Source organism: Meriones unguiculatus, chromosome 5, assembly GCF_030254825.1.
Source record: "Meriones unguiculatus strain TT.TT164.6M chromosome 5, Bangor_MerUng_6.1, whole genome shotgun sequence".
NCBI classification, from domain to species: Eukaryota; Metazoa; Chordata; class Mammalia; order Rodentia; family Muridae; genus Meriones; species Meriones unguiculatus.
The window spans coordinates 49,306,684-49,378,772 of NC_083353.1; the positions used below are offsets into that span (position 1 = coordinate 49,306,684).

General features: G+C 42.3%; 1 protein-coding gene and 1 pseudogene across 1 annotated transcript; one reads left to right on the forward strand and one right to left on the reverse strand.

Moving 5' to 3' along the window:
- Nucleotides 1–6,855: 6,855 nt before the first annotated feature.
- On the reverse strand, nt 6,856–9,524 carry LOC132654148 (vomeronasal type-1 receptor 90-like; annotated as a pseudogene).
- Nucleotides 9,525–29,665: 20,141 nt separating this feature from the next.
- On the forward strand, nt 29,666–40,444 carry LOC132654052 (vomeronasal type-1 receptor 48-like). Its single transcript, XM_060383335.1, is given in 3 exon segments — nt 29,666–29,694; nt 39,531–40,413; nt 40,415–40,444. Coding segments are annotated over 3 exon segments (942 nt in total).
- The last annotated feature ends 31,645 nt before the right edge of the window (nt 40,445–72,089 follow it).

Here is a 72,089-nt window from a genome sequence, read left to right on the forward strand (position 1 = left end):
TGAGTAGTATTCCATTGTGTAAAAATACCACAATTTCTGTATCTATTCCTCCATTGATGGACATCTGGGTTGTTTCCAGATTCTGGCTATTACAAATAAAGCTGCTACAAACATGGTTGAGCAAATGTCCTTATTGTGTACTTGAGCCTCTTTTGGATGTATGCCTAGGAGTGGTAAGGCTGGATTTTGAGGAAGTGCTATTCCTATTTGTCTGAGAAAACACCAGATGGATTTCTAAAGTGGTTGTACAAGGTTACATTCCCACCAGCAGTGGAGGAGGGTTTCCCTTTCTCCACAGCTTTTCCAGCATGTTTTGTCACTTGAGTTTTTGATCTTGGCCATTCTCATGGGTGTAAGGTGAAATCTCAGGGTTGTTTCGATTTGCATTTCCCTAATGGCTAATGAGGTTGAGCATTTCTTTAAGTGTTTCTCTGCCAATCGATGTTCCTCTTTCAAAAATTCTCTGTTTAGCTCCGTTCCCCATTTTTTAATTGGATTACTTGTTTTATTGCTTTTCTGCTTCTTTAGTTCTTTATATATACTGGATATTAGCTCTCTGTCAGATAAAGGGTTGGTGAAGATTCTTTCCCAATCTGTAGGCAGTCGTTTTGTTTTGATGACAGTGTCTTTTGTTTTACAGAAGCTTTTCAGTTTCATGAGGTCCCATTTATTGATTGTTGCTCTTAGAGCCTGTGCTGTTGGTGTTCTGTTCAGGAAGTTGTCTCCTGTCCCAATGAGTTCTAGGCTGTTCCCCACTTTTTTCCCAACTGATTTAGAGTATCTGGTTTTATGTTGAGGTCCTTGATCCACTTCAACTTTAGTTTTGTGCGGGGTGATAAATATGGATCTATTTTCATTTTTCTGCATGTAGATATCCAGTTGGTCTAGCACCATTTGATGGAGATGCTGTCTTTTCTCCACTGGATGGATTTGGCTTCTTTGTCAAATATCGAGTATTCATAGGTGTGTGGGTTTATTTCTGGGTCTTCTATGTGGTTCCATCTATCCTTTCTGTTTCTATGCCAATACCATGCAGTTTTTATTACTGTTGCCCTGTAGTACAGCTTGAGATTGGGGATGGAGATACCTCCAGATGATCTGTTGTTGTACAAGATCATTTTGGAGATTCTGGGTTTTTTGTTTCTCCATATGAAGCTGACAATCTTTTTTTCAAGGTCTGAAAAGAATTGAGTTGGTATTTTGATGGGAATTACATTGAATCTGTAGATTGCTTTTGGCAGGATGGTCATTTTCACAATGTTAATCCTACCAATCCATGAGCACGGGCGATCTTTCCATCTTCTGATATCTTCTTCGATTTTTTTCTTCAGAGACTCGAAGTTTTTCTCAAACAGGTCTTTCACTTGCTTGGTTAGAGTTACACCTAGATACTTTATGTTATCAGTGGCTATTGTGAAGGGTGTTGTTTCCCTAATTTCTTTCTCAGCCTTTTTCTCTTTGGTATACAGGAGGGCTTCTGTTTTTTTGAGTTGATTGTGTATCCTTCCACTTTGCTGAAGGTGTTTATCATCTGAAGGATTCTCTGGTTGAAATTTTGGGGTCGCTCATGTATACTATCATATCATCTGCAAATAGTGACACTTTGACCTCTTCCTTTCGGGTTTGTATCCCCTTGATCTCCTTCAGTTGTCTTATTACTCTGGCTAGGACTTCAAGTACTATGTTGAAGAGATATGGAGACAATGGGCAGCCTTGTCTTGTCCCTGATTTCAGTGGGATTGATTTAAGTTTCTCTCCATTGAGTTTGATGTTGGCTATTGGCTTGCTGTATATCGCCTTTACTATGTTTAGATATGTGCCTTGTATCCCTGATCTCTCCAAGACTTTAAACATGAATGGGTGTTGGACTTTGTCAAATGCTTTTTCGGCATCTAAGGAGATGATCATGTGGCTTTTCTCCTTCAGTTTGTTTATGTGGTGGATTACATTGATGGATTTCCGTATGTTGTTTTCTCCGTCTATGAGAGTATTACTGGTTATAGTAGCCTGGGCTCACATCTGTGTTCTCTTAGGTCTGGCATGATATCTGTCCAGGCCCTTCTGGCTTTCATAGTCTCAGCTGAGAAGTCAGGTGTGATTCTGATGGGTTTGCCATTATATGTTACTTGGCATTTTCCCCTTGCAGCTTTTAATATTTATTCTTTCTTCGGTATACAAACTGTTTTGATTGTTATGTGGCAGAAGGACATTTTTTTCTGGTCTAATTTATTATTTGTTCTGTAGGCCTCTTGTATTCTTATTGGCCTCTCCTTTAAGTTGGTCAAATTGCTTCAATGATTTTGTTGGTAATATTTTCTGGGCCTTTGAGAAAGGAATCTTCTTTTTCCTAGATTCCTATTATTCTTAGGTTTTGTCTTTTTATGTTGTCTTGAATTTCTTGGACGGTGTGTGTCAGAAATTTTTCAGATTTAACATTATCTTTGACAGATACATTGATTTCTTCCATTGTATCTTCTACACCTGAGATTCTTTCTTCCATCTCTTGTAGTCTGTTGGTTATGCTTACCTCTGTAGTTTCTATTCTCTTCCCTAATTTCTTTCTGTCCATAATTTCCTCCATTTTTGTTTTCTTTAATTTTTTCTGTTCTATCTTCAGATCTTGAGCCATTTTGTTGATTTCCTTCACGTATCTGACTGTGTATTTTCCTGTTTTTCCTTCAACTCATTCAGCTGTTTGTTTGAACAATCCTCTGTTCCTTTTATTTCTTTCAGTGATTTAAGTATTTCCTCTCTAAAGTCCACAAACTGTTTGGCTGCAACTTCCTGTATTGCTTTATGCATGGCCATAATCTGTATGAGTTTATCTTCCTCCAGGTCTTTACACATTTTTTTCTTTGTGTTATCTTCTTCATGAGCATAGATGTTAAGTCATCTTCTTGAATTTCAATTAAACTTGGGTGTACAGGCCTCTTGCCCCTGGATAACTTGGTTCTGGAGATGTCATATTGCTCTGTCTTTTGTTCATTGAGCTTTTACGCTGGCCTCTACCCATTGGGATATCTTCGCTGTTGGGAGTTAGTTTCTGGTGGTTCCTGGAATCCTGTGGTGGAAAGAATCCCCTTAGCAAGAAGATGGATTTCCCTGAAGGAATCTCCTCAACATTTTGGGTATGGTCACTGTATGGCTAGTGTTTTTCAGGAGGTGCCACCGTTCACCTCAGGCGTAGAGACCTGAGTGTTAACTGTGGTCCTTGTTAGTCAAGGGGGTTCTCCTCTCTCCCGAAGTCCTAGAGACAGCTGCCCTGCTTCTGGGTTTCTTGCTGTAAATTTAGTGAGCTGCTGCTGTAACCTGTGTGTCCTGTGGTTTGGTCAGTTATGTGAGGGATAACTGGTTCTCCCTTGGAGCAGTATCTGGGGGTTGATCTCAGGGATTCCAGGCTTCTATAGGTCTGAGGTTGAGTCTCTTTGTCCCAGTACGCAAGTGGTAATCTGTGGCAGGTGAGTACTGCTCTCCTGGTAGCAACAGGCTACCTGGTGCACAGCAGGTCAGTGGGTTGGGCTGGTCTGTGGGACCTTTTCCAGGGATATACTCGGTGGTCTAAATCTGACCCCGTTTGCTTCATTCCCTGTGAGGATTTCTCCCGACAGGGACTCCCAGTCTCTGTTGCCCTGAGTCGCACAGCTCTGTCTATGACACAGAGCTGGGCGTGCAGCCAGACTCTGTGCTCGTGGCTGCAGCCCAGGTCAGAGCAAGTTTAGAGCTGGGGGCGCACACCTGCCATTCTCAGAAAACATTTCCAGGGAAAGACTGTGTGACCTGTGACCAGCCCTATTTCCTTCCTTCCCTGTGGGTTTTTCTACCGACTGGGGCTCCCAGTCTCTGGTGTTATGGTGCCCACCATTCAGCCTGGGAAGGTGATCAGGACATGCAGGAGTGTGACTCTGGTCTAGAGACCTAGTGCCTGCATGACCTGGGATCTCTTTTGGTTCTGGCTGGGTGACCTGAGATTGGACCCGACTGATTCACATGCTGTGGGGGTTTCCTCTTACCTGGGAAACACAATCACTGTTGTTTTAGGGCTCAGAGTACAGTCTCTTGGTCGCTGTACAGAAAATGCTGTCCTGCTCCTCAGAAGCAGTGTTCTCCTGGCACTGCCATCTTGGGATATCTTAGTTCTTCCTAGTACACACTCTGAATCCATCTGGCTGGAATACAGACCCACCCTTCCTACACCCCTTTAATCCTAAACAATGAAGCCTATCTGGTCCTCCTGCTGATTCCTGCTCAGACCACACGGTGGCACCAGAGAGCAGCATACACTTGGGAGAGCACAGGGAGAAACTTGAGCACCTGAAAGGGAAGTGCTGAATGCAGTTTCCAGAAGAGACATGAATCTTCCGGACATTTTACAACCTCTAGTCTCTGCTCCTGTCTCCATCAGAGAGGCCTGTAGTCACTCTTCCTCAACTCCTGTGATTTCCCTGACACTGCCCCGTGGGGTAGTGTATCTCTTCACCCATTCATTTACCCAACTCAGGGCTCCCAGCAGCTCTAGGTATTTCAGGAATATCCACCTCTCCCCCCCAATATGTGTTTTCTGACAATCACAACCACCACCAAATACAAGTGGGAAACGACAACCTATCCAGGGGACCTGACAACAAGAAGAGCCTTGAACACGATTTTGTAGATAAGGATTGCCCCATGAGGCAGCAGTGGATCTCACAACCTCACTTTGCAGAGGCACAGGCGGCCCTAACTGTGGCAGCACAAGACAGCACCTCAGCCTTCACAGCCACCTAAAGAAGTTAGAGCCATGTCCTTCTGGTTTGAGCAGGAGAATAGAAGCGAATAACTTTGCCAAGACCACAGAGATAATCGATGTTGGGGCCTAGATTGAGACCCAGAGGGCAGATCCAGTGAGCCCAGGGAAGTTTCCGGGCATGGCTATTGTTACCCTGGGACTGTTAATGCTGCCCTGGGACTGAGGTGGCCTTTTCTTCTGCTTCCTGCAGGTGGCGACAAAGCACAAAGCCCACTATTCTGACCTGGTGATAGCTTGGATTGCTTGAAGATCTAACACTCACTTGGTCATAGTGGGGGAGCAGGAAGGGAGGTGGGAAATGCCTCCTTCCTGGACCCATACAGAAGTTGCAAATGGGAGACTAGCCTGGACTAGCACCAATCTGCCAACCTTAAGTCTGCAGTCAGTCTGATCTCAGGAGGTACTGGATCTTAGGGTGGATCAAATTCAGTTTCTCCCTCAGAACTCACATCCTGGAAGTTAGTAGCTGCAGAGGACACCCAGTAAGTTCACACATGCACGGCCACAACGCACACAGACATGTTATAGCTGGTGTCAGCACAAGTTGTTTGACTGAGTTCCCTTCTGCTCAGAACATCCAGGGAGAGTCCAGTAAGTTCTATGAAGGAACGGTCTCCCCCGTTTCCCAGCCTCCTTCAAGAATTTACAAGAACCCAGAGCAGTAAAACTTGTTACAAGCAGTGATTTTTAACAGCTCAAAGCCCATTGCCACAGGGAAAGGGGGCCAGACCCTTTCACTCTCCCCAGTTCACTTGCTCACCCCAAACTGATACATTTTCTCCCTATTCCAGCATCCCCCTGCAGGGATCCTGGGAGCCTGAGCTGAGGTGTGTGTGTGTGGAGGAAGGAGAGAGGAAAGGGGAGCTGTGGCTGCAGTGGCCTTGCACACTCATGTGGGCTCCTGCTGTACTGGTTGGTCCAGTGCACAGATCACCTGTGGGACGCCCAGAGGAACTCTATCCACCCCATCCCAAGGGGACCAAGGAGGGATTTTGTGAGGGGCACATGCCATCTTTGTGGTCAACTCTTGGTCAAGGTTGTCTTTGCCTGGTTCATCCTTCATTGTTGCACCTTCTCCCTCTTCCTGCTTTATTCTTTAGAAGTCAGTCACCATGCCTGCCCACCACCATAAATGGAAGGCCCAAGCTTTCAAGCTTCAAGCCCCTGAGAGGCATCACCTATGCACAACCATTAAATTCTTCCTCAGGAAGATTTCCTCTTCTCCCTCACTTACTGTGTGCGGTCATTCTGTCTGTCCCTGTGGAGTGACATGTTCATTCTGTACTGCCAGTTCTGCCTGCTGTTGATGCTCACTCTCCAGTGCTGGCTGTTCAGGGGTCCCTCATCCTCACTCTCCAGTCCTTGGTTGCCCCTGTGTTATCTGGGGGCACTTCCTTCCTGGTAAAAGACAGCCAGGTTCCTTTGTATCTATCTTTTCAGTTCCCTGAATCAGAGAGTTCTGCAAAGAGTTAGGCTCCTTATACTGGCATTTAAATTTTCTTTGAGTGTGATGAGTGTGGCATACTTACTCATTTGTGTGGGTTAATACATATGTGTGTATGTACATGTACAAGTGTGTATATGTGGAGGCCAGAAATGATTGTTAACTGTCTTCCTCTGTCATCACCCACCTTATTTATACATTTCATCATCTGTGTGTGTGTGTGTGTGTGTGTGTGTGTGTGTGTGTGTGTGTGTGTGTGTGTGTAAGGACTTGTATGTGGAGGTAAAAGGTTAAGCTCAGGTGTCAGATCTTACATTTCACTCTCTGTGGGACAGGATCTTAGCAGGGAACCATTTAGTTGGCCTGGCCTGGCTGACTTGAGCGGCATTGGGTTTCTTAAGTTAGAGTTCATGGCTCCTGGGACACTAAGCGCCTTCCATTCCTGAGAGACTGACACAGTCCAGCAGGCAGCTAAAGTGTTGGGCAGTTTTGTGTTTCTCTGATGCAGGATATTTGATCCTATTGTGAGAGTGCAAAATCTTTCTTGTTTGGTGTGGCTCAGCCCTCACACACCCTTTAATCCAAGAGCTTTCTGTACACAGGATTAAGTAAAGTTAACCCCAGGTCAAGAGGCGGTTGAAGAAACCAGCTGTCAGGAAGTTAACAAGAAAGAGGGGCATTGAGTTGAAGGGAATTTAAGACAGTGTGGAGAAGAAGGTGCTTCCTTCTTGGACATGAGCTGAGTAGGAAGATCAGCTGAGCAGGAAGGTCTTTCTCTGCCTCTCTGAGCTAGCAAGCTTTCACCCCAGCATCTGGATCCTAAGTCTTTATCGGTAATAATTGAATGCTTGGGATTTTGTTTTTAGTAACAACAACATTTCTCTGCATGTTTTTTAGTAGTCAAGGAAACATGGAAACTCTACAGGACAATTACTCTTAGACATAAACCTTGTGTACCCTCTAGTGCTTGCAAATGTCAGTGTATCCTGGCAACTACCACTGTGTTGATCCTGGCAATGGCCATTATATCTGTTTCTGACAAATGTATGAAAAGTCTGATTGCTCTTCATAAAATTGTCACAGCCTCAACCTTGCTGCGATCCCTCCTACCAGCCTGGTTTAATTCCTTGAAGCCATATTAAGCAATCTTGATCTCATAAGTAATTAGGTCGCATTTGTTGTTCTCTGCTGTATATTTCTGGTTAGTTGCCCTGCAAGATTCTAGGAATTCTCCTATCTCTACTTCCATCTCAACATAGGAGCACTGAGTACAGACAGGTACTACCCTGTCTGGCTTTATGTGGCTTCTCTGCACTCAAGCTAAGGTCTTCATGCTTGCAAGGTAAATGAACCTAATCAATCTGAACCTTATCAGTCTGGCTGTGGTATGTGGTCATTGAGCTCTACGGTCTTACTTGTCTCTGCCCCCTCAGTGATGTGGGATACAAAAACTCACACCCTGCATGGCTTTTACAGCTGTTGAAGATTCAAATTCAGTCTTTATGCTTGTGCAGAAAGCACTGTTACCTCACCTCTACCCAGCCAAGACCCCCTCTACCCCTCCAGCCTGTCATTTGGTTTCAGAAGATTACTGTGTTTTCTTCTTGTTCTGAATGGTCATTCTACACCAATTAAGAATTCTCCACTGTGCCATTCCTCAACCCCTGGCAAACACCATTGCATTTTCCTTTCTTGAAAAATTACAGTACAGTACTCTCAGTTCCATCCTTAGATGTACAGAAGCTTGTCATTCTGTGACTGACAGGTCACGGGAAGTATGTATTCCTCTGTGGTGGACCTACACCTACAGGTGGCTTTCCTTCCTGTTTAAGCTGAGTAATAGTCCATGATATATAAAGGCCACATGTGGTTGGTACATTCATCTGCTTACGGACAGAGAGTTATTTCCATCGTGGCTGTGGTTAAGTGCTGTTACCATAAACAAGCAAGCATCTGAGACTTTGAATCAATTATTTTTCCATAACTATGAAAGAACTGTTGATGAATGATATGCGATTTTGTGATAATGCATCCATATTTAATTAGGTAAAATACAAAGTGTTAAGGTGATTGGCTTATTAAAAAGTGCTATACAGTTTAGGTTATTGATAGGTGCACAGAGCACCCTAATCTGTGATGTGTAAGAGGTGTTCCTTGCTGACGCCAAGCAGAAATTCACATGAAGACATTTGGCTCAAATATCTACAGGTGCTGTAACACACATTTCAATGGAAGCAGTTTGACAAAGCAGGAGTCATTTGTTCACTTATCTGGAGGAGCATGAACACTAGCCTGGGATTCACCATCTGTCAGCGAGCATCTGTCAGTTGGCTCCTTAAGTGAACTCGTCCTTCCCTCACTAGGTAAGCATTTGCTGTCCTCCCCACCAAGGATTGTAAGAAGACAACAATTCGTTTCTCAGTGCCAATGAACAGCAAGGGGCTGACGGTGGCATAGCCATTGGATACCATCATGTGGATACTGTGGTGGTTTGGGGCACTGTCCTGCATCAGTCTTGAGGCAAATATGATGCAGTCCAAACAGTACATCAGGACAAAGAAGTTCATGAGCAGCAGGATGGTCCTGGTGGCTCTTTGCACTGGGGACAGTTTTGCAGAAAGGCTGGTTCTGTGAAGGTGCTGAGCCTGTTTCTTGTGTCTGCACAAGAGAGCCACCATGTACCCGCTGGAAAGGGCCATGAAACCTAGAGAGGACACATCTCGAAATATCCTCAGTATGGAAAATAAGGGTCTGCTGCTATACCCCATAGGTAAAATAATGCAAGATTCTGTGACAAATATGAGACCATGTGAGGTGACATTGTACTCAGCAACATAGGAGAAGGAGAAGTGAGGACCACAGGACATGTAGAAGGCCCATAGCACAGGAAGGGGGGACAGGCTCTGCTGTGGGGATTTAGGTTTGAACTTTGCCAGACAGGTGCTTCTGGGGCTGAGGATGATGGCCTGAAGGATGCTCAGCAGGCAGGTGGCACAAAGAGAGAGGCCTCTCAAAAGCCTGTGCAAGTGAAGCAAGGAGTTACACTTGATGTCATTCCACATATTCTGAGATGCAAGAATGTCAGCAGCTGCGAACCCAATGACTGTTAGCATCCCAAGGTGCATGAGGGCCAAGACACTGATGAGTGGGTCAATGATCCGGAGCCTGCGTTCAAGAAGGAACTCAAAAAGGTGGAAGAGGAAGAGGATAATGTTGAAGGAGATCCCAATGCCTACCTCAGAGAAAAATGTATAATGTGTCAACAACTCCATAAAGGGTCTTGATTCTTCTCATTGTATGAGACAAGGAACTAGAGTAAACATCTGAGAAGAAAGGCAAGAGAAATTATTCACCACAAACAGTAACAGCAACATTGGTACCAAACACTATTGCCTTTAGGAATATTGGTGGACCCAGCCCAATACACCCTCAGTACTCAAGTTTTCCTGAGGTCCAAACCACCTCATTGTCAGTCATGGCTGGATTATGTACCTATTGGTGGGCTCCCTTGCTGCTTCAAGTTTCCTGTACATTAAAATAATCATGTATTACAGAAATGATTCCCTACCACTGCCTCATTTTCAGTTTTTTGGGGGCATTGCCTGGTTTTTGTTTTTTCATCTTGTCAGGTATAGGAAAAACTTCAAAAGTTTTGATTATTTCTCCATTCTGTTTCCGTTGCTGCACTAAAACACCATAACCAAAACTGGCTTAGAGGAGGACAGGGTTTATTTGGCTTAACTCTCAGGTCAGAGTGCACAGTTCATGAGAGATGAAGTCAGGAGCACAAAGCAGATAGTCAGGTCACAGCCACAGTCAAGAGCAGAGAGAGGAGGCTGAAGCCAGGGCTTGGAAGTTAAAAGCTCTGGCTGGTCTGGCAGGACTGTTGAGTTCAGTTCCAGCACTTAAGTCAACTGGCTCACAACCACTGGTCACTCTAGCGCCAGGGCATGGATGACCTCATCTGGCCTCTATGGCACCTGCACTCACTCCCACACAATGCAAACAAATAAATAAAAATAAAAGTAAATAAATCTTGAGTTAAATTATATAAGAAATGTTGATAAAGATGTTAGATAGAGTATTTCCTGTAAAATACATATTTGGCCTGGAGAGACAGCTCAGTGGTAAGCACACATTTAGAATACATGTTTACATGCCGAATTTTGCCCTCTGTGAGCACTGCACATGTAAACAGCACACTGATATACACACAGACATAACACACACACTTCAAATAAGTAAATACAACACAATTTATGATTCCTGTTTATGTTTTTATTTCAATTTTTTAAACACGAAGACAATGTTGCTGTAATTTTTTTTCCCCTCATGTATGGAAAAGGAATTTCATCAGAAAGTTAAGGTTTATAAGGTGCTTGCTTTCTGTAGCTTATTCTATGTCTGTGTGCTTAAGGATCCATAAGTTCCCTAGAGAAGAGGGGTGTGTTTAGCACCCACGAACAAGTTATGCTATTTAAAGTTTCAGAACTGAGGTAGACAATTGTAAAAATCTGGACAAGTGGACTTCTCTTCCATTTTACTTGGCATAGATTTTTACTTAGATGAGGGGTACAGTATCGTACTTCAGCACATCTGTGTGTCCTGCTCTGACCAAGTCAGGATAATTTCCACCTTTTCAAATACTGTCATTTCTCTGTGTTTGACACCTTCAGTTCTTTGGATTCCCTTGGAACATGCAAGCACTTGGTGTGGACAACAGCTATGCTGCAGTGCTCTAAGGCATGAGCACCATGACCTCACACAGCCTCTGCTCTGTACCTACCTTTCAGTCCTGTTCCACCGACTCTTTCTGGCCTTGACTGATCATTCTTCTTGCTATTTTGTGTAATCAGCTTTGTCAGCTTCCATACTGACAGAGAACAGACAGTTTGCTCCCATCAAAAGCTCAGCAAAGTTATCAATACAAGATATTTATCTGTTCCAGTCTTTAATGGGACACAGTTGATCACTAGGACCCAGCACAACCTTTGTGACATGCATGGATTTTAGTACATTTGTTTAATAAAAGGTAAAATAAATATTGATAATATATTGATTGCAATATTATACACTGGAAATATCATAAGATTAACTTCAGATCTGGCTCCCTGCTCCTTTACCTCATTTTAAACACATGAGATTTACAGACATAGCAATATAAAGCTCATACCATCCCAAACTTTATTTACTTGTGAATCAAAGGTGCTGGGTGCTGTCATTTTCAGTGTGCTTTGGCTAACTGCCCTTACAGATATTAAGGGACAGGGTTGCCTGGGTGCTGTGGGCTTAGAATAATGATTATGGTTTGTGAGTTTATTTTATAATTACTTTAAAACCACTGCAAAGTTTTTTCTACATGTTAAATTCACAGATACAACAAAGGGAGAACTAGCCCTTTTCTTCGGAGTACAGTCCAGACACACTCTGTTGGCATCCTAGGCACCAATTCACCTTCCTCAATGCAGCCCCAGGAAATGCTGCAGAAAAATATTCCATTAGTCATCTATTACAGACAACTAAACCAGCAATCACGTTCCTCAGGCAAACATGGCTCATGTAAACATCATGACTCATTAAAAGAAAGACATATAATGACTTCTGAGCCAATGCACCACTGTTTTCTTAAAAAAAAAAAAAAAAAAGACTTTAAAATGTTTCATTTTTACTTCATGTGTAAGTGTAGTTTTTCTCCTGAATTGCCGAAGTGTCCCTTGCCTAGCCACTGTGCCCTGCACCAACAGTGCATTTTGCACATGGAGACATCACACTCTTTCTGCCTCTGCTGCTCTGAAGAAAGGGAAGGAGATCACGGTCACAGAAAATGAATTTCTGAAATGTCACATCTGACTAACCTGCATCTGGGAATTTTGTGCACTGGGATGGAGGCATGGGGCTATGCAGGCAGATTAGAAAGCATGCCCAATATAGAGAAAGAAGCAACAAGGAGAAATCTGCAGTTTCATTGGTGAGAGCCAGCAGTAAAGGCTGGACCTCAGATCAAAGTGGTGCTAAAAGTCCCATGACACATGGGTCAAAGAGCAGTCTCTTCAGTTTCACAGAGTGGCATCCCAAGAGAAGTCAAGTCCACCATCCTGTGAGACATAGAACCTCACATGGCCCCAAAGAAGGGACACATTTCATAGACAGTGGACTTGATGCAGTTGTCAGGACAGAAGCAGAGAGCAGAAAGCCCTAACAGACTCTGCTCTAAGTTTGGTCACTTATGACCTTTCTGGTGGGCAGAATCCAGGGTAAAGTTTGAGGGCAGGATGTCTGTCTTCTCCTCTGCAGCACAGGTTCAAACATATCTGTTTCTGAATGACAAGATGGTACGTAGTGTGGTTACCCCACACTTACACCTCATGTCCAGACTCATGCCCACAAATACTTTGGTTTGCCGTGATCGTGTTGCCTGACAGCAGCCTGTCACACCATCGCCACCTAAGGTGAAGCAAACCTGGGCAAAAGGCCTGAGGGGTGTGGTTGCACTGTATGTGTTTGGGGTTGGACTGCAGTTAAATGGAGAACCTGTCCTTCCTATGGTGCTGTTCTGCTTGGAAAATTAGGGATACTGGGGAGACATGGCTGGCAACATAGGGAAGGCAAGACAGCCACCAGCCAGGTGTAGATGCTGCCTGCAGAGATACCGTGGAAGGACTGCAGTCCGGGATGCTATGAGCCAACATCTGGGAGGGTTCAATTAAGTTCCAGCAGCTAGCTCTGAAGACAGCTAAGAAATGTCCACTGCATTTGTACATGGATAGGATTGTGAGATTCAGCTTAGGGTCACACAAAGTAGTTACAATAGTCATAATAACCACTGTTAAAAATCTCTCTGTAGAAGTCAGTAGAAAGAAAATACTCTTTAAAAATAGAGAAATAAGAGGACTTAGGGGACTGCCCTATATACTCCAGCTGTTGACACTGGTTTTTGCACAGGTCCACAGCCCAACCTGCCTCCCCCACCACCCAGTGACTCCTCCTGTGCAGCTGTGACCTCCCTCCCAGTGTTCTCATTCTCTCAAGGACAAGGGAAGTTGGTCAGTACCTTTCCATCTCTTCACATAGGTTCTTCAAAAGATGAGGTTTGGGAAAACCAAGTTGAGGCAACAGGACAGGGTGGCGCTCAGTTGTCCAAAATTTTCCTGGAACTAAGAGATAGTTGGGCATTTCTATTATGAAAAAGGAATGTGTATACAATGGCTGGAACACAGAAAATATTAACGGACACACGTATCATCTCCATTAGGACCACATTCACTGTGCAGTTGACAGTCATTGTCCTGGCTACCTCATCATCACAGCCACTCAGTTGACCATTCCAACAAGCAGAGCAAGGTGAAGGGATGACATAAAATTAAACATTGAATGCAAATGCTCCTAAGAAAATTCTAGTAGGTAAAAGTCAACAAGGAGCTGACTGTTAGATAAGGTTTGAACATACAGCCCATTTCCTTTCCTAAGGCTTTTAGTGCCTCTAAGTAGTCAGACTACAGAAGCCAGTGTATCAACAATGATCCTTTTATAGTACATAAACAACAGAAGTGAAATTAATTGTATTTGTTTACATTCGAAATTAAAACCTCACCTCCTCAGAAGATGCACACAAATGAGCAATTCTGAAAACCTTTAGAAATTATACCAAACAACTTACAGACGATAATGTGAAATTGGTAATTTACTTTAGAAAAGTAAATAGAAGTTAAAATTAACTGATATCCTATAACAGTGAAGTAAATTTAGGACCTTAAGCAATTGAACATCCTGGGAAGAAAATGTTTCAGAGCTCAGGTCTCCTCCACAGATGTGAAAACCTCCCTGCCTCCCAGTGCTCCTCCTCCCACAGCCTTCCTGTGTCCAGGCCACCTCCTGACTATGCCCTTGGGTGCAGAGCACTTACCAAGACGGACTCTGTGCAGGGGAGATCCTGCGCAGCTTCGGTGAGGGGTTTTTAATGCACCTCTGCAGCCTGTAGTTGTAGCTGCTGTCACTGACAAGTCCCTGCTGGAGAGCATGGAGATCTGGCCTCCCAGGGGACCATCTTCCCTGGGGAGAGCAGAGCACAAACTTTTCTCTGAGCTTCCTTGCCACATCTGTGTGATGGATCAGGTCACAATGTCGTCAAACCACGCTTGCTAATTTTCCCTCAGACCAAATGAGTCCAAACTAGCCTTCTACTCTCAATTCCTGTGTGGATATTGAGACTCATGGTTCCTTCCTTGAACTTTAGTCTTTCTGATTACACCTCTACAGCAAGTGATGGGTTACTTCTTCCTGTGTCCTTCTGCACACACACACCTGTTTCCAGCTTCATGTTTCTAGATTTCTAGCTTTCTGTTTCCTGTTCTTAGCAAATGTTAAAAATAAATTTAAAGAAAGACCAAAAGCAAATGTTAAAAATGAATTCAAAATGAATAAAGTGTAATTAATAAAAAATAAAAAAATAGAAAAAATGAATTAAAAGAGAGAGACCACAAGTAAAGAAAGGCTTGGAGTTTGGAGCTGTGCAGTAATAGGCAGCTTGAACACAAACGTGCCTGAGGCTGAGGCCATCCCTGAGCTGGATTCTTCTCTCTGAGGCGCTTGAATGGCCAGCTTCCTCCTCACTGGTGGAGGCAGGAAGTCTTAGCATCTGCTGTGACAAAATGGCATGCATGTTTGCTTTCGTCCCCTAGGTTCTTTATACACAGTCTATAAAGCTCCTGACAAATGCAGCTCAGGATCCACAGTCAGAAGAGAGGTCTAGCAGCATCCAGTTTGGCCTACTTCTGTTTCTGGTTCTCAGACTTAGAAGATATTACAGACTCTATAATAATTGTTCTCAGTATGTCAAAGAAGGACCAAAAAATGGACAATTAGCTATTTCCAGAGAGTCCTGAACACTTAAGGAAGTAAACAGATATAAAAAAACCAAACCAAACAAAAAAAACCAGAAAAACAAAAAAACGAAGCCTGGGCTGGGGCTGTAGAACAGTGGAAAAATAACTGTGGGCCAAGTGCTAGGCTCTGGGCTATGCCCCAGTACCACATAATAATTAAGTAAGTAAGTAAGTAAGTAAGCACGTAAGCCATATAGGCTTTAAAAAATCCCAAAGACTATAACATCTACTGTTTAAGATTCCACTCAAGTTACCCAGTGGGAGTGGAACTCTCAGAGGAAAGGAACGGCACCCATTATCAGATACCCAACTCATGCCAAGGGGGTAAGTCCAAATGCTGCCACAGTGGCTCCATGAGCATGTTAATGTGCATGCAACAGAGCTCAGCTGGGTGGGAAAAGCCCACACCTCTTCCCCGATGGTGCTGGCTTCTGTCCTACTCTCTGGAACAGGCCATTTGCCATCCAGTTGCAAGTGGTTCCTTAAAGACTTCTGGGGCTGGTGTGGCAGAAGTGGCTTTGTCTCCTTGCTTTATGAAGCCATTGTTCTCTGGAGGAGAGGGAGAGAGATACCAGCACACATTCCAGGCCAACCGCGAACCTGCTGTGTGACCCTGGGGAGCTGAGTCCACCTTCCTGAATGTTCATTTCTCTGAGATCTTAAAAATAGATGCTTATTTTTGAGTGTTTTGCAGGTGTGTATGTAAGTGCACTGCGTGCTTGATCCTTCTGAACTGGAGATACAGACTTTTTGAGAGCCTCAGGTGGATGCTGGGAACCAAACTGGGGTCTCCCCCAAAGAGCAACCAATGCTCTTAACTGCTGAGATTTACCTCCAACCCTTGTTATAAAAAATCCTTTATTGTTAAATATTCAATGTGCATTGTCTTTTGTGTTCATATAAATCCTAGAATGTATTTCCTACTTCTGTCAGTCCCCTTGTGTTTATTTGCACTGAAAAGCATATAATTAAAATTTTGAGGTCCGTGTGGGACAGGACAGTAAATATGTGATTATTCAGGAATGGGTATGATCCCTTAATACAGTCCAATATGTTGTTATCAGAGCTATGATCATGACATAGTAGGAACATTCCAAGGTTTAAACTGATATGTGAAAACATCCTTTTCCCATTACATCTGTTTACTCTGTTTGTGGATGGCAAGTATGTAAAAGAAGATTGAACTGCATTTCCACTCAGATATCACATGAGGTTTATCTTTCTCAATTGGTTTTCCACAAAGATCTGTGAGATGTCTTTCATCTGACCTTCATTAGCACATTACTTTTTATTATTTATTTATTTATTTATTTAGGAATTTGAGGCAGGGTTTCTCTGTGTGGCCCTGTCTCTTCTGGGCTTTCTTTGAAGATCAGGCTGACCTCAAACTCACAGAGATCCACCTGCCTCTGCCTCCCTGAGTGCTGGGAACAAAGGTGTGTGTCACCATGCATAGTTTATTTTTAATTTTTTGAACAATGATTTAAGTTTTAACTGTGTGTGTGTGTGTGTGTGTGCGCACTTGAGTGCAGATGCTCTTGGATCCCAAATATGTCAATTACTGTTAGAGCTAGACTTATAGGCAGTTGTGGGCCAGCCAAGTGTGAGTGTTGGTAATTGAACTTGAGTCTTCTAGAAAACAGTTCACTTATGTGCTGAGCCAACTCTCTGGCACAACCATTACTTTAAATATGTGGCAACTATGACATTTTCAATAAATGAATGCCTCAATTGTTTATATTTGAAAAAATACACAAGGAAACATTGTTTTGAGAATAAATTATCACAGGATGCAGAACACACACACAAATACACAGAGCTAAAATGATATGCAGAGAACCATAATGTCATTTGCATAATGGTGCTCCTATGGCCAAATTTAAAATAGTCAAAGGTAGGAGCAGCCACTGTCTAGTCTAGGGGTATCGGGATGTGGGATCAGGTCATGGCCTCCCTGTGCCAAGGAGTGCTAGTCAGAACATGAAGAACACCTCGAATGTCTGCCATGCCAGTCAGACACACTGCACAAACTTGATGAGTTACTTATGAAAGATGAAGCTTAGGGGTGTGAAAGGAATAGAGACCATAAACAAAGTGCTTTATCTGTGCTCAAAATATCATAGCCAAATGTAAATAGTAAACTAGTCACAGATAGTTACTCATCTGTACTATTGATATACTCCAGGGAACTGAGGGCTTGCAGCATGCCTGCTTATTGGAGACTAATCAGATACCTCCTCAGAGTACCCTTCATGTGAGGGAACACAGACTCAGTCACACAAGTCACACAGCTGAGCAGACTCACAAGAAGACTTCACACAACCAAACACAATCAGCAGCATAATTCACAATGATGAACACTCTCAGAGGCACAATGCACACTGCTAAACACAATCAGAGGCAAAATGCACACTGCTGAACACTCAGAAACTCTTCACACAACGGAACATACAGTGAAAAATTTACACAGCTGAACACACCCAGAGGCATACATTACAGAGCAGAACACAGACTTAGAGGCATACTTCACACAGGAAAACTGTTATCTGTCACTCAAAGCAAGGGAATGTCACAAACATGAACCCCACCCTCACCTGGAATCCAGTAATTTCAGTGTTGACACTTATATAAAATCTAAAAAAAAAAAAAATAACTGGAACCTGGTTGTTGGAAAGAGAAATATCAAAGAAGATCTATTCCATGTTCTGTCTACACTTTGAGTAAGGCCTATAGCCTCAAACAGGCTGTATTGTAATGCAAGGATCATGGGATCCTCAGAGACCTCCAGGAGACAACTTGATGCAAGAGCATGAGAGCTTCATGAGGAGAGCAATCCAAATCAGGACCCAAGTCTCACTGACACAGCAGTACAGAAGTGGGACTCTGAGCCCTGAGTGAGCAGGATTTTTAAAGGAAAAGACTGAAAGAAGGGGGTTTCCATGACAGCAAGCAGAGGTTCATGGTTCCATGATAGAAAGCAGGAGGGTTCATGCCTTGACGTTACAGAATTTGGTAAAAGCCACAGAGGAGAGGTGACTGTTTACATAATCACAAATGCCAGGGAATTTGTCTTTATTTTTTACTAAACATTTATTCTGTGATATTTCCTGGTTTCCATTGCTTAGAGAGATAACTTTGTTTTCTGCCAGGTGCATATTCTGTGATATTTCTTGGTACCTGAGATCAGCTCCCAGTCAAGATGGATTCTTATTTCAAAATGGAGTCACCCAGGCTAACTTAAACTCTTCAAAAGGGAAGGGAATTTAAGAAGCGAAATGAGAGAACATTTCACACATCAATGACTTGGAGGAGGAGAAAGAAACCACACAACTGTAAGTTGTATAAACCCATGAGCAGAGGTTTGCCTGATGGCTCAAGTCTATAACCCTGAAGTCGAAACAGGATAGTGAGTTCAAGGTCCACCTGAGCTACAGGAGTGAGTCCAGACTAGCACACAACAGTCACAAAGCAAAAAATAAGTATAAGAATAACATATATTTTTTTTAAAATCCAAAATAAGATGAGCGGTGGAGGTGTATGCATTTAATCCTAGCACTCAGATGGCAGAGGCAGGGGAATCTCTGAGTTCAAGGCCAGCCTAGTCTACAGATCAGGTTCCAGGCCAGCCAGGGCTATGCAGAGAAACTCTGACTCAGAAAAAAAATCCCAAAATAAACAGAAGGAAAATATACACAGGAAAGGATTAATCTTACTTCTTGATTCTGGGTTAAGAGCATAAATGTTCCAATGAAATGTGTAACTGCACATCAGAACAGCACCCTCACTGACTGTCTGAAGGAGTGGCAAACACTTTGAGCTTGGGGGAAAGATATGGACATTTCTCACCCATAGCACTGGACAGAGTACCCTCAGCCACAGGCACCTTGTGGGAACACACCCACAGCCCCTCATCTTCATGCCGAGAGATTTGAAAAAGGATGAAACAGGTAGAGACCAATTAAAGCTGACATTAAGAATAAGCAAAGTTGGGTCGCTTCTGTGATGTGACCCTTTCATTCTTCTGTCAGATGAGCCAATTAAACAAAAACTGCAGTTATTACAATGTATCATGTAAAAAAAAACCCTATAAAATATGTTGTTCTTCATTTAAAAAGGTTTTTTTTTTTTTTTTTTTTTTTTTTTTTTTTTTTTTTTTTGGAGATTCTTCAATACAAAATGTTTGCTTATGCTCTTTTACAGGACAAAAAGGACTACAGTTCCATGTTAGCCCAGGGTTATATTCAGATCATTGTTAACCATTATATAAAACATATGCCTGGCTGCTAGTACCTAAATAAATTATATAATGCTGTTACTTTCTGGCCTATAGATTTGGTATGGCCAGAATAGTCCATTTTTGCTGAGGGCTACAGGCTAAGTTTAGTTCTCTGTTTAGTGCTAAATAAAACTTTTGTCCTTTAATATTATGCTGTTAAGTTTTAATACAATATGATAGGATTAATAAGATTTGCTAGCCCCTTTATAAATTATGTTTAATTAAAAGTTTTGCTTCCATTTTAGTTTAAAAAGAGCAGATTTAAAGTTATGCTAAAGATTATAGTTGAGTTCAAGATTAAGTTTTATCTAGTCTCTTTGTTTAGGTTGCTTTTTCTTAAGGTTGAATTAAAAAGGGGTAACTATCACAAAAACACCAGAGAGTGGGAGTCCCAGTCGGGAGAAAAACCTACAAGGAAGGAAGGAAGCTGGATTGGCCTTGGATCGCCCAGTATTTCCCTGGAAAATGTCTTGCAAAATAGCGGGTGCCAGCCAGCATCACTGCACTGGGCTCTAACAGAGAGCACAGAGATTGCTGCACACCAAGCTCTCTGCAACAGACAGAACTGTGTGCTTCAGGGCACCAGAGACTTGGTGTCCCTGTTGGGAGAAATGCCCCACAGGGAAGGAGGCAAATGGGGCAGATTTAGGCCACCCAGTATATCCTGGAAAAGGTTACACAGAACACCCCAACCCAGGGAACTGATGTGCACCAGCTAGCCTGCTGCTCCCAGGAGAGCAGTACTCACCTGCCACAGATTACTGCTTCAGTACTGGAGCACAGAGCCCCAACCTCAGAATTACAGAAGCCTTGGATTCCTGAGATCAACCTGCAGATGCTCCAAGTGGCAACCAGTTATCCCTAACAAAGCTGACCAAACGAAGGGATACCCAAGTTACAGCAGCAGCTCACTAAATTACAGCAAGAAACCCAGAAGCAGGGCATCTGTTTCCAGGACTTCTCTGGGTGAGAGGAGAGACTTCTTGACTAAAAAGGACCCCAGTTACCACTCAGGTCTGTATGCCTGAGGTGAGCTGTGGCAATTCCTGAAAAACACCAGCCATACAGTGACCATACCCAAAAAGCTGAGGAGGCTTGCTTCAGGAAAAACCATCTTCCTGCCAAGAGGATTCTCTCCGCTACTGGATTCCAGGAACCACCAGAAACTAACACCCAACACCTAAGATAGCCCAATCTGTAAAGGCCAGTGTAAAAGCTCAACCAACAAAGGAGAGGGCAATATGACATCTCGAGAACCCAGTTATCCAGAGGCAAGTAGCCCTGGACACCCCGCATAAAGGAAATTCAAGAGGATGACCTAACCTCTATGCTCATGAAGAGGATCACAGAGGAAACAAATGCTTAAAGACCTAGATAAAGTTAAACTCAAACAGCTTATAGCCAACTGTAAAGAAATAGAGGAAGATAAAGAAAAACAGATTATGGCCATCCATAAAGAAATACAGGAAGTTGCAGCCAAACAGTTTGTGGCTTTTAGAGAAGAAATGCTTAAATCACTAAAAGAAATAAAAGAAACAGTGGATTGTTCAAACAAACAGCTGAAGGATTTGAAGGTAAAACAGGAAAATACAGTCAGACAGGTGAAGGAAATCAACAAAACGACTCAAGATCTGAAGATAGAATTGGAAAAATTAAAGAAAACACAAATGGAGGATATTGTGGAGAGAAATAATTTAGGGAAGAAAACAGGAACTACAAAGGTAAGAATAACCAATAGACTCCAAGAGATGGAAGAAAGAATCTCAGGTGTGGACAATACAATGGAAGAAATCGATGTATCTGTCAAAGAAAAGGTTAAATCTAAAAAATGCCTGACACAGACCATCCAAGAAATTCAAGACAACATAAAAAGACAAAACCTAAGAATAATAGGAATAGAGGAAAAAGAAGATTCCATCCTCCAAAGAGAATATTTTCAACAAAATCATTGAAGAAAATTTACCCAACTTAAAGGAGAGGCCAATAAGAATACAATTGGCCTACAGAACCCCCAATATATTAGAGCAGAAAAGAAAATCCTCCTGCCACATAACAATCAAAATAGTAAGTGTAAGAACAAAGAAAAAAATACTAAAAGCTGCAAGAGAAAAAGGCCAAGTAACATAATGGCAAGCCCATCAGAATCACACCTGACTTCTCAACAGAGACTATAGAAGCCAGAAATGCCTGGTTGAATATCATATAGACCTTAAGAGAACACAGATATCAGCCTAGGCTACTATACCCAGCAAAACTGTCAGTCCTCATAGACGGAGAAAACAAGATATTCAATGGCAAAAACAAATTTCAATAATAACTACACACAAAATCAGTGTTACAGAAGACACTAGAAGGAAAAATACAACCCAAGGAAAGTAGCTACTTTCAAGAAAACACAGGAAATAATTAACCTCAATATAGTAAAAGAAAAAGCAACCAAGTGCAAAAACTTATAACCACAGCCGACATCAAAATCAAAGGATCTAAGAGCCACTGGTCATTAATCTCTCTTAACATCAGTAGACTCAATTCTCCAATAAAAAGACACAGACTAACAGAATGGATGTGTAAACAAGACCCAGCAATTTGTTGCTAACAAGAAAGACACCTAAGTCACAAAGATAGACATTACCTGAGGGAAAAGGGCTGGAAGACTGCTTTCCAAGCAAAAGGACCCAAGAAGCAAGCAGGAGTAGCCATTCTAATGACTGATAAAATAGGCTTTCAAACAAAATCAATCAAAAGCGATGGGAAGGACACTTCATACTCATCAATGGAAAATTCCACCAGGAAGACAGCACTATCCTGAACTTCTATGCCCCTAATACAAGGGCACCCACATTTGTAAAAGATACATTGATAAAACTTAAACCACACAAAGATCCCCACACATTAATAGTGGGAGACTTCAACACCCCACTCTCAACAAAGGACTGATCAACAAAACAGAAATTAAACAAAGAAACAATGTCTCTAACAGAGGTTATGAATCAAATGGACCCAACAGACATTTATAGAACTTTACACCCAAACACAAAAGAATTTACCTTCTTCTCAGCACCTCATGGAACATTCTCTAAAATAGACCATATGGTTAGTCACAAAGCAAGCCTCAACAGATACAAGAAGATTGAAATAATTCCTTGTATCCTATCTGATCACTATGGAATAAAGCTGGACCTCAATAACAACAGTAATAGTAAAAGGCCTCCACAATCATTGAAACTGAATAATTTGCTACTAAATGACAGCTGGGTCAGGGAAGAAATGAAGAAAGAAATTGAAGTCCAGCATACTTTCATTGACAGCCAGGTTGAGCGATTTGCCATAGGGTATCAATTTGCTCCTGCAAGAGGGCAATCCTCTGATTGAACACCATCAAGCTTCCTTTTAGTTGAGCATTAATTCCTTTATGTACAACTAAGGCATGAGCTACATTGGCTAAATGATTATTCAGGGTCTGAGCAGTCTGCCCAGTATGACTCATGGCTAATGCCCTGGTGGTAGCTCCAACAGCCGCCAATGAGATGGTAGTAACAATGGTGGCTGTAGTTCCAAGATCCCTTTTCTGTCTGAAGAGAGTCATAGCGTGAGGGGCATCAATGGGCATAGGCACCCAGTGAGGCATGCGAGTAACCAGGGCATACCTAACTTTACTAGCATTCCAGCATTGGGCAAAAAAGCAAGTATCATTACCACAATTACTTGGCTCTATCTGGCTAATAATGAATAAAAATGGGGGATATAGACAAACAGGTGTGGGCTTATAGGAAATATTATGAGAAGCCTTAACCCCTCGTTGGAACATCCTGCGTCAGTTCTAGAACTAGCAGTGGTGGTGTCCGAGGTCTGAGTAGGTTCAGGAGACCATTGCCCCCAGGGGCGAGACGCGCTCCATGCCAATTGACTAACTCCATGTTTTCCTCCAATTTTGAAAATCATTTAAGGTTCTTAAATTATTTTTTTCCCTTTTTTCTTAAATTTTTCATCAATTACACTTTATTCATTCTGCATCCCCCCATAAGCCCCTCACTCCTCCCATCCCAATCCCACCCTCCCTCCTCCCTCTGCTTGCATGCCACTCCCCAAGTCCACTAATAGGGGAGGTTCTCCTCTCCTTTCTGATCTTAGCCTATCAGTTCACATCAAAAGTGGCTGTATTGTCCTCTACTGTGGCCTGGTAAGGCTGCTCCCCCCCCCCCCAGAGGGAGGTGATCAAAGAGCAGGCCAATCAGATTATGTCAGAGGCAGTCCCTCTTCACATTACTATGTAACCCAATTGGACTCTGAACTGCCCTGGGCTACATCTGTGCAGGGGTTCTAGGTTATCTCCATGAATAGTCCTTGGTTGGAGTATGAGTCTCTGGGAAGTTCCCTATGTTCAAATTTTCTTGTTCAGTTGCTCTCCTTGTGGAGACCCTGTCCTCTCCAGCTCTTACTATTTCCCAGTTCTTACCTAAAATTCTGTTCACTCTGCCCAACAGTTGCCCATCAGGCTCAGCATCTGCTTTGATAGTCCAAAGGGCAGAGGCTTTCAGAGGCCCTCTGTGGTAGGTTCCTAGGTTGTTTCCTGTTTTCTTCTTCTTCTGATATCCATTGCTGGACTTTGTGTCACTAGCATACAACATGAGAATTTTTCCTGTGCTGCAAATCTGTCTAAACAATTATCGAGCTATATTTTAGGTAATTGGACTGGAGAATTCGATACTACGATGGAGCAGCTGAGAGTGGCCATTGTCACAGTAAATTCTACCGGAGTGGACGCAGGACTAGCCACAGGATTATCAACATGGATTGCTGCAGCCATGAATCATCTGAAGGAATGGGCGGGCATGGGAGTGTTAGCAGGCCTTCTGGTGTTGGTCTCCTTGGTTTGCCTGTGGTATATATGCAAGATTAGAGTCTCACAACAGTGTGATGCAGCCATGATCATTCAGGCCTTTACAGCCATTGAAGCAGGACATTCTCCCCAAGCATGGTTGGATACCATAAAAAGCTAAAATGATACACTCAGGATGCGAGGCTAAGCACTGCACTCAGGGTCAGCCGCTTTGGACCCAGAGAAGAGCATGTCTGATTGCATGCGGGTTGATGCCCCAGGTCCCGCCTCTGAGAAAAAGGTATCGGACGGTCTGATGCTCTTTGGGTGGATGACACCTAAATGAACATCTGTACAAAGTCCCAATTTATTTCTAATATCAGAGATCAGACCTCTACTCTTGCCTGATGCGTCTAAAACAAAAAGGGGGAACTGTAGAGAGCTGCGGAATGCTATGCCTTAAAGATGGAGCTGGTTTCCGCCTTCCACCTTCCCGATGGTGAGTGCTCTCTGTCACGAACAACTCCACATTTGGCTAAGGCCGAGGATCTGGCTTGCTTCCATGTATGTGGACCTATCTGCATTGCCCCCGTGGCACGCCTGGGTTGGCTACCCAGAGGCTATTTAAGCTGTGGGCTGGCTTTCCCCGGGGTCCGAGGATTGTACAATGTTCCTGAATAAACTGCATTGAAAAAAAAAAAAAAAAAAGAAATTGAAGTTTTCCTAGAAATCAAAGAAAATGAAGGCACAACATACCCAAACTTGTGGGACACAAGGAAAGCAGTGCTAGGAGGAAAGTTCATAGCACTAAGTACCTTCAAGAAGAAATTTGAGACAGCTCATTCAAGCAACTTAATGGCTCAGCTAAAAACCCTGGAAAAAGAAGAAGCAGACACACAAAAAAATGAGTAGACGGCTGAAAATAAACTCAGGGCTGAAATCAATCAATTAAAAACAAATAAAAAAATTCAAAGAATCAATGAAACCAAGAGCTAGTTCTTTGAGAAAATCAACAAGATAGAACAACTCTTAGCCAAGCTATCTAAAAGGCAGAGAGACACCATCCAAATCAACAAAATCAGAAATGAAAAGGAGGATATAACTACAGACACCGAGGATATCCAAACAATTATTAGGTCTAATTTTAAAAGTCCGCATGGCATGGCACAAAATTTGAAAATCAAAATGCAATGGACAATTTTCTTGATCGATTCCACTTAAAAAGCTGAATCAAGACCAGGTAAATCAATTAAATGGTCCTATATCTCCTAAGGAAATAGAAGCAGTCATTGAAAGTGTCCCATCCACAAAAAGACCAGGACCAGATGGTTTCAGCATAGAATTCTACCAGACCTTCAAAGAAGAGTTACTTCCAGTTCTCTTAAAACTATTCCACAAAATAGAAACAGAAGGAACATTACCAAACTCATTCTATGAAGCCACAGTCACCTTGGTACCTAAACCTCACAAAGATGCAACAAAGAAAATTTCAGGCCAATCTCCCTTATGAACATTGATGCAAAAATACTCAACAAGATACTTGCAAACCCAATACAAGAACACATCAAAGATATCATCCAAGTAGGCTTCATCCCAGGTATACAAGTGTGGTTCAATATATGGAAATCCATCAATGTGACCCATCATATTAACAAACTGAAAGAAAAAGACCACATGCTAATCTCCTTAGATGCTGAAAAAGCATTTGACACAATCCAACATCCATTCATGTTTAAAGTATTGGAGAGATCAGGGATGCAAGGCAAATACCTAAACATAGTAAAGGCAATATACAGGAAGCCTATAGCCAACATCAAACTAAACAGAGAGAAACTTAAAGCAATCCCATTGAATAGGGACAAGGCAAGGCTGCCCACTCTCTCCATATCTCTTCAACATAGTTCTGGAAGTCCTTGCTAGAGCAATAAGACAGTTGAAGGAGATCAAGGGGATACAAATTCGAAAGGACAAAGTCAAATTATCACTATTTGCAGATGATATGATAGTATACCTGATTGACCTCAAAAACTCTACCATGGAACTCCTACAGTTGATAAACACCTTCAGCAAAGTGGCTGGATACAAAATTAACTAAAAAAAAAAAAAATCAGTAGCCCTCCTGTATACAAAACACAAAGGGCTGAAAAATATATTAGGGAAACACCTTCACAATAGCCACAAATAACATAAGGGAACTTGTACCTAACCAAGCCAGTCAAGGACATGTATGAAAAAAGTTTCCAGTCTCTGAAGAAAAAATTAAAAGTAGATGTCAGAAGATGGAAAGATCTCCCATACTCATGGCTTGGCAGGATTAACATAGTAAAAATGGCCATCTTACCAAAAGCAATCTACAGATTCAATGCAATTCCCGTCAAATTACCAATACAATTCTTTACAGACTATCAAAGCAGATGCTGAGACTTTTGGCTAATTGTTACACAAAGATCATGGAATCTTATGAAAGAAGTGGGAAATAGTAAGATCAGGAGAGGACAGGAACTCCACAAGGAGAGCAACAGAACCAGAAAATTTGTACACAGGGGAATTTCTAGAGACTCATACTCCAACCAAGTACCATGCATGGAGATAACCTAGAACCCCTGCATAGATGTAGCCCATGGCTGTTCATTATCCAAGTGGGTTCCATAGTAATGGGAAGAGGGACTGTCTCTGACATAAACTGATTGGCCTGCTCTTTAATCACCTTCCTTTGAGGGAGGAGCAGTGTGACCAGGCCACAGAAGATGACAATGCAGCCACTCCTAATGAGATCTGATAGACTAAGATCAGAAGGAAGGAGAGGGGGAACTCCCCTATCAGTGGACTTGGAGTGGTGCATGCGTGAAGTAGGGGGAGAGAAGTTGGGATTAGGAGGGGAGGAGAGAGGGATTTATGAGAGGATACAAAGTGAATAAAGTGTAATTAATAAAAGTTAAAAAATGACATTAAATTAAAAAAAAAAAAACAGTCATGTACTCGACAATGCTCCTGACAATTTTTCAGCATTCCAACAACCTAAGATCTAGAACACTCTGAACACAGGAACACAACTGTAGCCTGTGCATGAGTGAACTGTTATTTAGCATTCAGAAAGGAGGAGACACCTGCACATGAATCAATGCCCATGAGCCCCAAAGCTAAATTTCACTTAGCAAAGTGAAATTTCAGTCACAGAGGAGCAGACATTGTATGAATACATTTATAGATGACAGGACTCAGAGTAACCAACAGGAACAAAATCAGAATGTTATTCTAGAGTTTCAATAGCATACGCATTGTGGAAGTTTTGCTGGTGGGGTCTTTAGAGGCATTCGCTCTGGCTGGCCAGTAATGTGACTGTTCTCACCAATGTATGTCCACAATATTCAGAGGGGAACTGTGTATCTTAAGTCCATTTTCTCATTATGAAAATGTATACAGTTAGTTTAAACATGCTGCAAAAGCATTGCCGCTGCAATTAAAAACAAAAGTATTCTAAAAGTATCAAGCTGTCATTTCTCAACAGTTTACAGTCCTTAAGGTAAATTTGCCTCAAGCAATGTATTGTCTGTTATTTCCTAATGCTCTGACTCTTAGTCTCAGGTTTCCCATGAAAGCAGAGAAGTCCTTCAGTTAAGCAGTGCTCTTAGGAAGCTACTCCTCCACCCTGGAAGGGTTTCCTACCTTGTGCTGGCATCCAGTTATTACCTTCTGGATGAGATATTTTAAATTCAGTCACAGCCATAAAAAAAATGTAGATTAAACGTGGAAAATTACCTAGCTTGAAAACAAGTGATGGTATGTAAATTGTGGGCTTTTTCTTTTGTTATGTGGAAAAATCAACCAAACATAAAACATACCCAGCCCTGTATTTTTACATCAGTGATTGAAAAATCATATGTCCCTTAATGTTTCAAAAGAGCAACTCTGTAAGAGATTATGAACTAATAAGACTTATGTCCTATTACGTAGACATGCTCTTTATATGTCAATATGGTCATTTAGCTTTCAGGATTGTCACTTCTTTCTTAAACGAAAACTTTAATTATTTCTGATGTTTCCATCATGGGCCCCATTCCAACTCATGTCTCTGTTCCTTGGTTTCCACCCTGTACCCTTGCAACCTCTCCTCCAAATGAAATGAAATGAAATGAAAAGTTTTGCTGTGGAACCGTAGTGTGGCATCTTTTATTTACGTGCTTATGTTCACTGCAATGAGTCATGGGTCTGGATTGAAGCCTCTGGCTTCTGCTACACCATCAAGACTGCATCCACATGGGGACTTCTCTCAGATGCCCTCTTGTTGCCCTGTGTCTTCGGAGCTCCGGCAGCTTTGGATCTACAGGACCGGCCCTTTCATCCTCTCCAGCAGGTCACAGAAGGACAGGTGTTGGGGTGGACCAACTCAAAGCTCTGGATCTGCCTGGGTGGTAGCTGAGTTGGTGAGCCACCAGCTCTCCTGCACCCACACCCCAGGGTGAGCCCACCAGCTCTCCTGGACCCACACCCCAGGGTGAGCTCAGCACGGCCCTGGATATCTCACACAGTGCTGCAGCCGGCAAGGAGCAAGGTCATCTTTCCTGCTCTCCTGCTCTTGGGGCCAAATCACCCATGCCTTCACTACCAGGGCCAGCTGTGCTGTGCTGCCCAGGGGAGGTGCTCTTCTGAGTTCTGCAAATGGGGAGAGGCAGAGACAACTCTCCTGCTCTCATGACCTTGGAGCCATGTCTCCAACCTGCTACAGCTGGTGAGAGACAAAATGTGAGGAGCGGGGAGGGGATCTCTTCCTTGCCCAAGCCATCCCACAGCAGAGCAGGGGCAGGCCCAGCTCTCCCAAGTTCGTGGCCATTGAGGGGTGGAGCCAGCTCAGAACAGTGCTTCAGTTAGCATTCCTAACCAGGGACACCTGCATGGCCTCTGGTGGAAACATGGGCCTGGGTCATCGAACAGACCCTGGCTGCCATAGGACCAGGGACCCAGACTTGGCTCCTGGCAGCAGCATGGTTCCACATGTCCCCATGGCCTAGGTGGCAGTGGAGGCCATTCTGATCATTATATCTTCCTCAGCAGCACATCCTTCAGACAATCACACGGTCTTCAATGGCATCCCTAACCCTGACATTCACTTGGCCTTTGTTGGTAACTTAGGCTACAGACATAGCCAAAGACCCAAGCTGCAGAAGGACCTCACCTTGGCCTCCTCATGGATGTCTGTGACATCCACAATTCACCTTCACCTCACTGCCATTAAGTCTCCAATTCCGCCATTTTCTACAGTGAATAAACCCCTCCACTTCACTTTCTCTTTCATCTTTCTGCCATGTACTCCATCTTCCAAATTTTTCCTTCACACATTTTTTTCCATTGAAGGGTCACCTGTTGCAGCGCTGGGAGGCCACATATGGATACAAGGCCTGGGTTGTCGTTTCTTAAAGTAACTTTACAATTGGGTGCTGGCCTCTTTATTTTGGATATCATGAATACACACACACACACACACACACACACAGACACAGACACACACACACAGACACACACACACACACACACACACACACACACACACACACACACACACCAGAGAGAGACAGACACAGAGTAGACGGACAGCAAACAGAGATACAGACAGAGACACAGAGACAGAGATAGAGAAAACCTCCTAAGTTTAAATGCAGAATAAGACATGGAACATAACACAGTTTTGACCTCAACTAATGCCATGAAAAGTGGGAGCTTGCTCTATCCTGATTACTTATAAAGATAAATCAATTGCAAGCCTCTAACTCAGGTGGGCTTTTCTATACTAATTACAGTTTCATTTGTTATTCAGTAACTGAAAAGAGCAATTTGGGGAGATATTACAAATCAAAGCACACTCATATCCATGAGCAGTGATGTCACTGTCCATGTGTAGATCTCATAAGTTAGCCTTAAGGATCATTTAAAGAAATGACTTAAGTACTAGGTAATGTAGGCAGGGCAGCTGGAGAAAAAGATCACATGTCCTTTATACATACTGGGTTGGTCAGAAATGCTGATGACAGGCTATATGCTCGCAAAATTGAATGTTGTGAATGACTCTAAGGGAGGGAATATTTACAGATACATAAAGATGGAGAAAATGGGGAGAAATTAATAAACTGTTAAAACAAACATGTGAACTCATGAACAGGTCCAAATGTGTGTGCACATGCCTTTAGTGCCAGCACTTAGTTTGCCGGCAGGGGCAGAAGTTGGCAGAGATCTGTGAGTTCAAGGCAAGCCTGGTGTATATAGTGAGTTCCAAGCCAGCCAGGGCTACATGGGGAGACCCTGACTAAAAATAAAAGAACATTCAGTATCATCTCTGAATTTCCAGTTCTCTCTAGAATCATGTTTCCATCTATCCTGTATATTTAATTGTTGACATAAGACAGGAGGTTTATATTTTTAAAGGCTTCTCTTCTAATTCTAGTGTCCTTAATGTAAATCATCCACCTGAAAACATTATGTTTGTTTAACTTTTGTAAGTGAGAATGTCATTGTAGCCAGGATAGCCTTGAATCCTCCTGGCTCCACCTCTGGAGTCATCCCTTTATTCAGACTTTAGAGCTCGGCTTGTCCTCAGCCTCAGCTGGGTCCCATCTGCCTCTGGTCACCCTGGCTCTCCAGCTCTGCCTTGAGCTCTCAGCATTCCATCTGATTTCTTCTACAATTCACCTTCAGATTTCACTCACAGCTAACATCCTGCAACTAGGAGTTTGGATAGACTGGAAAATACATCAATAAAGCAGGTGCTCCATGGGAAGACTGACCTGGGGAGAGGCTGTCACACACTGTAGAAGGAGGACCCTCAAGTGGGCATGTAAATCATTGGAGGACTAAAAGTTCTGCATCTCAGAAGAGAGGCAGTACAGTGGAGAAATTGCTCAAAATTAAGCCTAAGGTGTAAAGTGAGAAAAGAAACTGTTGTCTATTTGGTGCAAACTTTCTGATCACTCCTGCAGGTGTGGCAAGGGAGCTCAGATAAAGTTTGTTCTCAGCCCTCCCCAGATGGCTGTAATCAGGACACAGGGAGTAAGATCGACAGGCAGAGAAGATGCTCCACTGGGAGGCCAGGTCTCCATGACCCCAGCAGGAACGTGTCATCTTCTACAGACACAGAAATAAATGTCACAGAGGGGCCTTAAATTCTCCATTCACCTAAGCTGTGCAGAATCTCCTCAGGCGCACTGTCCTCCCCTGCCACGTCCATCTGGGTAAGTGCTCTGCACCCAAGAGCAAATTCAGAAGGTGGTAGGAACCCAGGCAGGCTGTGGGAGGAGGAGGCTAAAGAGGGGTTTTCAGCAGCTACAGAGGAGTTGCAGAGCTCTGACAGATCATCAGCACAAGGGACTGAGTTCTGCATTGGCAACAAGAACATTTTCTTCTCAACATACTCATTTCCTTAATTTTTAGACTTTCAAATTGCTTTAGAATTCATGTTCATTCCTGTGAACTAAGTAACTCACACTGTATACCTGGATAAGCTGTTAAGTTACATTTCTTTTACTAATTTACCTATTCCTAGGACAAATTATCAGGGAAGTGAAAGGTCTGGAGAGCTCACTTTCCTCGGTTGTGCATCTGTAACTTTGGTGTGCATAGAACTGTTTTGATGTAACATCTTCTGTGCTGTGAAGTATAAAAACTTCCAAAGTCTGTGTAAGTAATAGAGGCTGTAGATTCAAAATCTCATTCCACAGAGGGAGGCCCCACAGGACTGCAAATGTTCCTTCTAGTGTTTGCTCATGGCCTCTATTCTTCTCAGCTCAATTTCAGAGATCACAAATTAGTGGTGTCAGCCCTTAGCCACTACTGGCTTGGTAGGAGGTGTCAGTAAATGGCTATGATGGTGAGGTTTCCAGGACACTAACTATTAATGCACAGTGACAGTGGCAGATTCCCTTCCCTGACTCACTGAGATCAGGAATTCTGGGAAGAGCTGGTTGCATGTTTTGTCTTTTCTCTATGTTCTCCACATGCATCTGTGCAATTTTTTATGATAGAAAAACTTGAATCTCATTTTATTTGAGGAAATTTGGAGAAGTGAACCCCCTCACCCTGTCCTGCTGTCTTTATTTCATTTCCAGACTTATCCCAAAGCTCAAATTTTCATGAACCTATGTGAAGAGATGGACAGGAACTGACCCCCCTCTCCTTTCTCTTAGGCAATGAATGCACTGGGAGGGAGGTCAGAGCTCTTAGCAGCAAAGCCAAGCCTCTCCTGAGGCTCCCCTGGGTGCTGGGGGAGCAGGTTGTGCTGCAGCACCATGCATGGTCCAGTGTTTGTGTCTGGAGTCTGTGCCATCCTGCTCCTCAGGGTCATCGAATCTTTCTGTTTCTGGAGGCTGATTTGGAAACCTTGGGGTACAGCCTCACTGACACTCTGAGCTCAGAGATGCTGTACAAACACTTCAAAGTTCAAAAACACAATTCTCAGTCAGGCTTTCAGACAGAGCTGTGATTCCTTAACCAAAAGGCTCTTCATGATTTGCCTATAACGTTACCACAGTTCATTTATTTCTTGCATCTCTGAAACAGCACTGGCCTATGCTTGGTGAAGGTTTTGCCTTCCCTGGAGTACTGGCCATTTATCCCTAGAGTCTTCCTATTTTTAAAGTTAGGAATCTGCCAAAGGTAGACATCCTGACTGAGTAACTTTCAGCCATTTTCATTGAGCATGGACAGTGTCTCCACCAACCCCCTCTATGTGCTGATTCTATGGACTGTGAGTTGTCCATGATTTGGGTAACTGTGGGCTAACACAGGCTAAAGTCGCGGCTTCTTGAATTCCTGCAGTACAGGGAGTTCAATTCCTCCCCCCACCTCCTGAGCAGCTGTAGTCTTCACAACTGGTTTTAACTGAGGAGATCTCAGGTTCCCCATTGGTCATTTCTTGCTCTGTGCAAGTTTTATTTTCCTAATCTTTCCAAATGCTTTCCCTTTCTCTTCTCCAATACAGCCTTTCCTAATGGGACCTATTTCACAGATTGGTGAGTTTCCCTCATGCCATGTACAGAGTTTCTTGCCTCTGGGAAGCAGCCTATTTTGTTGCGTTGTGTAAAGTGCAATCATAGAACATGTTACAACAGGTCATCCCAGGCTGGGCACAGCTTTCTTCTCTCCAGTCCTCTAGGTTGGATGAGGTGGCCCTTGACCCATTCTGCAGATCTGAAAGTGTGTGTCCTATCTCCTGGTTTCTTACAGCATACACAGGCTGGCAGGTGGGCTGATGAGGCTCAGCTGGGAGGAGCCAGGCTAGAGGATTCTCTGTGGCTTGTTCCTGAGGAGAGGAACACTCACCAGAAGGTTTTCTCTAGAAATTATAATCTGCCTGCCTTACTGGTCCTGATTGTATAAGACTTAGATGTAGCTGTCAGTGCATGCTATGTGTAGATATTTGGATGACTAAAGACATGTCTATCCCTCCTGACAAGCCTGTATGTTTTCTCTTTTGCTACTATTGAATTCCATTTCCAGGACAGAAGTGGTTTCAAAGCAGGAATCCCTGAAGCCATGATGTTAATATTAAGACTCATAACCTAACCTTTGGCAGAGTGCAGGGAATCATATGAAAGAAGGGGGAGTTAGTAAGACCTGGAGAAGACAGGAGTTCCACAAGGCCCAAATATATCAGGGCACAGGGGTCTTTCATGAGACTGTTTCTCCAACCAAGGACCATGTATGTAAATAACTTAGAATCTCTGCTCCTATATAGTCCATGGTAGCTCAGTTTCCAAGTGGGTTCTCTAGTAAGGGGAACAGGGAGTGTCTCTGACATGAACTCAATGGCTAGCTCTTTGACTCCTCTCACCCCCCGCTGAAGGAGGAGCAGCCTTGCTAGGCCACAGAGGAGGACATTGCAGCCAGTCCTGAAGAGACCTGATAAGTTAGGGTCAGATGGAATGGGAGGAGGTTCTCCCCTATCAGTGGACTTTGAAAGGTTCAGGGAGAAGATGAGGAAGGGATTGTGGGACTGGGAATGAATGAAGGAGGTTGCTACAGCTGAGATACAAAGTAAATAACCTGTGATTGATATAAAAATAAAAATTATAAGAAAAAATGAAATTAAAAAAGAAAAGAAAAGAGTATCAGGGAGGATTCACAGTCTCTGTGGCTGCCTTTCTCTCCTAAGAGCTTTTGGTTTGTAGGGCTGTGGTTTCTGAAGAGATGCTGAAAACAGCACAGCCTGTGCCCTGCTCTGCAGAGCTGACAGCTCACTGCCTGGGCAGTCTGATAGTGTGATGTGCTCATAAAGACCAAGTTCCTTTTTCTTATTTCTTTTCTTGTTAACTCAGTGGAATTAAAGAAAAAATATATGCATTTCCAGAAATGACACGAGAAAAAGCATGTTAGAATTCTTTTGCTTCTTAGTTAGCCAGTGCTAATACACATGCAATGCAAACTATTAGTTAAAATCTACAAGTGTGTTTTCCTTCCATGAAATAAGTATAGAACATGCACCTGACACTCAGTGCAGAAACCATAAAATGACATTCAGAGCGTGTGCTTCCAATGACATTTGTAAATGTAGTTTGTAATTTTAAAAAGTTGTAAATAAAGCTTGGAAACAATGGAGCCCCATCAGTCTCTCCATTGTTTTCCTGGTCTATCACATCACAACTCTAATGTCTGAGTTGCTCAAAGTAGAGACAACTGCCATTTTACCTGATCATTGGAAAACAGAGCTGCCCCCAACCTACTGTGTTCTGCTTCTTGTGACTGGGATTTGGAAAACAAACACATGAGCTTTATAAAGAATAATTGAGCACCACTCATTTAATCAACACTCTACTGCTATCTGGAGTACATGGTCCATAATCTAATAAAGGATTAACCATTTCTATGATGCTACAGAACATTTATTTCAGAAAATCTGCTTTATTCAATGTTTTCACCAACCATCTGCTTCAGGTATAACTCCTGTCATGGTACCCCATACTTGTGAAATTTTAAACCCTTTGCCTATCCTTAGTATCTTCCATGACAATGTCCCATGGTTGTCACACGCGGTAGGATTTGCCAGTTGTGGTGACAATGTGACATAGTTTAAATAAGTGTAAAACAATTTCACTGTACACACTTGACTTTCAGTGATAAGTTTTTACTATGTCACTGGAATTTATTTACAAAATTACATCTCCTGCATGCATGGTGTCTATGCTGGAAAGTTTTATGTTAGCTTGAAACAAGCTAGAATTATTTCAGACAAGAGAACCTCAGTTGGGGAAACATCCCTACCAGACCGGCCTGTGGGCAAGCACCTGTACATAGTAGGGCTGTGGTTTCTGAAGAGATGCTGAAAACAGCACAGCCTGTGCCCTGCTCTGCAGAGCTGACAGCTCACTGCCTGGGCAGTCTGATAGTGTGATGTGCTCATAAAGACCAAGTTCCTTTTTCTTATTTCTTTTCTTGTTAGCTCATTTTCTTGATTGATGATTGATTTCATATGGCTGGGCCATGCTCACTGTGAACAGTGCCGTCCCTGTCTGTTGGTCCCAGGTGCTACAAAAAGTAGGTTGAGCAAGTTCTAAGAAGCAAGCTGCTGAGCAACACTACTCCATGGCCTCTCCATCAGTTCCTGCCTCCAGGTCCCTGTCTTGAGTTCTCTCCTAGCTTCCCTGGCTGGAGAACTACAGGCTGTGTGGTGAAATAATCCCTCATCTCCCCACAGTAACAGAAACTCGAGAAGACAGAAAGTGGTACTAGGTCGTGAGATATGACTATGATAGACCTGACCTTGGGAGAAGTGTGGAAAGGTTTTGAAACTTTGGAGTGTAAAGTACATAGAGTGCTGATACTCCAGTGGATTATTTGGTGTGATATTAGAATGTAATGCTGAGAGCAGAGCAGATGATGGAGGCTTCTCTTATGCAGTTCCATGGGGAAGCTTGAGAGTCCCTTAAAGATTCTATGAGGGTCACTCATATTTTGAGTTAAAAACCATTAAAATGATTTGTCCTGTGCAGCTCCTGTCCTCTCCAAGTCATACTAACTCCCCCTTCTTTCATATGATTCCCTGCACTCTGCCCAAGTTTTGGTTATGAGTCTCAGCATCTGCTTTGATACACTGCTAGGCAGAGTCTTTCAAAGACACTCTGTCCTGGGCATAGAGGGCTATTCTGAGACTGTTTCTCCAACCAAGGACCATGCATGGATATAACCTAAAACCCGTGCTTGGATGGAGCCCATGGCAACTCATTATCTGAGTGAGTCTCCTAGTAAGGGGAACAGGGACTGTCTCTAACATGAAGTCAATGGCTGGCTCTTTGACCTTCCCACCACCCCTGAGGGAGGAGCAGCCTTGCTAGGCCACAGCGGAGGACATTTCAGACAATCCTGAAGAAATCTGATAAGCTAGGGTCAGATGGAAGTGGAGGAGGACCTCCCCTGTGAGTGTATTTAGAGAGGAGATGAGGGAGGGAAGGTGAGATTGGGAGGAAATGAGGGAGGGGCTACAGCTGGGATACAAAGTAAATAAACTCTAACTAATATAAAAATAAAAATTTAATTAAAAAAAGGAACCACTAAAATGAAACCTTTGCCTTGCAGGAACAATTAAAATCCTCTGAAGTATTTTCTCAGCTTCAGCCTACAGACATTGTGGCCTAAATACTGCTGAGGCTGCATCTCATGCTGGTAGCCAAACTTGGTAGCTCAGGAGTCTCTCAGGTGTTCAAGACCAGCCTGTTCTAGGGAGGGAGTTCAGCACAGCCAAGGCTACATAGAAAAACCTTGTGTCAAAAAAAAAAAAAAAAAAAAAAAAAAAACAAAACAAAAGAACAAAACAAAATAAAAACAAAACAAAACAAAAAAAAAACAACAAATAAACAGAGTTTCTCAGGTGGTACTGTTCTGAAACATGGAGGGATCATGGAGTGAAGCTGTGACTTGGCACCATACGACTGTATAGAGTCCCTGAAGAGAGCCAAGAGGCCATTGATGAAGGCTCGGCCCCTTTGCAGTGCAGAGCCAAGCCATTTGGAGATGTCAGTATCACATGCCAGCAGCAGCTGCTGTGGGACGAGGCCAGTTTAAACCTAGGAGACAAGCTGTGTGGAAGGCTTTGCCAGCAGTGTGGAGGACCCCAGAAGATCACTGGTGAGTCCCAGAAGCCTGGCACTGAGAGTTACACTGTTGGACTTTGTTGAACTTGATTGTGACTGTGCCCTGGTTCTTCCCTTTTACATAAGAAAATATTTATTTTTATTTTACAGGAGCCCACAAAGTCTCTTGACTCTGAACACTTAAAGGGATTTTGGAGATTTACAGAGAGTTTGGAGTTCTAGAGAGACTGTGGGTATTTTAGAGAGACTTTGAAAATGTTAGTGAAACTAAATGTTTTAGAGGCTTGAATATTTTGTAGAGGCTTTGAATGTTGAAAGAGACTTGAGAGATAGAACTTTTAAAAAAATGGAACTTTTCTATTGCAATGTTGACATTAGTTTAATATCTTGGGAACAACAAAATTGAGAGACAAAGTTATAGTGTAACAGAGATGTGTTTAGTGTCAGGTAGATAGGGGGTCAACTGTGGCAGCTGTTTTTGTCTTTTGTTTGTTGAGTCAACACACTAGACTCATTTGGGAAGGGAACCTTAGTTGAGAAAATGCCCCCACTAGATTAGCCTATGGGCAAGTGTGTGATGCATTTTCTGGATAGATGATCAGTGTGAGAGGGCCCACATCACTGTGGGTGCAGGCTCTGGGCTCAGGGTTCAGGATACTTAAGAACACAGACTGAGAAAACCATGAGACACAAGCTTGTAAGCAGCGTCCTTCAGTTCTTGCCTCAAGACACGTGCCTCAGTTCTTGCCCCAGGTTCCTGCCTCAAGTCCCTCCTCAGCTTCCCTGCACAATGGATTATCAGCTGTAAGATGAAATAAAGGCTTCCCAAGCCAATTTGGTTTTGGTCATGGTGGTTTATTTAGTCTGGGTCTAAATCAAAAAACTACAATAATTCAACAGCATGTACACCACATTTATTAATATAAACCTGGAGCCAGCATATCAGGTACCTGGTAAGTATAAACTGTAATAATTCAACAGCATCTACACCACACTTACTAATATAAACTTGGACCAACAAGTTTATATCAGGTATGTGGAGAAGTATCGCAGCTCCATTATGGAGAGAGGGAATGTTGACTCCTATGGAGTCTGCCTTTCAAGACTGAGTTGGACCATTTTTCTTTAATTAATTCTGTAATATGGACAGCTCCAAGTCTGTTAGAACTGTAGTTCTATTTACTCCCTGACTTCACACGCTGAAGGAGAAAGACACGGTATATGCTCCTGCTGACATTTGCCCACCTTGCCCTTCTCTTGTAGCAGCTCTGGACTGAGATCAGAACCAAGCAAGATGGAGGTACAGAGCAGTGATCAAAGACTGAATCATCCACCAGAGTTTTCTGAAAGGACTCCGTGCCAATGTGCTATTGTTTTCTGATTTGTCTTTTATCTTCTGTTTCAGGCAGTGACAGAGCTGAACAGTCTTTATGAGCTGCCTGAACTCTCCCAGACCACAAACATAAGCCACCAACACATCCACAGAGACCATCATGTGCTGGAATTCTCCCATGTTTGGTGTGTAAACAGTGTGTTCTTGCTCACCCAGTGTCTCTCTGACACAAGCACTCTGCTGTCCACATGTTCAAGAGGAGGTGACTGGGACCCGGCCTCAGAGTATTGAAGGACATACTTGGAGGAAACAGCAGATCATGAATAAAATCAGAAACATCTGGATTCATAGACTACAACCCCCAACATTTGCTATAGAAATTTTCTAAGAAATTAGGATTTTCAATAGAGTACAGATAGCCCTGAATAGAATAAGTGCATACCCAATCCATGGGACCGCTTTAGTTGGCAAGGTCTGCTTTTTTTTCTTTTATACAATCCTTCTCATTCAGACTCTACCCAAAATAGGAAAACTGTCTATAATGTGTCTGGCCATCAAGATGTTGTGGGTAAAAACCAAGTAAGATGCTGCTCCTGCTCCAGGAAAACCCAAACCTGCAAACATGAGAACACATAATTGCTGCTGTTTTTAATGTTGAGGGAGCTCACACACTGCAGCCACCATGGGACACAGGGTCCAGCCATGGCTCAGCTTAGGACAAGTGAGAGCAGGAGGATGGTCTGTGGGGTAGGAGTTAGAATGGAGGTCTTCAGCGGAATAAGCATTCAGGAGCATCTGCATGTTTTCCTGAGGCCAGAAGACTGGTCTGGAGTGGTATGTGAGGTCTTGATCATGGTGAATCATTGTTTTACTTTTCTCCTCAGCCACTCTTTGTTTCCACATAAGATGACTTCACACTCTTCTGACATAAGGAACACCTTCTTCTCTGAAATTGGCATTGGGATCTCAGCCAACAGCTTCCTTCTTCTCTTTTACATCCTCAAGTTCATTCCTGGGCACAGGCCTAGACCCACTGATGTGCTCATTGGTCTGCTGGCACTAATCCACCTACTGATGCTAATGTTCATAGCATTCATAGCCACGGACATTTTTATTTCTTTGAGGGGATGGGATGACACCATATGTAAACTCATTGTCTACCTGTACAGAATTTTTAGGGGCCTCTCGCTTTGTACCACCAGCCTGCTGAGTGTCCTCCAGGCCATCATCCTCAGTCCCAGAAGCTCCTGTTTAGCCAAGTTCAAGCACAAATCTGCCCATTACATCTCATGTGCCTTTCTTTTTCTGAGTGTCCTTTATGTCCTCATTAGCAGTCACCTCTTAGTATCAATTATTGCCACTCCCAATTTGACTTCGAATAACTTCATGTACGTTACTAGGTCCTGTTCTCTCCTACCCATGAGTTACCTCATGAAAAGCACATTTTGTACACTGATGGCCGTCAGGGAAGTCTTTCTTATTAGTGTTATGGTCATCTCTACTTGGTACATGGTGGCTCTCTTGTGCAGGCACAGGAAGCAGGCCCAGCATCTTCACAGCACCAGGCTTTCTCCAAAAGCATCCCCAGAGCAAAGAGCTAACAGGGCCTTCCTTCTGCTCATGAGCTTCTTTGTGTTGATGTCCATCTTGGATGGCTTTATCTCCTGCTCAAGAACTATGTTCCTGAATGATCCAACATCTTACTATATCCGACTCTTTGTTGTCCACAGCTATGCCACAGTCAGCCCTTTTGTGTTTATGAACACTGAAAAACATGTCGTTAACTTTTTCAGGTCTATGTGTGGAAGGACATAAATGTTTGAATATTCATTGATCATTGATGGGCCTATTTCTTTATAAGAGGACCCAATACACTGCCATCAGAACTGTCAGTCATGGCATGGTGTTCATGTGCTTTGGTGTACATGAAAATCTAAAGCAGTGTTTTTGTTTTTGTTTTTGTTTTTCTGTTAAAATTATTTACTTTAACCTGTGTGGTAACAAACATGTAGCAGAAAATTAAACCTCATCCCTTTTCTGATATGACCAGGGCATTTTTGTTTCATTTTATTTTATTTTATTTTATTTTATTTTATTTTATTTTATTTTATTTTATTTTATCTTTTTCCTCAATGCGTCATTATGGGAATCCTATGAGGTGGCTCTCATGCATCATGGCCGTGGACAGCTCACACTGTTTTGAAGGATGTAACCATGTCTAACACATTTCAATATTTTAATTTCCTGTGGTATAGCTATTTTGACAAATTAAATGAGGAGGCATTTCTTGCCATAGTTACACACTCCAGAAAGAAAGGAATCATACACAGAACTTTCAGAAGAGAATTCTTTGCAAGAAGCACATGTGATGTATACAGCAATGCGAACAACAGCTGGATTTAAAACTCTCAGAGTTATCAAAACTTTTGACCCAAACACAGCCTCTGCACAGCATAGGACCACGTTCAGTTTTACGGTACAAGGCAGTTAGTTCCAGCACTGGTCACCAAGGTATGGTGCCCTGGAAAACAGGAAAGACCCACACCACTGGCCAGCTCCCTTGAGGTTCAACACTCTACACAACATTTCTTCTAAAACCAAATTCCTCCTCCTTTCACCTCTGCTATAAATAGATTGGGATAAAGTCTGTTGCTTGGGGAAACATTTATATCCATGAGGCAGTTTATCAGACTATAATAAGGAAGTTTAATAAGCCAATCAAACATATGTCATCTAGATTACTATGCAAGGGGACATGGCAACACAGGGGGCATGAAAAGCCTTGTTTAAGTTAATTTGGGATTCAACTTTTGGACTGATGTCCCCTGGGCCTATTGTTCCCATACACTGAACTTCTTCCTGGCTTCAGCCTGGTTGTCCCATCTCTTGGTTGTTTTCTGTGTCAGTTGAGCATAGACAAACCACCCATTGTTACCCATTGTTAAAGGGTAGGAAAACTTTTTTTCCAAGCAAATGGACCCAAGAAGCAAGCTGAGGTTGCCATTCTAATATCTTCAAAACAAAAAGACTTCTAATTAAAATTAATCAAAAGAGATGGGAAAGGACTCTTCATACTCATCAAAAGGAAAATCCAACCGCAAAAAAATGTTAATTCTGAACATCTATGCCTCAAAATGAAGGGCACCCCCATTTGTAAAAGGAACATTAGTAAAGTTTTAACCACACATTGAACCTTATACATTAAAAGCAGGGGACTTCAATACACTACTCTCATCAATAGACAGGTCATCCAGACAAAAACTAAGCAGAGAAATAATGGAGCTAACAGCCATTGTGAGTCAAGTGGACCAAACAGAAGTCTAGAGAATATTTCACCCAAACAGAAAAGAATATACACTCTTCTCAGGATCTCACAGATCTTTCTCCAAAATTGGCTACATACTCAGTCACAAAGTGAGTCTCAACAGGTACAAGAAAATTGAAATAACCACCTGTAGCCTATCATACTCTCACAGATTAAAGCTATATTTTAACAATAAAAGAAATAACAAAAAGCCCACAAAATCATGGAAACTGAATAACTATCCTCTAAGTGACCACTGGGTCAAGGCAGGAATAAAGAGGTTAAAGACTTCCTAGAATTCAAGGAAAATGAATGCACAGCATACCTGAACTTATGAAACACAATAAAAATGGTAGTCAGAGGAAAGTTCAGACTCCATACTAGCAACTTAGTAGCACCCCTGTAAGCTCTAGAACAAAAAGGAAGCAAATTCATCCAAGAGGAGTAGAGGAAAGTAAATAATCCAACTAAGGACTGAAATCAATAAAATAGAAACAAAAAGACCAATACAAAAAAAAAATCAGTGAAACAAAGAATTTGTTATTAGAGAATATAAACAAGATAGACAATCCCCTGTCCAAACTAACTAAAAGGCAGAGACAAACTATCCAAATTAACCAAACAAAAAATAAAAAGGATGACATAACAGATACCAAGGAAATCCAAAGAATCATTAGGTCATACTTCAAAAACATCTACTCTACAAATATGGAAAATCTAAAAGAAATGGACAGATATCTTGATAGATACCACTTACCAAAGATGAATCAGATAAACAACTTAAATAGAAGTCTAGCTTCTAGGGAAATAGAAGATGTCATTAAACGTCTCCCAACTAAAGGAAGTAAAAAAAGCCCAAGGTTGTTCTGTTGCTCTCCTTGTGGAGACCCTGTCCTCTCCAGCTCTTACTATTTCCCAGTTCTTACCTAAAATTCCATTCACTCTGCCCAACAGTTGCCCATTAGGCTCAGCATCTGCTCCGATAGTCTGAACGGCAGAGGCTTTCAGAGGCCCTCTGTGGTAGGTTCCTAGGTTTTTTCCTGTTTTCTTCTTCTTCTGATGTCCATCCTCTTTGCCTTTTTGGATGGGGATTGGACATTTTTGTTAGGGTCCTCTCTCTTGCTTAGTTTCTTTAGATACACAGGTTTTAGTGGGTTTGTCCTATGTTGTATGTCTATATGAGTGAGTATATACCATGTGTGTCTTTTTGCTTCTGGGACACCTCACTCAGGATGATCCTTTCCAGATCCCACAATTTACCTGCAAATTTGAACACAGGGAACTTCCCAGAGACTCATACTCCAACCAAAGACTATTCATGGAGATAACCCAGAACCCCTGCACAGATGTAGGCCAGGGCAGTTCAGAGTCCAATTGGGTTACATAGTAATGTGAAGAGGGACTGCCTCTGACATAATCTGATTGACCTGCTCTTTGATCACCTCCCCCTGGGGGGGAGCAGCCTTACCAGGCCATAGTAGAGGACAATGCAGCCACTTTTGATGTGAACTGATGGACTAAGATCAGAAAGGAGAGGAGAACCTCCCCTATCAGTGGACTTGGGGAATGGCATGCAAGCAGGGGGAGGAGGGAGGGTGGGGTTGGGAGGGGAGGAGGGAGGGGCTTATGGGGGGATGCAGAATGAATAAAGTGTAATTGATGAAAAATTTAAAAAAAAAAGGGAAAAATAATTTAAGAACCTTAAATGACTTTCAAAAGTGGAGGAAAACATGGAGTTAGTCAATTGGCATGGAGCGCGTCTCGCCCCTGGGGGCAATGGTCTCCTGAACCTACTCAGACCTTGGACACCACCACTGCTAGTTCTAGAACTGATGCAGGATGTTCCAATGAGGGGGTTAAGGCTTCTTGTAATATTTCCTATAAGTACACACCTGTTTGTTTATATCCCCCATTTTTATTTATTGTTACCCAGATAGAGCCAAGTAATTGTGGTAATGATACTTGCTTTTTTGCCCAATGCTGGAATGCTAGTTAATTTAGGTGTGCCCTGGTTACTCGCATGCCTCACTGCGTGCCTGTGCCCATTGATGCCCCTCACGCTATGACTCTCTTCAGACAGAAAAGGGATCTTGGAACTACAGCCACCATTGTTACTACCATCTCATTGGCGGCTGTTGGAGCTACCACCGGGGCATTAGCCATGAGTCATCCTGGGCAGACTGCTCAGACCCTGAATAATCATGTAGCCAATGTAGCTCATGCCTTAGTTGTACAAAAAGGAATTAATGCTCAACTAAAAGGAAGCTTGATGGTGTTCAATCAGAGCATTGACCTCATGCAGGAGCAAATTGATACCCTATGGCAAATCGCTCAACTTGGCTGTCAATGAAAATATGCTGGACTTTGTGTCACTAGCATATAGCATGAGAATTTTTCCTGTGCTGCAAATCTGTCTAAACAATTGTCGAACTATATTTTAGGTAATTGGACTGGAGAATTCGATACTACGATGGAGCAGCTGAGAGTGGCCATTGTCACGGTAAATTCTACCAGAGTGGACACAGGACTAGCCACAGGATTATCATCATGGATTGCTGCAGCCATGAATCATCTGAAGGAATGGGCGGGCATGGGAGTGTTAGCAGGCCTTCTGGTGTTTGTCTCCTTGGTTTGCCTGTGGTGTATATGCAAGATTAGAGTCTCACAACAGCGTAATGCAGCCATGATCATTCAGGCCTTTACAGCCATTGAAGCAGGAGAGTCTCCCCAGCATGTTTGGCTACCATCAAAAGCTAAAATGTTATGCTCAGGATGCGAGGCTAAGCACTGCACTCAGGGTCAGCCGCTTTGGAACCAGAGAAGAGCATGTCTGATTGAATGCGGGTTGATGCCCCAGGTCCCGCCTCTGAGAAAAAGGTATCGGTCCGGTCTGATGCTCTTTGGGTGGATGACATCTAAATGAACATCAGTACAAAGTCCCAATTTATTTCTAATATCAGAGATCAGACCTCTACTCTTGCCTGATGCGTCTAAAACAAAAAGGGGGAACTGTAGAGAGCTGCGGAATGCTATTCCGTGAAGATGGAGCTGGTTTCCACCTTCCACCTTCCTGATGGTGAGTGCTCTCTGTCACGAACAATTCCACATTTGGCTAAGGCTGAGGATCTGGCTTGCTTCCATGTATGTGGACCTATCTGCATTGCCCACGTGGCACGCTGGGGTTGGCTACCCAGAGGCTATTTAAGCTGTGGGCTGGCTTTACCCAGGGTCAGATGATTGTTCAGGGTGCTGAATAAACTGCATTGAAAAAAAAAAAAGCCCACGGTTCTATGATTTTAGCACAGAATTTTCTGGATTTTCAAAGAAGAGATAATAACAATACTCCTCAAATTATTCCACAAATTAGAAACGGGAGAAACATTGTCAGATTTATTTTGTGAGGCCATAATCACCCTGACATCCAAACCAGGCCAACTCAACAACAGAAAAAGAAAATTACAGACCAATTTTTCTTATGATCATTGATTCAAAAATACTCAATAAAATATTTGAAAACCAAATCCAATAACACGTTAAAAATATCATCTATCATGACTATCGTCCCGGGATCATCCCAGGGATGCATAAATGGTTTAAAATACAAAAATCAGTCAATGTAACCCAACACATAAATGAACGGAAAGAAGAAAAAACATATGATCATTTTATTGGATGCTGAAAAAGCCTTTGAGGAAACTCAACACCCCCTCATGATAAAAATCTTGACGAGATCAGGAATACAGTTACATACTTCAACATAAAAACAGCAATATATAGCAAGGTGATAGCCAACATCAAATTAAATAAAAATTCACAGCAGTTCCACGAAAATCTGGAACAACAGAAGGCTGTCCACTTTCTTCATATCCATTCAATATAGTACTTGAAGTTCTAGCTAGAGCAATAAGACAACTAAAAGAGATCAAGGGGATACAACCAGGAATGGAAGAAGTCAAAATATCATTATTTGCAGATGATATGATACTATACATAAGCTACCCCAAAAATTCTACAGGGGAACTCCTACAGCTGATAAACACCTTCAGTAAAGTGGCTGGATACAAAAGTAACTCAAGAAAAAAAAAATCAGTAGCCCTTCTTTATACAAATGACATGTAAGCTGAGAAAGAAATCAGGGAAACATCATCCTTCACAATAGCCACAAATAATATGCAATATCTTGGGGTAACTCTAACTAAGCAAGTGAAGAGCTGAATGACAATAACTTAATGTCTTTAAAAAAATTGAAGAAGATATCAGAAGTTGGAAAGATCTTCCATGTTAATTGGTCAGTAGGATCAACATAGTAAAACTGGCCATCTTACCAAAGCAATCTACAGATTCAATTCAATTCCTCACCAAAATTCCAACACAATATTTTACAGACCTGGAAAGAAAAAATACTCAACTTAAAATTGAAAAAGAAAAAGCCAGGATACCTAAAACAATCCTGTACAAAACAAAAACAAAAAACAAAGAACAACAACAACAACAAAAAACTACTGGCAGTATCACCATTCCTGATTTCAAACTCTACTACAGAGCTATAGTAATAAAACAAACAAACAAACAAACAAAAAAACAACAAAAAAACATAGTATTGGCATTAAAAAACAAAACAAAACAGGTGGGTCTAAGGAATTAAATCAAAGACCCAGATGTAAAGCCACAAACCTATGGACACCGGATTTGTTACAAAGAAGTCGAAGATGTACAATGAGGGAAAAGGCATGTTCAATCAATTGTGCTGGCCTTACTGGCAAATATACCCATTCAATCAACCTGCATAAAATTCACATCCAAGTGGATCAAGACCTCAACATAAAACCAGATACTCTGAACCTGACAGAGAGAAAGTGGTCAGTAGTTTTGAGTACACTGGTATTGTTTTCTAGTACCTGGCTATATGAGAGTCTCCATAAAATGACTGCCCTTCTTGACAAGGGCTCTGTGAGTTGCCCAGGCTGCTCTTGGACTAAGTATGTTCCTTCCTCCTCTCCTCAGTCCTGGGTGCAGGTGCGTGCACCATGTCTGTTGGGGAGACTGAGACACAGAGCATAAAGTTCCACTAAAGCAAAGCACAGCCTCTTCCTGAAGACTTCAATGAAAATGAGGTCTCCATTCCTGCTCCTCAGAGACTGGGGTCCATTCAGACATGGCCTCAGCCTCAGCCTCAGCTATATTCCACCTGCCTGTGACCACCTCAGCTCTGAGCTTTGCCTCTACTTCTCTGTTTTTCAATCTGTTTTGTTTCTGACATCTGCTGAAATTGACATTGGGTAACCAAACGGATCTATTATATAAAGAGCATGGTAATGCAATGGGAATCACTCAGTAAAATGTATTTACAGCTCTGCTGGTACATAGAACTCAGCATATTAATCTTGTAGAAGTTTTACCTTTCCTAATGATGCTTTACCATTCTATTTTAGAAAATCTCAATTTAAATTTTTTAGGTTATTTTGTTATGTGTGTTACACTTTTTGGGTGTTTTATTTTGTTTGCTTTTGCTGTGTCTATATATTTGTATTGCATGCATGCCTGTTGCCCGAGGACCTCAGCAGTTTTGGGAACCCCTGGACCTAGAGTTACAGATGGTTTTGAGCTGCCATGTGAGAGGTGAGAACTGTACCCGGGGCCTCTGTCAAAGCAGCAGGTTCTCACCACACCAAGCACCCCATGTTTACAGTCTTTAACTGGCCATCAACCTTAGCTCTGATTTTTTAAAGTTACTTTTCATCTTATGTATTTTGTGGGATGGGGTAGGGTGTGTATGTCACAGCACACATCTCAGGGTCAGAGGACCACTCTTTGAAATTGGTTCTTCCCTTCTAGAATGTAACTCATCATGACTGGAGGCCAGCACTTCTGAACACTGAGGCTCCCTCATTTCTTCTGCTCTGAGCACTTACTTAGCTGGTGCATCAGGTTTGGTCACTCAGGCCCTTTTGCTTTCCCTCATATCTCACATTAAAGATAAAATAAAACCATCTTACACCCATGATATTAAAATGATAATTATTTCATTACTATATGACTTCATTTTTTATTATTGCATAATTTAGGATTATGATACTTGAATTAAAGTAAATACTTGCATTGCATGAGAAATAATTTTCGAGAAGACCCGTCATCAAATCTTCTGCTGTACCTCTGAGGCTTTGGCCACCTGAGTCTGAGTAGCATCACTGCTTCCTCAAGGAGGTATGAAATCCTACACACCTGTGCAGCCCCTCATTCAGGATGAGTTAGATAATTCTTCTTTCATTAAAACCTTACAATGGGAATGGCCCTCAATCTATTGAAACTATAATTCTTATTAATTGTTTTGCTTTCAAATGCGGAAAGAGACAAAACGTAGACCACATTCCTGGCAGCCTCTGATAACTGAACACTTCTCATGGAGGCTTTTGTTTGTTGTGACATCAGCACATACCTCAGATGAAGTTACAATGTGAGATTCACAGAGAAGGACTAAAATGCTACCAGGATGCTCTGGAAAGGATTGCTTGGGAAGTCTATTGTATTCATGCTTACCCTTCTCTGATTTGGGCTGGGAGAAACCAAACAGTTTTTTTTTTTAAATCTGTATTAACTATTCCAAGTCACAAACATAAGGAACCTTCATGAGAATAAAGCCAGCAGCCTACACTTCCAAGAGTTCGCCCTGTACAGGGAACACCGACATTCTTGGTATGTAGACTTCATCTTCTTACACATCTCCCTGACGCAGGCACACAGATGTCATATGTTCTAATGCTGTAGCTTAGTCCCAGACTGCTCAGGGTCACACACAGGATATGGCAGGAGTGAGTATGATGTGAAGGAGTCTGGATTCAGAATTTCCACTCCTAATGCTCCCTGCACATCCACATGAAGAGCACAAGGTCTGAAGTAAATGAGCAGAACAAAGAGATTGGAATAAAATGACTCTGGGCCTGTTTAAGACAAGGGCACAGCTTCATCTGAGGATCTTATTTCTATTTTCTTGCAATCCTCATTGAACTTCACCAAAACCTGCAGAGCTGCTCTGTGTCTGGCAATCAACATGATGCAGATGAAAGACAAGTAAGACATTGCTTTTGCCTAAGGAAACCTCAAAAAGGAAACAGTAGGAAAAGAAATATTTTCTTGACACATGACAATTGTAATGTGGGAGAAAGCTTCTATCTGGATGGGGCAATAAGTGTCAGAACAATGGAGAGAGTGGGCATCCCTTCTGGGCACTTTGAGATGAAGGCAATCTTAAGCGGAATAAGGCAGAGCTGTGAAATAAACATCTTTCCAAGGAGAGTGGAGCTGCCATTGTCTGCAGCTGATGATCAAGGCTAGATTGGTGATAGAAATCTTCTTGCTGTTCTCCCCTCACAGTTGCTACCTGCTTCTTTCAGCCTTAAAATGAACAAAATCAACAAACTGTCAGGTAACACCAAGGTAAGAAACACCATTTATGCTGGAGCTGGGATTGGGCTCTCAGGCAACAGCTTCCTTCTTCTCTTCCACATCCTCATGTTTATTCGTGGGCAGAGGCCCAGACTCACTTATCTGCCCATCAGTCTCTTGGCCCTAATCCACATACTGATGCTGGTAGTCGTCGTGAGTTTAGTAGCTTCAGACATTTTTATGCCAGGGAAGAGATGGAGTGATTCCACATGCAAATTTGTCATGTTCTTGTACAGGTCTTTTAGGAGCCTCTCTCTTTGTGCCACTAGCCTGCTCAGCATTCTCCAGGCCATCACCCTCAGTCCCAGAAGTTCCCATCTAGCAAAATTCAAATGTAAATCTCCACACCACATGCTAGGTTGCCTTCTTTTCCTGAGTATCTTTTATTCATCCATTAGCAGTCCCCTTATAACATACATAACTGCAACGCTAATCTGACCTCACCTGGCTTTATATAAGTCAGTCAATCTTGGTGTGTTGTGCCCATGAGCTACTCTGTCCATCACACATTTTTTATATTGTTGACCTCCAGGGATGTCATCTTTGTAGGTCTTATGACCCTCTCCAGTGGGTACATGGTGACTTTCCTATAAGACATAAGAACCAGTCCCAGCTTCTCCACAGTGCCAGCCTTTTCCTCAGACTATCTGCAGAACAAAGAGCCACACGGACCATCCTTTGCATCATGAGTTTCTTTATGGTGATGTACACCTTGGACAGCGTCATCTCCTACCTAAGAAGTATAGATGATGACCTGATTTTGTTTTGTTTCCATATTCTCACAGTACATGGCTATGACACAGTCAGCCCTGTTTTGGTTCTCAGTACTGAAAAGCACATAATTAACATTTTTAGATCCATGTATGGAAGGATGGTAAACATCATATTACTTGGGTATAGGTAAGATTCCTTAAGATAAGCCGGTATTCTGGCATTAGAGCTATGAATTGTAATGTAGTTTACATGAGCTTCGGGTTAAATGAAATTACAGAGTTGTCTTTTTGCTGTTGTTAAACCTATTTCTTATGAGATGTGTGGATGCTACACATAAAAGACAAACCACATGCCAGATACATGAGTCTTTTGTACTTCCCAGTGTGTCTTTTGGGGAGACATAAAGTGACTGTCTTGTTAGAGTCTGGATTATCCACAGCCATTTATAATACGTGACAGCTTATGATAGTCTTCGTTTATTCAAATCCCTCAGCTATCATTGTTTTGCCAAATGAGGTTTGTAAATAGTTATTATTATAATTATCAAGTATCCAGAAATATTCAAATCATTTAGCATACACACACACACACACACACACACACTCAGAGTGAGAGACAGAGACACAGAGAGACAGAGCCAAAAACAGACAGAGAATCTACGTATAAAATGCAGTCCTGATGATGGATAAACAGAGTTCAGCTTCTCTGCACTGGAGTGTTACTCCAGCTTTAAAAGAGAAGGAGATTGTGCACATGGTCCCACACAGATTGGCATGAAGCCACTGTACTGACTGCAATGAGAGTCTAGGCAGAACCAATTCTGTCTGGACTACTGGGAGCAGGAAGAGCTTGGAAACTTTCAGGAGTGGAAACAAAAGCAGACTCTCATCCTCAGCTCAGGTGGGAAGGCCATGGGCGACTTGCTGGGTGGAGGCAGACTGTAAAAATGTAATCAACGCCAAGCAGTATGCTGAAGATGGGAAATTCTTGTTTTGTTTGTGCTTTACCAAAATAACAATGTGTTCAGTTACCTTAACCAAGCAGTGAAGTATATTTTCCCTGAAATAATAAAGTGAACAATGGGGATGGGGAGATGGTTCAGGAGTTAAGAACACTGGCTGTCCTTGCAGAGGACCAAAGTTCAATTCCCAGCCTCCATATGAAGGCTCACAACTCTTAGTAACTCCAGTTCAAGAGGATCTCATGGTTTCTGGTCCTGCAGGCACCAGGCATGCAGTCATGCACACAAAATAAAAAATAAATAAAACTACTAAAGTAAAATACAATTTTAAAAATGAGAATAAAATTGTCAAAATATGATTTTTCAAGTTTTAACACATGACAGATTTTCTTGAACAATGAGGGTTTTCTCATAGTCCTCATCTTTTAAAAAATTCTTTCTTCATTATACTTTATTTAATTTGTATCCCCCCATGTGGGTCCCTCCCTCCTCCTTTCTCAATCCCCATAGTCCTCATCTTAATCTCAGGTCCTCAGAGCAAGCAGAGAAGTCCACTTGTAAGACCTGGAGTCTCACTGCTCAGGAGTTCAGGATCACACACTTCCCAGGAATTCTCACAGAGCACAGCTTGACGCCAAAGCAAGAGGTTTTATTGCTATTGAGGTAGGGTCACCCCTCCAAAGACAGGAGATGACTCTGAACATGCAAAGCACAGGGTTTTTATACCTGAAAATCAGATCACTCTGCTCTATAGTTTACAGCTGGTTGTAGATAGTTTACAGCTGGTTGTTTCTCAGGACAGTTCACCCCACCCTTCAAGAGCTTGCTGCACCTGGCTTCAATTCAAGTAATCACAGTTGTTTCTCATTCCCTTGTGGTCCCTCACACCTTTGAGATCCAGGTTGCATCACAGCCTGTGCTCAGCCTTTGAACAATCTTCAGGCCTGCCAGCTTTGGCTACAGTGAAGTAAGGCCAGCCTGGGCTATATTAGAACCTTCCTCAAAAGCAACAGAATTTAATTTTAAAAAGCTCTCAGCCTCCTCTCAGCTCCAGTGCTATTGTTATGCCAAGTTTATGAGAACCTCAGAGATCCCCAATAACAAGACAGAGAGCTTTATTAAGAGAACATTCAAACTCTGGACTCAAGTCTCACTGATGCAGCAGCAGAGAAATGGGACCGTGAGCCCTGAGTGAGCAGCATTTTTAAAGGGAAAGTCTGTGATCAGGGGGTTTCCATGACAACAAACAGGGGTCACATGTTTCTATGACAGCAATGGGGGGGCATATGCCTTGACATTACAGGATTAGGTAAAAGAGGGTTGAGGTGATCTTCTTTGAATCACAATTGCCTAAGGTATATGCTTCTCTTAGGCACAATTGCCTAACACATATGATCACAATGGCTATTCTTTTAATCTATTAATTCTTTTATTCTGAAACATTGGGGAGAATTTTCCCACCAGATTCTCAACTGATTCACAGTGATTATTACCAGGAAGTTTGACTCTATTTTCTATGAAATATTTATTCTGTGATTTTCCTGGAGGCTATTGCTAGGAGAGTTAACTTTGTTTTCTTCCAGGTGGACATATTGTGATGTTCCCTGGTTCCTGAATTCAGCTCCCAGTCAAGATGGCTCTTTATTGCAAAAAATGGAGTTAACCTCAGGCTAACTATACCCAGGCTAACTTAAACAATTTATTTTTCCCTTTCCATGAACCTGAATAGGCCACTCTTGGGCACTTATAGTTCAAGGGCATGTCCAAGCTGGCATTACTGGGTTTTCATTATCATCAACTGTATAGTCCTAGTCTTTGCCTAATATATCCTAACAACTTATTAAGTAAGCATAATCCAAAAATGACCAAAAGCAAAAGATTCTGCTTTTGAGATGCTATAATTCTGGCTTTGTACATCTAGTATGGCAACACTAATTTCTGATCCAGCTAAACTGGTCCCCAAGATAATAGGTAATGTCAAGGAGCTCCCTTTGACCTAGCATTTCAGCCTTTTGTTGGGATTTTGGGCTGATGGTCTCTTCTTCTGAAAATGCTTTAATTATGATAATAGCACCGTTGGCATCAGGGGCTAGGAAGACTGAAATGCCAGCGAAAGGCTGCACAGTGGGGCAGTCCTCAGAAACGTCTGGTTAGGTGATCCATCCAAGGAGGCTGTGAGCAATCATGTCAGCTTCCAGCAAGTTCAGATCTCAGCTTGCAGTCTCAACCAGGTGAAAATCTGCTGAGACAAATTCAAACTAGAAACAGAAGTTAAAATTGTGTAATAAATGGGAAAAATGAGGAATCCCAAGACCAGGGAAAAACTCAACTGAGGTCTGTTTGAGCTATGTCAGATTCAGGTCTCATGACCTTTTGATTTCCTGAAACATTTTGTGAGTAACAGTTAAAACTACATCCAATGGAATGAGTATCAATTTTTCTTAGCTGTTTGTTTTGTGACCTTTATAAACAAGTTAAATTGTCCATGGCCTGAAACTCTTAACATTTTAATTAATGTGGGCCCTGTTGTTGGTAATCAGCCATCAAAGAGCTTGGCTATTTTTTGTCATATTTTCTTAGCATTTACTTTTAGTCCCCATCTCCATGTTACATTGGAAAGTTAGGCAGAAATACATTAATGGCTTTAGTATTAAACTCTGAATGGTTGGACTTTCCTTAACAAAGCAACTAGAAGAAACATATTTAAAATATTCTTAAATCCTATATCAAAGTCTACCTCAGAAATGGCAGATATTAAAAATATCATTGTAAAAGCTCAGATATACACATTGTATAGACGTGTTTAGCATGATGAAATACACTTCTAAATCTACCTCCAAAAGACAACCAAAAGGTAATTAAAATCTCAAGCTTGAGACTGGGTAATAAGCAATCAGTGTTTCATCAACATATCAGAACTCTATTGGTCAATGTCAAAACTCTAGACTTCTGAAACCTTATAACATCATAGGCACAACAATAGCAGAGAGAGGCGAGAAATCTGACATATCTCCCGTTTTTAATATGCCTCAAATCATTACACTCCACATTCATATACCTTAAAACACCTCCTTACACCCTCCAATGTTTCTTGCATTTATCAACCCTGAAACATTTTTCCACACCAAACAACATTCTCTAGATTCTCAAAACCTAAACTCCTATATCCTCAAACCCTACATAAACTCTATTATCTTTCTATCCAGCCATTCATCATAAGACATAAATAATGAAGATGGAGCCTGTAGACATGGCAACCCTTTTTTAAATAGAAAGCCTAGTACCTGGTAATTTTAACTAAGTAATAAATTAACCAATAAACTAACACTGGATCTAACTATCTGGTCTTTAGCTGCAAAGACTACAATTAGCTTAGCTTAGCCATCAATGTAATCAGAGACCTGAGAAGGATAAATATGTACCAATCCAAATGACAGTGACAGCTAGTCAGTGAATCACTCCAGTCAGCTGTCCCTGGGTCCTGTGGTCTTATGGCATCATGAGCAGGGAAGTCCAGCAACCAGGCCCAGATAATGAGAGGGAAGAGAATGGCCTCACCTCGCCCTTAGCAATGTGAAACATTGACTCTTCAGGTGTCCACAGTTTTGTCCATAGTTTAGGCTGGGCCCTAGCATTGGGCCAGTTGGGGCAGTCTGGCCCAGTGGTTAGCATACCATAATACAGAGTTGCAGTGTGTCCAAATCTTCTTGGAGACCTTGGGGGAGCTACTGTCAGGATTTTAGAAATCTCTGTCAAAATAATCTTACAAATGTTAAAATGCCATATTCATCAGATCTCTGACAAGCTTGTGGGCCAGGATATCTGAATTATTCTTCATCTCTCTTTTAATTATCAATTTTAAATTGCATCCTATGAAATAGAATGTCATAATCTCTAATTATGGCATATTCTTTAAATAAATGTTTTAGAGCCATATTCATCTCAAGTAAATCTCTATAGGCAAACTTTATAATTACCCATCCTAAGCTTAACTTCAAAAACATAAACAGAAGACTAGATAAAACTGATTCTTATAGCATAACTTCAAATACCTTTCTGAACTAGAATCAAAGCAAAACTTTTGATCAGATACAATATATAGAAGGGGCAGCAAATCTTGCTCATACCAACATACTGCATTAAGACTGAGCAGCAAAAAAGCACAAAGGACACAAGTTTCATTTAGCCCTAAATCGAGAACTAAACACAACTGGCAACCTTAGCAGAGATGGACAGTTCTGGCCATATCAAACCTATCAGCCAGGAAGAAACAGCATTAAATCATTTATACAGGAACTGGCAACCAGGCATACATTTTTATACTAATTAACAATGACTTGAACATTACATTGTATAAACCTGGGTGAAAGAGCATAAGAAAACAATTTCATTGAAGAATCACCAGCCTTTGAAATGAAGAGCAACATATCTTACAGTTCTTTCTCAAATCATGCTTGCAGGTGTAAAAACAAAAACAAAACAACAACAAAAAAATACACAAAGCAAATACAGTTTATATCTTCTCTAACATCCTGTGTATCTTCAAGTTAGACTTTTCTCAGCTTTGTTTTTTGATTCAACCGACATATTTCTTGATTTCCAGACCATATAAAATTTTCATCAGAACTTTTTTATTATTTTATCATTTTGACATAATACATTATTAAAACTGCAATTTTCTTAATTGGCTCAAATCATATGGCTTGGTTTCATTTGGTAAAACTAACAAAATAAATACCAAAGTCTTTTGTCTTCCCCCAAAGGACTGAGTAATTGTTTCAAGTTCTCTGTTAGAATGCCCACGGCCATTGTCTAAAATACCTGATAAACTTTAAAATATTTCATAACCTTGAACATATTTTTTAACATCAGTTTTTGCAATATCAAAATAAGGTATCCTTTTTAGAAATGAAGTCACAAAATATAACCATAATTTTAAAATTAAAAACCAGATTTTATCAATGCAAACTATTCAGTACTTTTAAAATCAATACCAACTACATTATTTTGATGTTGGCTGCCAGTAAGAAAAGTTCTTGTAATCAAACACACGGAGATGCAGTTTTAATATTTTATATAAATGTAGTTTTAAACATTATTATTTTTATAAACCTGGTTTTTAATACAGGACCAAAATTATGTAAAGTCTTAGTACATTTAATAATCAATAATCAAACATCAAAATATACATAGAATATAGTAAACTTACATATTTAAAACAAACACACAAAGTTATAAAACTAATTTTTTACCCCCTTTAGCTGTAATTTCAAGGGAGGAACGTCTTGCTCCCGGTTGAATACTATTTTATGACCATAGAGGCTTGCAGCTTTCTTCCCTGAGAAGCTGCTGTTGACACTTTAAGAGCTGTCTGCTTGCACAGAAGCCTTAAATATTTCTCAAAACCTGTTTTTTTTAGCATTTTTAAAATTTTATTTTATTAATTACACTTTATTCACTTTGTATCCCCCCATAAGTCCCGCCCACCCCACCTCCCAGTCCAACCCTCCCTCCCCTTTCTTCACGAATGCTCCTCTCCAAGTCCACTGATAGGGGAGGTCCTCCTCTCCTTCCTTCTGATCTTAGTCTATCAGATCTCAACAGGAGTGGCTGCATTATCATCTTTTGTGGCCTGGAAAGACTACTCCCCCCTCAGGGAGATGTGTTCAAAGAGGAGGCCAATCAGATTATGTCAGAGTCAATGCCTCTTCCCATTACTATGGAACCCTCTGGACACTAAACTGTCATGGGGTACATCTGTGCAGGGGTTCTAGGTTATCTCCTAGAAGAAGAAAACAGTAAACAGTAAACAGGAACCTGCCACAGAGTGCCTCTGAAAGGCTCTGCCCTGCAGACTATCAAAGGAGACACTGACACTTATGGCCAACTGTTGGGCAGAGTGCATGGAATCTTGTGTAAGAAGTGAGAATTAGTAAGATCTGGAGAGGACAGGAACCCCACAAGGAGAGCAACAGAACCAGAAAATTTGAACACAGTGGTCTTTCGAGAGACTCATACTCCAACCATGTACCAGGCATGGCGATAATCAATATCTGTTTTAATCTACTTCAGAAGTAGCATCATTCTTAAGACTGGGCACTATAGGGGCTGGCATCTTATATATAATCTCAAAGGGAGTTAAACTTAGCTGGTAAGGGGAATTCCCAACCCTATAAAGGGCAAAGGGGAGGAACATCACCCAGTCAGTGCCAGTCTCCAAGGTCAATTTCATCAAGGTCTCTTTAGATGTTTTGTTCATCCTCTCTACCTGTCCTGAACTTTGGTGGCTATATGCACAATGCAATGTCCAATCTGCCCCAATAAACTTAGCTACATTCTGACTTACCTTCAACACAAATGCTGATCCTCCAGAGCCAGGAACTTAGTCTGAGTCCTTGGTCCCTTTTTGTGGCAATATCTGACCCAATGACCTTCCTCCTTGCATTATGTGCACTGGTTTTTACATAGTGATGGTTTGCATTGTCCTTCACGTCCTTTGCCTTGGGCTATCCGCTGAAGTTGGTGCTTTCTTTCTCTGGGGTACAAAACATTGTTGGCCAATAGGACACTTGCAGATCCCAGTTCAAAGTCTTTCCTGACTTCAACTGCTTTTTCTCAGAACTGTCCCTGTTATTGTACACTCTCTCAGCTACCTGGACTAAATCTTGCAATGTCATCTGTCCTATTCTTTCCTGTTTCTGTAGTTTCTTTTTTATGTCTGGAGTGGACTGGTTAATGAAATCCAAAGCAACTGTGCCTGTATGTTCAGATTTTTCTGGATCTCCATGTGTATATCTGCAAAAGATTTCATTAATTCTTTCCAAGAATGGACTTTCATCCATTCCCTGTCTGACATCATATACCTTGGCCAAATTATCGGGCTGCCTTGTGGTAGCCTTGAGACCTGACAACAGGGCCTGACAATAGACTAGGAGATGTTCCTTATCTGCAGCAGTGTTATAATCCCAATTGCACCTCTTGTAGGAAACTAATCATCAATATGGCCTTCATGTGTGGTTTCAACTCCTGTAGTGTCTGGGACAATTTTTGGTTTTCTGAAATAATATGTCCGTACTCCTCTATGGCAGACAAAACTTTTACAAGCTGCTGAAATCATCCCAGGTTGGCTGGTGGGTGAAAGGAACAGTTTCAAAGAGATCAATCAAATCCTTAGAATTGTCAGAGAACTTGGCATTCTGAGTTCTCCAGTTATCTGGTTCCCCAGAGGGAGAGGCTGCCAAGAGGCTGCCAAGAGGCTCTGGGTTTTTGGTGCTGGGACAGATGGTGGTTCCAACCTAGATAAAGGGCTGGAGCTGTCTGAGGAATGTGAGGAGGAGGGGTTGGAAAAATTATTTCCATGGGAGTCTCATCCTGAAAAATAGAGTAAAGGGGATATGAGGGAGCCAGGGCAGTGGCCTCTGGTTTTGGAGAGGCTGCGGAAGGAGGATTGTTAGTGGGGGTCAGAAAGGGCTTAATCCATGGAGGTGGATGAATCATTAGGTCTTTCCAGACTACAATAAATGGAAATTGGTTGGGTGCCCACATGTTTTCTGAAAAACCCCATTTACCACTGCAAGGATGGTGGTAAGGTGGAAAGTTCCTTCAGCTGGCCAGCCCACATTAAATGTGGGCCATATTGAGCTACAAAAAGTCATCATTTTTCCTCTCCTCACATCAACTGTAAGACCATGAGCTCTAGTCTTAACTTCTCTAAAAATGTGTCAGAACCAAGTCAAGGGGTTTGGAAATATTCTGTCCCATATCATCAGCCAGTCTTTTCATCAAAAGAATTCAGGATAACACAAAAGAAGTAAGGAGAGCAATTTCAACAAATAGTAAATCACACATACACAAAAAGGAACCAGCCATCCCAGACAAAAACCAAACTAAAGGCAACAACTCACAACCTATACCTGGGCTAATATCTAAAATCACTAAAGCAAGAAGAGCTATGGCTTCAAAGGCAAATGCAAGACCACAAGCAATTAATCACAAAAATACAAAAGTAACTCCTGGCACACCACCAAGAAAAAGACAATTAATCCTACACAGAAACAAAGTAAAACCAAAAACCTGTCATTTCCTGTACTTCTCTGCCACAGAAGTGCCAGAAAGTCTATGAAAACCAATCCTTACTCTCATTTCCCTATCCCAAGACTTCCAGGGAGGCAGAAACTTACAAGGCCCAAAATGTCTTTTTGACCCCTGAGGCCCTGGACCTCAACAGGTCTCTCTTGTCCACTTTTGGCTGCCTCTACATCACATCGAGGCTTTTCAGATCAATGAACAGAAACAAACACTTTAAGCAGACAGACAACACAAAAGACATTTACCCATGGGATTAAGTTCTCTGGGTCGGGAGTCCTAGAGGTCCTGAGGCACCCTGGACCAGACCCCAAATGTAATGCCAGGTTCAGGGGATCCTCAGAGCCCCCAGGAGACAACTCGGTACAATAGCAAGAGAGCTTTATTATGAGAGCAATCAAACTTGGGACTGAGTCTCACTGATGCAGCAGCAGAGAAGTGTGACCTGGAGCCCTGAGTGAGCAAGGTTTTTTAGGGAAAGTCTGTGATCAGGGAGTTTTCATGACAGCAAACAGGGAAGCACATGTTTCTATGACAGCAAACAGGGCATATGCCTTGATGTTACAGGATTAGGTAAAAGTTAGATGGGTGAGGTGACCTTTTCTGAATCACAATTACCTAAGGTATATGCCTCTCTGAGGAACAATTGCCTAAGACATATGATCACAATGGCTATTCATTTAATCTATATCTGAAACATTGGGGAGAATTTTCCCACCAGATTCTCAACCGATTCCCATTGATGATTGCAAGGGAGATTGTCTCTATTTTCTATGAAGTGTTTGTTCTGTGATATTTCCTAGAGATGGTGCTGGGAGAGTTAACTTTGTTTTCGGCCAGGTGCACATTTTGTGATATTTCCTGGTACCTGAATTCAGCTCCCAGTCAAGATGGCTCTTTATTTTATAATGGAGTTATACTCAGGCTAACTATACCCAGGCTAACTTAAACTCTTCACCAAGACTTTCTAGATGGTGTTTCTTATGAAGTTAAACTGTGAAACTCAGTATAAATCACACATAAAAGTCACCCAGCTGAAGGGAAATTTTAATCTAGCAACATGGCTACTCTGGCAGGAGATCACATGGGAAGACCTAGGTCTGTGCAATCTGGCTGAAATACAGACACACTCTTAGTACACACTCTTTTTTTTAAGTTTTATTAATTACACTTTATTCACTTTGTATCCCCCCATGAACTCCACCCTCCTCACCTCCTAATCCCACCTTCCCTCCCCCTTCTTCATGGATGCACCTCCTCAAATCCACTGATAGGGGAGGTCCCCCTCTCCTTCCTTCTGATCTTAGTCTATCAGATCTCATCAGGAGTGGCTGCATTGTCATCTTCTGTGGCCTGGTAAGGCTGCTCCCTCCTCAGGAGAAGGTGATCAAAGAGCAGGTCAATCAGTTCATGTCAGAGACAGTCCTTCTTCTGATTACTATGGAACCCACTTGGACACTGAACTGCCATGGGCTATATCTGTGCAGTTGTTCTATGTTATCTCCATGCATGGTACTTGGTTGGAGTAGGAGTATATGGAAAGACACCTCTGTTCAAATTTTCTGGTTCAGTTGCTCTCCTTGTGGAGCTCCTGTCCTCTCCAGATCTTACTATTTCCCACTTCTTTCATAAGATTCCATGCTCTCTGCCCAACAGTTAGCCATAAGTCTTAGCACCTGCTTTGCTAGTCTGCAGGGCAGAGCCTTTCATAGGCCCTCTGTGGCAGGCTCCTAACTTGTTTCCTGTTTTCTTTTTCTTCTGATGTCCATCCTCTTTGCCTTTTAGGATGGGGATTGAGCATTTTAGTCAGAGTCCACGTTTTTGTACGGACTTCTTTATATGTACAGATTTTAGTAGGATTGTCCTATATTATATGTCTATACGAGTGAGTATATACCCTATGTGTCTTTCCGCTTCTGGGACAGATCACTCAGGATGATCCTTTCCAGTTGCCACCATTTACCTGCAAATTTCAGGATTTCCTTATTTTTCATTGCTGAGTAATATTCCATTGTATAGACTTACCACAATTTCTGTATCCATTCTTCAGTTGAGGGACATCTGGATTGTTTCCAGGTTCTGGCTATTACAAATAAAGCTGCTACAAACATGGTTGAGCAAATGTCCTTATTGTGTACTTGAGCCTCTTTTGCAAATATGTCTAGGAGTGCTATGGCTAGATCTGAGGAATGCTATTCCTATTTGTCTGAGAAAGCGCCAGATTGATTTCCAGAGTTGTTGTACAAATTTACATTCCCATGAGCAGTGGAGGAGGGTTCCCCTTGCTCCTCAAACTCTCCAGAATGTGATGTCACTTGAGTTTTTGATCTTGGCCATTCTGATGTGTGTAAGGTGAAATCTCAGCATCGTTTTGATTTGCATTTCCTTTATGGGTAATGAGGCTGAGCATTTCTTTGTTTTTCTGCCATTCAATATTCCTCTACAGAGAATCCTGTTTAGCTCTGTTCCCCAGTTTTTAATTGGATTACTTAGTTTGTTGCTTTTCAGCTTTTTTAGTTCTTTATATATATATATATATATATATTGGATATTAGTCCTCTGTCAGAAAAAAAAAAAAAAAAAAAGGTTAGTGAAGATTCTCTCCCAATCTGTAGGAATTAATTTTGTTTTGGTGATGGTGTCCTTTGCTTTACAGAAGCTTTTCAGTTTCATGAGGTCCCATTTATTGATTGTTGCTCTTAGAGCTCGTGTTGTTGGTGTTCTGTTCAGGAAATTGTGTCCTCTATTAATGACTTCTAGGGTCTTCCCCACTTTTTCTTCTAACCGATTTAATGTGTCTGGTTTTATGTTGAGGTCTTTGATCCACTTGGAATTTAATTTTGTGCTTGGTGATGAGTATAGATCTATGTGCATTTTTCTACATGTAAACATCCAGTTAGACCAGCACCATTTGTTGAAGATGCTACCTTTTTTCCATTGTATGGTTTTGGCATCTTTTTCAAAGATGAGTTGTTCATAAGTGTCTGGATTTTTTTCTGGGTCTTCAGTTTGTATCCATTGATCCACCATTCTGTTTCTATGCCAGTACCATGCAGTTTTTATTACTGTTGCTCTATAGTACAGCTTAATATCAGGGATGGAGATACCTCCAGAAGATCTTTTATTGTAGAGGATTGCTTTAGCAATTCTGGGTTTCTTTTTTTTTTTTTTTTTTTTTTTATTAATTACAAAGTTTATTCGGTTTGTATCCCAGCTGTAGCCCCCTTCCTCATCCCCTCCCAATCCCACCCTCACTCCCTTATCTCCTCCTATGTCCCTCTCCAAGTCCATGGGTAGGGGAGCTCCTCCTCTCCTTCTTTTTTTTTTTTTTTTTTCAATGCAGTTTATTCAGGAACATTGTACAATCCTCGGACCCCTGGGAAAGCCAGCCCACAGCTTAAATAGCCTCTGGGTAGCCAACCCAGGTGTGCCACGGGGGCAATGCAGATAGGTCCACATACATGGAAGCAAGCCAGATCCTCGGCCTTAGCCAAATGTGGAGTTGTTCGTGATAGAGAGCACTCACCATCGGGAAGGTGGAAGGCGGAAACCAGCTCCATCTTTAAGGCATAGCATTCCGCAGCTCTCTACAGTTCCCCCTTTTTGTTTTAGACGCATCAGGCAAGAGTAGAGGTCTGATCTCTGATATTAGAAATAAATTGGGACTTTGTACAGATGTTCATTTAGGTGTCATCCACCCAAAGAGCATCAGACCTTCCGATACCTTTTTCTCAGAGGCGGGACCTGGGGCATCAACCCGCATGCAATCAGACATTGTGTTTCCCAGGTGAGAGGATACCCCACGGTGGGGGATTCAATCCCCTGGGTTTCTTGTTATTCCATATGAAATTGAGAATTTTTCTTTCCAGGTCTGTAAAGAATTGTGTTGGTAATTTGATGGGAATTGCATTGAATCTGTAGATTGCTTTTGGTAAGATGGCCATTTTTACTATGTTATTCCTGCCAAGCCATGAGCATGGGAGATATTTCCATCTTCTGATATCTTCTTCTAATTCTTTCATCAGAGACTTATTTTTTTTTTTCATACAAGATATGACTTGCTTGTTTAGGGTTACACCAAGGTACTTTATGTAATTTGTGGCTATTGTGAAGGGTGTTGTTTCCCTAATTTTTTTTTTCTCAGCCCTTTTATCTTTTGTATACAGAAGGGCTACTCTTTTTTTTTTTTGTGAGTTAATTTTGTATCTGGCCACGTTGATGAAGGTGTTTATCAGCTGTAAGAGTTCCCTGGTAGAATTTTAGGGGTCACTCAAGTATACTATCATATCATCTGCAAATAGTGATAATTCTACTTCTTCCTTTCCAAATTGTTTCCCCTTTATCTCCTTCAACTGTCTTATTGCTCTAGCAAGGACATCCAGAACTATGTTGAAGAGATATGGAGAGAGTGGGCAGCCTTGCCGTGTCCCTGATTTCTTTAAGTTTCTCTCCATTTAGCTTGTTGTTGGCTCTAAGCTTGCTGTATATTGCCTTTACCATGTGTAGGTATGTGCCTTTTATCTCTGATCTCTCCAATACTTTAAACATGAATGGATGCTGGATTTTGTCAAATGACTTTTAAACATGTAAGGAGGTTATATGTGGTTTTTTTCTTTCAGTTTGTTATTTTGGTGGATCACATTGAAGGATTTCCATGTATTGGACCACCCCTGCATACCTGTGATGAAGCCCACTTTGTCATAGTAGATGATATCTTTGATATGTTCTTGTATTCAGTTTGCAAGTATCTTGTTGAGTATTTTTGCATCAGTGTTCATAAGGGAGATTAGCCTGAAAATTCTCTTTTTTTTGGGGGGGTGTCTTTGTAAGGTTTAGGTACCAAGGTGACTCTGGCTTCATAGAATGAGTTTGGTAGTGTTTTTCTGTTTCTATTTTGTGGAATAGTTTGAAGAGAATTGGAGTTAACTCTTCTTTGAAGGTCTGGTAGAATTCTGCCCTGAAACCATCTGGTCCTGGGCTTTTTTTGGATGAGATACTCTTGATGACAACTTCTATTTCCTTGGGAGATATAGGACTATTTAGTTGATTTACCTACTCTTGATTCAGCTTTGTTAAGTGGAATTGATCAAGAAAATTTTCCATTTCATTTTGATTTTCAAATTTTGTGGCATATCCACTTTTGAAGTCTATTAAGTCCTAATGGCTGTTTGGATTTCCACAGTGTCTATAGCTTTTCATTTCTGATTTTGTTGATTTGGATGGTGTCTCTCTGCCTTTTAGTTAGCTTGGCTAAGGGTTTGTCTATCTTGTTGATTTTCTCAAAGAACCAGCTCTTGGTTCCATCGATTTTTTGAATAGTTTTATTTGTTTCTAATTGATTTATTTCTGCCCTGATTTTGATTATTTTCAGCCATCTAGTCCTTTTTGATGTGTCTGCTTTTTTTTCTAGGATTTGTAGGTGAGACATTAAGTTGCTTGAATGAGTTGTCTCAAATTTCTTCTTGAAGGCTCTTAGTTCTCTGAACTTTCCTCTTAGCACTGCTTTCATTGTGTCCCATAAGTTTGGATATGTTGTGGCTTCATTTTCATTGAAGTCTAGGAAGACATTAATTTCTTTCTTTATTTCTTCCCTTACCCAGCTCTCATTGAGTAGCAAGTTGCTCAGTTTCCATGTGTGTGTAGGATTTTTGCTATTTCTGTTGTTGTTGAGGTCCAGGTTTATTCCATGGTGATCAGATAAGATACAAAGAATTATTTCCATCTTCTTGTATCTGTTGAGGCTTGCTTTGTGACCAACCATATGGTCTATTTTTGAGAAGGTTCCATGAGGTGCTGAGAAGGAGGTAAATTCTTTTGTGTTTGGGTGTAAGGTTCTGTAAGTGTCTGTTAGGTCCATTTGATTCATGTCCTCTGTTAGAGACATTGTTTCTTTGTTTAATTTCTGTTTTGTTGATCTGTCCTTTGTTGAGAGTGTGGTGTTGAAGTCTCCCAATAATAATGTGTGGGGATCTTTGTGTCGTTTAAGTTTTATCAATGTATCTTTTGCAAATGTGGGTGCCCTTGTATTAGGGGCATAGAAGTTCAGGATTGTGATGTCTTTCTGGTGGAATTTTCCCTTGATGAGTATGAAGTGTCCTTCCCCATCTCTTTTTATTAATGTTGGTTGAAAGCCTATTTTATCAGACATTTGAATGGCTACTCCAGCTTGCTTCTTGTGTCCATTTGCTTGGAAAGCAGTCTTCCAGCACTTTACCCTCAGGTCTATCATTGTGACTTAGGTGTGTTTCTTGTATGCAACAGCTTCCTCGGTTTTGTTTACGTATCCATTCTATTAGTCTGTGTCTTTTTATTGGAGAATTGAGTCCACTGATGTTGAGAGAGATTAATGACCAGTGGCTGTTAGATCTTTTTATTTTGATGGTAGCTGTGGTCATAGGTTTGTGTACTTGGTTGCTTTCTGTTTTACTGTAGTGAGGTTAATTATTTCCTGTGTTTTCTTGAAAATAGGTAGGATTCTTGAGTTGTATTTTTTCTTGTAGTGTCTTCTTTAATGCTGGATTTGTGTGTAGGTATTGTTGAAATTTGTTTTTGTCATTGAATATCTTGTTTTCTCCATCTATGAGGACTGAGAGTTTTGCTGGGTATAGTAGCCTGGGCTGACATCTATGTTCTCTTAGGGTGTGCATGATATCAGTCCAGGCCCTTCTGCCTTCCATAGTTTCTGTTGAGAAGTCAGGTGTGATTCTAATGGGTTTGCCATTATATGTTACTTGGCCTTTTTCCCTTGCAGCTTTTAGTATTTTTTTCTTAGTTCTGTATCCTTATTGTTTTGATTATTATGTGGTGGGAATTATTTTCTTTTCCAGGCTTCTATAGATCTGAGGTTGAGGCTGTTTGTCCCAGTATGCAAGTGGTAATCTGTGGCAGGTGAGTACAGCTCTCCTGGTAGCAGCAGGCTAGCTGGTGCACAGCAGGTCTGTGGTTTGGGCTGGTCTGTGGGACCTTTTCCAGGGATATACTGCGTGGCCTAAGTCTGACCCCATTTGCTTCGTTCCCTGTGAGGATTTTTCCCGACAGGGACTGCCTGTCCCTGTTGCCTTGTGTCACACAGCTCTGTCTGTGACACAGAGCTGGGTGGGCAGCCAGTCTCTGTGCTGGTGGCTGGAGCCCAGTTCAGTGCTGGGGGCACACCCGCCATTCTGCAAGAACTTTTCCAGGGAGAGAGTGGGTGGCCCGTGGCCATCCCTGTTTCCTCCTTCCCCATGGGTTTTTCTCTAGACTGGGACTCTCAGTCTCTGATGTTATTGTACACCCATTCAGCCTGGGAAGGTGATCAGGACACGCTGGCTCTGGTCCGGCGACCTAGTGCTTGTGTGACCTGGGATCTCTGTAGGGTTCTGGCTGGGTGACCTGAGAGTGGACCCGAATGATTCACATATTATGGGGGTTTCCTCTTACCTGGGAAACACAATCACTGTTGTTTTAGGGCCCAGAGTTCAGTCTCTTGGTTGCTGTACAGAAAATATTGTCCTACTCCTCAGATGTAGTGTTCTCCTGGCACCGCCATCTTGTTCTTCCCAGTACACACTCTTAATCCATCTGGCTGGAATACAGACACACTCTTGGTATACACCTTTAATCCTAAGCAATGAAGCCTGTCAGGTCCTTGTGCCGATTCCTACTCATACCACACAGTGACACCAGAGAGCAGCATACAAGTGAGATCACCTGAGCACCTGAAAGGGAAGTGCAGAAGGCAACTTCCAGAAAAGACTTAATCACCTCCTGTGATTTCCCTGACACTGCACCGTGGGGTAGTGTATCTCTTCTTCACCCATTCATTTACCCAACTCAGGGCTCCCAGCAGCTCTAGGTATTTCAGGAATACCTCCCCCCCAATATGTGTTTTCCGACAATCACACCCACCACCAAATACAAGTGGGAAACGACAGCCTATCAAGGGGACCTGACAACAAGAAGAGCCTTGAACAGGATTTTGTACATAAGGATTGCCCCATGAGGCAGCAGTGGATCTCACAACCTCACTTTGCAGAGGCACAGGCGGCCTTAATGTGGCAGCAGGAGACAGCACCTCAGCCTTCACAGCCACCTAAGGAAGTTAGAGCCATGTCCTTCAGGTTTGAGCAGGAGAATAGAGCGAATAACTTTGCTAAGACCACAGAGATAATCGATGTTGGAGCCCAGATTGAGACCCAGGGGGCAGGGTCCAGTGAGCCCAGGGGAGTTTGGGGGCATAGCTATTGCTGCCCTGGGACTGTGCCCTGGTACTGAGGTGGCCTTCTCTTCTGCTTCCTGCAGGTGGTGACAAAGCACCAAGCCAAGCATAGTCCTGAGGTGTTGATAGCTTGGTTTGCTTGAAGATGTAACACTCACTTGGTCATAGTGGGGGAGCAGGGAGGGAGGTGGGAAATGCCTCCCCCTGGACCCATACAGAAGTTGCAAATGGGAGACTAGCCTGGCCTAGCACCAATCTGCCAGCCTTAAGTCTGCAGTCAGTCTGATCTCAGGAGGGTCTGGATCTTAGGGTGGATCAGATTCTGTTTCCCTCTCAGAACTCTCAGCCTGGAAGTTAGTAGCTGTACAGGACACCCAGTAAGTTCATACACGCACGCGCACAATGTACACAGACATGTTATAGCTGGTGTCTGCACAGGTTGTTTGACTGAGTTACCTTCTGCTCAGAACATCCAGGCAGAGTCCAGTAAGTACTATGAAGGAATGCTCTCCCCCATTTCCCAGCCTCCTTCAAGAATTCACAAGAGCTGAGAACTGTAAAACTTGTCAAAAGCAGTGATTTTTAATAGCTCAAAGCCCAGTGCCACAGTGAAAGGGGGCCAGGCCTTCACTCTCCCCAGTTCTCTTGATCAGCCCAAGCTGATGAATTTTCTCCCTATTCCAGCATCCCACTGCAGGGAACCTGAGAGTCTGAGCTGAGGTGTATTTTGGTGTGGGCAGAAGGGAGGAAGGGGGAACTGTTGCTACAGTGACCTTGCACACTCATTTGGGCTCCTGCTATGCTGACTCCAGTGCACAGACCACCTGTGGGATGCACAGAGGAAGTCTTTCCACCCCACCCCAAGTGGTCTAAGGAGAGAATATGTGAGGGCCACATGCCATCTTTGTGGTCATCCCTTGGTCAAGGTTGCCTTGCCTGGTTCATCCTCCATGGTTGCACATTCTACCTCTTCCTGCTTTGTTCTTTGGAAGCCAGTCACCATGCCTGCCCAACACCATAAACGGAAGGCCCAAGCTTTCAAGCTTCATGCCCCTGAGAGGAATCACCTATGCACAATAATTAAATTCTTCCTAGGAAGATTTCCTCTTCTCCCTCACTTACTGTGTGCGGTCATTCTGTCTGTCCCTGTGGAGTGACATGTTCATTCTGTACTGCCAGTTCTGCCTGCTGTTGATGCTCACTCTCCAGTGCTGGCTGTTCAGGGGTCCCTCATCCTCACTCTCCAGTCCTTGGTTGCCCCTGTGTTATCTGGGGCACTTCCTTCCTGGTAAAAGACAGCCAGGTTCCTATATATCTATCTTTTCAGTTCCCTGAATCAGAGAGTTCTGCAAAGAGTTAGGCTCCTTATACTGGCATTTAAATTTTCTTTGAGTGTGGTGAGTGTGGCATACTTACATATTTGTGTGGGTTAGTACATATGTATGTATGTACATGTGCAAGTCTGTGTATGTAGAGGCCAGAAATGAATGTTAACTGTCTTCCTCTGTCATCACCCACCTTATTTATACATTTCATCCTCTGTGTGTGTGTGTGAGTGTGTGTAAGGACATATATGTGGAGGTAAGAGGTTAAGCTCAGATCTTACATTTCACTCTCTGTGGGACAGGATCTTTGCAGGGAACCATTTAGTTGGCCTGGCCTGGCTGCCTTGAGCGGCATAGGGGTTCTTAAGTTAGGGTTCGTGGCTCCTGGGACACTAAGCATCTTCAGTTCCTGAGAGACTGACACACTCCTGCAGGCACCTGAAGTGTTGGGCAGTTTTGTGTTTCTCTGATGCAGGATATTTGATCCTATTGTAAGAGTGCAAAATGTTTCTTGTTTGGTGTGGCTCAGCCCTCAAACACACCTTTAATCTAAGAGCTTTCTGTACACAGGATTAAGTAAAGTTAACCCCAGGTAAAGAGGTGGAGAAAAAAACCAGCTGACAGGAAGTTAACAGGAAAGAGGGGCTTGAGGTGAAGGGAATTTAAGACAGTGTGGAGAAGAAGGTGCTTCCTTCTGGGACGTGAGCTGAGTAGGAAGATCAGCTGAGCAGGAAGGTCTTTCTCTGCCTCTCTGAGCTAGCAAGCTTTCACCCCAGCATCTGGATCCTAATAGGTAATAATTGAACGCTTGGGATTTTGTTTTTAATAACAACAACATTTCTCTGTATGTTTCTTTAGTAGTCAAGGAAACATGGAAACTCGACAGGACAATTACTCTTAGACATAACCTTGTGTACCCTCCAGTGCTTGCAAACATCAATGTATCCTGGCAACGACCACTGTGTTGATCCTGGCAATGGCCATTATATCTGTTTTTGACAAAGGTATAAAAGGTCTGATTGTTCTCCATAAAATTGTCACAGCCTCAACCTTGCTGCGATCCCTCCTACGAGCCTGGTTTAATTCCTTGAAGCCATAGTAAGCAATCTTGATCTAATAAGCAATGAAAGTTTCTTTTGTTGTTCTCTGCTGTGTACTTCAGGTTAGTTGACCTGCAAGCTTCTAGGAATTCTCCTATCTCTGCTTCCATCTCAGCATAGGAGCACTGAGTACAGAAAGGTACCATCATGTCTGGCTGTATGTGGGTTCTCTGCACTCTAGCCAAGGTCCTCATGATTGCATGGCAAATGAACCTAATCAATCTGAATCTTATCAGGCTGGCTTGGGTATCTGGTCAATGAGCTCTAGGGACTTACTTGTCTCTGCCCCCTCAGTGCTGGGGGCTACAAGAACTCACACACAGCATGGCTTTTATATAGCTGTTGAAGATTCAAATTCAGTCTTCATGCTTGTGCAGAAAGCACTGTTACCTCACCTCTACCCAGCCCAGACCCCCTCCACCCCTCCAGCCTTTCATTTGGTTTCAGAAGATTACTGTTTTTTCTTCTTGTTCTGAATGGTCATTCTACACCAATTAAGAATTATCCACTGTGCCATTCCTCAACCCCTGGCAAACACCATTGCATTTTTCTTTCTTGAAAAATTACAGTACAGTACTCTCAGTTCCACCCCTAGATGTACAGAAGCTTGTCATTCTGTGACTGACATGTCACTGGAAGTATGCATTCCTCTGTGGTGGACCTACACCTGCATGTGGCTTTCCTTCCTGTTCAAGCTGAGTAATAGTCCATGATATATAAAGGCCACATGTGGTTGGTACATTCATCTGCTTATGGACAGAGAGTTATTTCCATCGTGGCTGTGGTTAAGTGTTGTTAATATAAACAAGCAAGTATCTGAGACTTTGAATCAATTACTTTTCCTTAACTATGAAAGAACTGTTGATAAATGATATCTGATTTTGTGATAATGCATCCATATTTAATTAGGTAAAATACAAAGTGTTGAGATGATTGGCTTATTAAAAAGTGCTATACAGTTTAGGTTATTGATAGGTGCACAGAGCACCCTAATCTGTGATGTGTAACAGGTCCCCTGCTGACACCAAGCAGAAATGCGCATGAAGACATTTGGCTCAAATATCTACAGGTGCTGTAACCCACATTTCAATGGAAGCAGTTTAACAAAGCAGGAGTCATTTATTCACTTATCTGGAGGAGCATGAGCACTAGGCTGGGATTCACCATCTGTCAGCGAGCATCTGTCAGTTGGCTCCTTAAGTGAACTTATCTTTTTCTCACTAGTTAAGCATGTGCTGTCCTCCCCACCAAGGATTGGAAGAAGCCAGCAATGCGTTTCTCAGTGCCAATGAACAGCAAGGGGCTGACGGTGGCAAAGCCATTGGAGACCATCATGTGGATAATGTGGTGGACTGGGTCACTATCCTGCATCAGTCTGGAGGCAAATATGATGCAGTCCATAGAGTACATCAGCACAAAGAAGTTCATGAGCAGCAGGATCATACCGGTGGCCCTTTGCACTGGGGACGCTTTTGCAGAAAGGCTGGTGCTGTGAAGGCGCTGAGCCTGCTTCTTGTGTCTGCACAAGAGAGCCACCATGTACCCACTGGAGAGGGCCATGAGACCTAGAAAGAACACATCTCGAAATATCCTCAGTATGGAAAATAAGGGTCTGCTGCTATACCCCATAGGTAAAATAATGCAAGATTCTGTGACAAATATGAGACCATGTGAGGTGACATTGTACTCAGCAACATAGGAGAAGGAGAACTGAGCACCACAGGACATGTAGAAGGCCCACAGCACAGGAAGGGAGCACAGGCTCTGCTGTGGGGATTTAGGTTTGAACTTTGCCAGACAGGAGCTTCTGGGGCTGAGGATGATGGCCTGAAGGATGCTCAGCAGGCAGGTGACACAAAGAGAGAGGCCCCTCAAAAGCCTGTGCAAGTGGACAAGGGAGTTACACTTGATGTCATTCCACATATTCTGAGATGCAAGAATGTCAGCAGCTGTGAACCCCATGACTGTTAGCATCCCAAGGTGGATGAGGGCCAAGACACTGATGAGTGGGTCAATGATCCGGAGCCTGCGTTCAAGAAGGAACTCAAAAAGGTGGAAGAGGAAGAGGATAATGTTGAAGGAGATCCCAAAGCCTACCTCAGAGAAAAATGTATAATGTGTCAACAACTCCATAAAGGGTCTTGATTCTTATCATTGTATGAAACAAGGAACTAGAGTAAACATCTGAGAAGAAAGGCAAGAGAAATTATTCACCACAAACAGTAACAGCAACATTGGTACCAAACACTATTGCCTTTAGGAATATTGGTGGACCCAGCCCAATACACCCCACAGTACTCAAGTTTTCCTGAGGTCCAAACCCCCTCATTGTCAGTCATGGCTGGATTAT